This window comes from Helianthus annuus, chromosome 15 (assembly GCF_002127325.2).
Source record: "Helianthus annuus cultivar XRQ/B chromosome 15, HanXRQr2.0-SUNRISE, whole genome shotgun sequence".
Taxonomy (NCBI): Eukaryota; Viridiplantae; Streptophyta; class Magnoliopsida; order Asterales; family Asteraceae; genus Helianthus; species Helianthus annuus.
This window is the reverse complement of record NC_035447.2, coordinates 128,043,328-128,115,416: the sequence shown is the minus strand read 5'-3', so window position 1 is coordinate 128,115,416 and position 72,089 is coordinate 128,043,328. Positions and strand designations below refer to the sequence as shown.

Genomic DNA, 72,089 nt, shown 5'->3' with positions numbered 1-72,089 from the left:
AAACTAAATCACACGTGTATATGTTGACATTTAAGAGATATACAGTTAAGAAAATCATGAGCAATGGTGATATATATGCGGATTAGAGACCAAAAAATAAACAATAAAAAAATGGCTACAATTTAAGGAATGTGTTTAGTGACGGCATCAGATTCCTAATTGATGGAGAAAGGTCTGGTGGCAAGAAAAGCTGCTTCCAAGATGTTCTCAAGCGTTTTCGCTCGACGATTCCATTCTTGGGTGGTTGGTTTGGCCCTTGTTCTTGTAACTCGAATCCTAGCCCGGTATATCCTATTTTAGTTTTACTCCATTGTGAATCTTACGCCTTTTTTTTACTCTCTGATCGAGGTTCTCGGCATTGAAGAATCTTCGTAAACTAAATCACTCGTGTATGTGTTGACATTTATGAGAAATACAGTCAAGAAAATCAAGAGCAATGGTGATATATATGCGGATTACACACCAAAAATAAACACTCATAAAATGGCTACGATTAAAGGAATGTGTTTAGTGACGGCATCAGATTCTTAATTTATGGAGAAAGGTCTGGTGGCAAGAAAAGCAGCTTCCAGGAGGTTGTCACACCCCCAAAATCCACTAGCGGAGTATCACCGCTTGGAGGCGTGACTGGCCAGGATCAAACCACAAATCATATTGAACAAGCATGTAAATAATTGTAAAACCCAACACAATATATTCGGTGTCTAAACAAAACATAGTTTAAGTAATCAGCGGAAGCAAAATGTTTAAAACCAAAGTAAAAGTTCAAATGTATCAAATGTTTGACATGGTATATGGCTATCCATGTCCCACAACGATCTCGCCTCCTCGTGCAAACTCCAAAAGTACCTTGCGACCTGCAAGGCATGTAACAACGAGTCAACAACAAAGTTGAGCGAGTTCACAGTTGGTGTTCATTGTTAAGTTGTTTCAAAACCAGGAGTTCATTTGTAAGTTGTAAGTTAATCAATTTACCCTGTTTCCCAAACATATCCATAGTTGGTGGGGGCTTCCCCATGTTAACCACTAGACCTGTTTACCATATCGACCACTGACTAAAATAAGTTGGTGACGTCAATGTCTATCATCATTGACTAGTGCCCAGATCCATTAGTTCACGCCCGTCCTCTGCGGCACGGTGTGAGGCTTGTCAAACCTAAATAGCGCTATCTAACTAATGACCCGCTCGCCATTGGCCCGGCGATTAAGTCGATATAAAAGGAGGGACTTCGTGATAGAAAGTTTTGGTCTAGTATCCGTGTTGTCACCCTTCAGTAAAGAGGGTGTGTACGTAATCTCCAAACCAGGAGATTACCCAGGTTCCGATTAAATACTTATCTCATGTTGTCACCCTTCAATACAGAGGGTGTGTACGTGTTCCAAACCAGGATAACACGCAGTTTCAACTTAAATCGTTTACCCATTCCCAACCCTTGGGAATCCCATGCCTTGTGGAAAGTGTGAACTCACCTTGGTTTGTTCGGTATGCTTAATTACTTGTGCACAAACAATTCAATCAAACCCTATAGTTATGCACGCATACACAATCAGTTTATGTTGGTAATGATTCACATGCAAACCATATCACAAAGTGTGCTTGGCAGTTGTCACACCCTGGCTTTTGCGGAAGCGTGGGTTTAGTTGGTGTGACTTCTCAATACCATAGCAACAATCACAACATGCTATATGATAAAATATTTGATGTTCATCCATTAAAATAATTGAAAATGCATAACATATTGTTTTGAAACAACATCAAGCACAAGATACGTTTACAAAACATGACTTGATTAAAAATGAGTTCATAAGACTCGACGATAGACTACCAACAACACAAAGATTTGAGACAATGCAACTCGTCCAAGAAGGAGTTACACTTCCCAAACCTACGACTCCGGATGACATCCTTATTTAGTACGCAGCTAATCATGCATCACTTGCCAGATCCAACTTAATTTCCTGAAATACATGCAGTTTTAAAAAGTCAACAAAAGGTTGAGCGAGTTCATGAGTAAGTCTTATGTAAATAAAACCGTTTAGTACGTCTGTAAGTAAAAATTTGTCCCTGGTATGTAGCAATAAGGAAAAAAAGAGATCACCGACGGTTTGCAAAGCCACCGGTATGTGTGAACAGGTGCAGGGAAACTCAAACCTAGCATATTTGTTACCGGGCTTCCGGCTGGAAGACACAGTCACCACTATGGGCCGCCCCGGCCTCACGGGTGTGGGCTTGCTACACCCAAATAGATCTATCACTCTTGTGTCCCTTGGTCCTATAACAAGGATTAATGGCCTCAAGTGTTGTGCCCACCCTTCACATGATCTAGTAGTGTAAAACCCTCCCTAAGCTAACCATACCATGTATATAAAAGTCCGAAATAATTTGTAAACATGTATTCCACCCCCGAAGTATAAAACCAAAAACAGTAAAGGAATAGGGGGTCATGAACTCACCTTAGTGCGTCTTGACTCGAACTTAAACTCTTCCCGCTACACGACAACCTACAACGTACTAATGTCTATTAGACGAACGGGCCGTGCCTTGGCTTAGAGTTTAGTGTTTTGATTTATGTTACTTTGGTATTATTTCGTTAAAACAATAATAATTATTTTAACTTAAATAGCGTTCGTAGAAAAATAGTTAGACAACTATTTCGTATCTATTTTCTCGAAGATTTTACTAAGTGTTCGGATTCTCGGAAAATTTCGGCAGAGTCTCCTCTGTAAATAGAGGTGTCCATGCTTTAATAGCATATCATTTTCTTTTATATGAAATCAATAGTTCATTTACAATAATCAAACCAACATATAGACATACAAAACTTTACATACTTCATTTCAGCTTTATTACTCGAAACAGGGCTGTTTTCGAGGATTTTTATAAAATAGTTACCCTTTTCTAAAAATCACCAAATTTTTACAGAATATGACATATGTTCCAAAGTTTATTGTGTAAAAATATCAGAGTCCAATTCTGTGACAACTCGAAATTTAGAACCTTTCGTTGTAACTTGCTTGTACATTTTGTGACTAGCTGTCCGGTTAAACTTAATGATAACGTGAACCTTTTATGTGATAAGTGCTTTGTTACGTGTGTATTGTATATATATATATGTGTACGTGTTATATGTGAACCGAGAACCCGACACGAAACAACAAGGAACCCGACTCGAGACCATGAGGTCTCGAGTGAATAGTAATCGGTTTTGGGCCTTGGGCCGAGAACCTTTGGCCGGTTGGGCCTTTGGGCCGTGAACCCCCACTCGAAACCCACTAAGGGTGCAAACACTTGGAACTTGACTATAAATACACCACCTTAGTTATTTGTTACCATTTTGTTGAACATTAGAACACACACACACTTCTACCTTCTCTCCCACTAGAACTCTAGCACACAAACACATATCCAAGACTCTCGGATCCACTCGGTTGACACAAGAAACTCTCGGATTTGGACTTTGGATCGGCACACACACACACCTCACCAACCGGTTAGTATTTCTTGTTGGTTATTGTTGAATGCTTAGTGTTAAATATGTTCATGATGTGTTTGTGCTTGAATAAATGTATGATAAGATTATGTGATAATATGGTAGTTGAGTTATGCATGATATTTGAAAAGAAATCGGTTCATGAATGCTCTTGTTATATGTTGAAATTTGCATAAATGCTTGATGTTAAAAAATAGATTCATTGTATGATAAAAATGAAGGATGAAATCGGGTTGCACTTGTGATGAAATCGGACATATATAGAAACCGAGTTGTGTGTTATGTTTAGTGTTTTGATGATTGTTCATAGTTGTGGTTGATATAAGTGTTGAAAATGCTATGAACTTAATGAATATAAGTTTGAATATTTGAAGAACACTTTGAATGATAGTTGAAGATTGAAAACCCTTGTGATTTTGATCCATCTTTGACTAATAGCCTGATTAGGAAATATGTTAGTGGGATTCTATTGGTTATTTCCGGATTTGGGCCTGATTATATTGTACCACTAATCTGACTACATCTGCATCAACACGTGAACTTGAAAACGACTGCTACCGACTCGCAATCACCCGGTTGCGACTCGCAACCACAGCGTGATGACTCGAGACCACGCGGTTGCGACTCGCAACCATATCAGGACAAGCCGAAACCGCAGGTTACGAGTCCCGTTGCGACTCGAGACCTCAGCATGATGAACCGAAACCATGGTTGCGACACCGGTTGCGACTCGCAACCATCCATGATCAACACACAGCATGACTCGAGACCATGCTTGCGAGTCCGGTTGCGACTCGAGACCACACTTTTTGGGCCTTAGTTAATGGGCCAGACTGATGGGCTTCTGTGATTATCTGCTTTTACGTGTTTGGGCCTAAGTAGTTGGGCTGAACTTGTGAACCTTATGAGCTACTGTTGATACTGTGAACTGTTACTGCTAAACGTGCTTGCCAAACGTGTTGAACATTTGTGCACTACTTGGTTCGAATCTGATTATACGTGATATCCGTGTTAGGACGTTATTGACTACTTGCGACTTGATTGACTTTCTGTGATTAACTGCCGAGCAAACCAAGGTGAGTTCACACCCTTTACAAAGCATGGGATTCCCTGGGTTGGGAACGGGGTTAAGGAACGTGGATTCCTCGTCTACCTTGGGTAGGACGTCAGTGGTTCAGGAATGTGATTCCTCGTCCGGATGGACGGATAAACGTACTAGACTAAAACTCTATCACGAAGTCCCTCCTTTTTGTATCGACTAATCGCCGGGCCAATGGCGAGCGGGTCATTAGTTAGATAGCGCTATTTAGGTCTGACAAGCCTCACACCGTGCCGCAGAGGACGGGCGTGAACTAATGGATCTGGGGCACGTCAATGATGATAGACATTGATGTTTTCAGGGCACATAAACATGACTACAGTCAGCAATCGATACGGTAACGAGTCTAGTATACACATGGGGTAGCCCCCACGGCTGGAGAGCCGGAGTAACTGGGAACGAACATGTCACGTTTTTAAAATATGGGGTAACCCCCACGGCAGGATGCCAGATAAAGTAAACTGTTTTCGAAACAACTAAAACGAACGCCCACCCGTGAACTCACTCAACTAGTTGTTGACTCGTTACTACATGCTTTGCAGGACCATAGGTACTCAGTGGGAGCTTGCATGGAGGAGGATCGTTGTGGGACAGGGATTGCTACAAGACTATGTTTAACTTGAAATTTTTGGAACTTATGTTATAACTTTAAACTTATGCTTCCGCTTGCAACTTAAACTCATCTGTTTTTGAACACCAATCGTGATGGTTAAACTTTTATAAATACTTATATGCTTGTTCAGTATGATTGGTGGCTGGATCCTGGTCAGTCACGCCTCCAAGCGGTAGTACTCCGCTGGTGGGATTTTGGGGGTGTGACAGATTGGTATCAGAGCCATTGGTTATAGTGAACTTGGTTTTAATAAAGGAGAAACGTTTTTGTTAAAACCAGACTATAACCGGTTTAGTGCTCAACGGTCCACAACGACACTTCGCTCCTCATGCAAGGCTCGACGTTCTAGGTAATATGATGTATGTATATTGCCTACTTGTTAGTTGCGTAGTACATTGCTCATGGTATGCTTGATTAGTATGACTACTGTTGTTTGATCACGTGCGTGCTTACTCTGTCCTACTATCGTACTTTCGCGAACCTCTCTCACACGTATTACTCTTGTTTTGAAGAACCATGTCTGGACGCGTTAACATGACACAAGCCCAGTTGACGGCTTTGATCAACGAACGAGTTGCCGCAGCGCTCGCAGCTGCACACGCAGGAGGTATATCCTGCAGTCCGAAATTGTTCTAGGATCGTTTGGATCCTACTCTCGTGAACCAACCTTTGTGTTAAACTCTGTCTTTTCTTTCACCTACCTTAGGTCAGTATGCTCAGGCACCGGTGTGCACTTTTAAGACCTTTATGGACTGTCGACCCACAACTTTTAGCGGCACTGAAGGAGCAGTAGGTCTCCTACACTGGTTTGAGAAACTGGAGTCTGTGTTCGAAATGTGTGAATGCCCTGAAGCGCGCAAGGTAAAGTATGCTACTGGTACTCTCGAGGGTTTGGCTCTCACGTGGTGGAATGCTCAAGTGCAGATGTTAGGGTTGGTTGCTGCCAACGCCACCCCATGGGAAAACTTCAAGGAAATGATCAGGGAGGAATACTGCAGTCGTGACGACATTCACAAACTGGAAGATGAGTTCTACAATCTTAAGATGTCGGGATCGGAGATTGAGGCATACACTAAGAGATCGCATGAGCTTGCCTTGTTGTGTCCTACTATGGTGGATCCTCCGTATAAGCGAATTGAACTCTATCTCAAGGGCTTGGTGCCAGAAATCCAAAGTCATGTGACTTCAGCGAGGTTGACTACTATCCAGCAGGTTGTACAGTTAGCTCACCGTCTCACTGACCAAGCGGTGGAGCAGAACAAGTTACCGAAGCGTATAGGTGCTGCAACTACTTCTGGTGCTTCTAGTGGGGATAAACGGAAATGGGATGGAACTTCAAGTAGGGGTTCAACTTCGGTGCAAACTCAGTCTCAGCAGAGAAAGACGGACGATCACAAGAGCCCTAGTCAGCAATCGTCCGGTGGTCAAAGTCATGGTGGGTACAAAGGAAATCACCCCAAATGCAATCGTTGCAACCTACACCACAGTGGGCCATGCACCAGGGGCAACTGTCATCGATGCAACAAGCCTGGTCATGTTGCAAAGGATTGCAGAAGCGCATACCCCGTCAACCAGAATCGTCAGCAACCTCAGCAGAATCAGCGACAGCAGCAGGGTAACAACAAAGGGTGCTTTCAGTGTGGAGCTGAAGGTCACTTCAAGAAAGATTGTCCCCAACTAAACCAGAACAACAACAACAACAATCAGGGGAATGGTAACAATGGGAACAACAACAACAATGGTGCTAGGGGACGAGTGTTCGTGATTGGTCAAGGTGAAGCAAGGAATGATCCCAACGTGGTGACGGGTAAGTTCCTTCTCGACGACTTTTATGTTACAGTCTTATTTGATTCGGGTGCCGATACTAGCTATGTGTCACTAGAAGTTAGTAAGATGCTTAAGCGTATTCCTACACCCCTGAGCGACAAGCACACTGTAGAGCTAGCTAATGGTAAGAGTTTGGAAGCCTCACACGTAGTCAAGGGTTGCCAGCTTATTCTCGCTAACCAGACTTTCTCTATTGATCTTATTCCTATTGTCTTGGGTAGTTTCGACGTTGTCATTGGGATGGATTGGTTATCCCAACACCGAGCAGAGATCCTTTGCAACGAGAAGATCGTTCGTATTCCTGGTTTAGGCAGTGAACCTCTCATGATTCGTGGCGACAAGAGAAGTGCTGTTGAGAACATCATCTCTCTTCTAAAAGCCCAGAAATGCTTACGAAAGGGCCACACTGCGATTTTGGCTCTAGTTACTGATACCACAGAGAAGGAGAAGAAGCTAGAAGATTTTCCCGTTGTACGCGACTATCCTGAGGTATTCCCTGAGGAATTACCTGGTCTTCCGCCCCATCGCCAAGTCGAGTTTCAGATTGATCTAGCTCCTGGAGCCGCGCCTGTAGCCCGTGCACCTTATCGTTTAGCGCCATCAGAGTTGGAAGAACTCTCCACGCAACTACAAGAACTCTTGGATAAGGGTTTTATTCGTCCTAGCTCATCGCCTTGGGGAGCTCCAGTGTTATTTGTGAAGAAGAAGGATGGTACCTTCAGAATGTGTATCGACTATCGCGAACTCAACAAAGTGACTGTGAAGAATCGTTATCCTCTACCGCGTATTGACGACTTGTTCGACCAGTTGCAGGGGTCGAGTTACTACTCAAAGATCGATCTGAGATCGGGATATCACCAGTTGAGAGTTCGGGAAGAGGATGTCTCTAAAACGGCCTTTAGGACTCGATATGGGCACTATGAGTTTTTGGTCATGCCGTTTGGGCTGACGAACGCACCGGCAGTTTTTATGGATTTGATGAATCGAGTGTGCAAACCGTATCTGGACAAGTTTGTCATAGTCTTTATCGACGACATCTTGATCTATTCTAAGAGCAAAGAAGAGCACGAACAACATCTACGACTTATTTTGGAACTCCTTCGGAAGGAACAGCTTTACGCGAAATTCTCGAAATGCGACTTCTGGCTTCGTGAAGTCCATTTCCTAGGGCATGTGGTGAACAAGGATGGGATTCACGTTGATCCATCCAAAGTGGAATCTATTAAGAACTGGCCTGCACCCCGTACACCAAAGGAGATTCGCCAATTCTTGGGATTGGCAGGTTACTACAGGAGATTCATTAAGGATTTTTCTAAGATCGCGCAGCCTCTCACTTTGTTAACACAGAAAGGCGTTGTTTATCATTGGGGAAATGCACAAGAATTAGCTTTTCAGCATCTAAAGGATAGACTCTGTAGTGCACCTATCCTTTCACTGCCAGAGGGCACAGAAGATTTTGTGGTTTACTGTGATGCATCAATTCAAGGTCTTGGTTGTGTATTGATGCAACGAGATAAAGTCATAGCTTACGCCTCACGACAACTTAAAGTTCACGAGAAGAACTACACGACACATGATTTAGAGCTGGGAGCTGTTGTTTTCGCACTTAAACTATGGCGGCATTACCTGTACGGAACCAAGTGCGCCATCTACACCGACCACAGAAGTTTAGAACACATATTCAAGCAGAAGGAACTGAATATGCGGCAGCGACGATGGGTCGAACTGCTGAATGATTACGAGTGCTCTATCAGGTATCACCCGGGCAAGGCCAATGTTGTGGCAGACGCCCTCAGTCGAAAGGACACTACGCCTAAGCGCGTAAGAGCTTTACAACTCACGATCCATTCTAGTCTACCTTCGCAAATACGAGCTGCTCAGATAGAAGCACTGAAACCAGAAAACGTTAGAGCAGAAGCTCTACGCGGGTCAAGACAACGCTTAGAACAGAAGGAAGACGGCGCTTATTATGTAACAGGACGCATTTGGGTCCCACTCTATGGCGACTTACGCGAACTTGTGATGGATGAAGCGCACAAATCTCGCTACTCGGTACACCCTGGTTCGGACAAGATGTACCACGATATTAAAACTACGTATTGGTGGCCTAGCATGAAGGCCCACATAGCAACTTACGTCAGCAAGTGTTTGACTTGTGCGCGAGTCAAGACGGAATATCAGAAACCTTCAGGCCTACTCCAACAACCAGAGATACCACAATGGAAATGGGAGCAAATTTCCATGGATTTCGTTACTGGCCTACCTAGATCACAGCGCGGAAACGATACTATCTGGGTGATCGTGGATCGACTCACAAAATCCGCACACTTTTTGGCAATCAAGGAGACGGATAAGTTCTCCACTCTAGCGGAGATATACCTCAAGGAAGTTGTTTCAAGGCACGGGGTGCCCACCTCTATTATCTCTGATCGAGATGCACGCTTTACTTCGGAACTGTGGCAGGCAATGCACAAGTCTTTTGGATCACGTTTAGATATGAGCACAGCGTATCACCCACAGACGGACGGGCAGTCCGAGCGAACTATTCAGACCTTAGAAGATATGCTTCGCGCTTGCGTAATCGACTTTGGCAACAGCTGGGAAAGGCATCTGCCACTCGTAGAATTCTCGTACAATAACAGCTACCACACCAGCATTAAAGCTGCTCCGTTTGAGGCATTGTACGGACGTAAATGCCGATCACCCCTCTGTTGGGCAGAGGTGGGGGATAGTCAGATCACTGGTCCAGAACATGTGGTAGACACTACTGAGCGGATTGCTCAAATACGACAACGTATGGCGGCCGCTCGTGACCGTCAGAAGGCATACGCCGATAAGGGCAGGAAACCACTTGAGCTCCAGGTTGGGGAGCGGGTTTTACTCAAGGTTTCACCCTGGAAGGGTGTGGTTCGTTTTGGTAAACGCGGCAAACTCAACCCACGATACGTTGGACCTTTCGAAATCCTTGAGAAAATAGGCAAGGTGGCCTACAGACTGAAATTACCAGCAGAACTCGGGGCAGTTCACAACGTTTTCCATGTGTCAAATCTGAAGAAGTGTCTGTCAGATGAGACGCACGTAGTTCCTCTGAAGGAACTCACGATCGACGAACAGTTGAAATTCGTCGAAGAACCTGTCGAGATCACGGACCGGGATGTTAAGGTCCTCAAGAGCACTAGAATACCTCTTGTTCGAGTTCGTTGGAACTCACGTCGCGGCCCAGAGTTTACCTGGGAGCGCGAAGATCGGATGAAACAAAAGTATCCCCAACTGTTTGAGAACAGTACAAACGCTACTGAGGCTGAAGCTACGGAATTTCGGGACGAAATTCCAGATCAACGGGGGGTGGATGTGACACCCCAGGATAACCGGGAAAACCATGCAACTTGACTAGCTTCCTCAGTGAGTGCCATCAAATTTCGGGACGAAATTTCTTTCAACTTGGGGATGATGTGACAACTCGAAATTTAGAACCTTTCGTTGTAACTTGCTTGTACATTTTGTGACTAGCTGTCCGGTTAAACTTAATGATAACGTGAACCTTTTATGTGATAAGTGCTTTGTTACGTGTGTATTGTATATATATATGTGTACGTGTTATATGTGAACCGAGAACCCGACACGAAACAACAAGGAACCCGACTCGAGACCATGAGGTCTCGAGTGAATAGTAATCGGTTTTGGGCCTTGGGCCGAGAACCTTTGGCCGGTTGGGCCTTTGGGCCGTGAACCCCCACTCGAAACCCACTAAGGGTGCAAACACTTGGAACTTGACTATAAATACACCACCTTAGTTATTTGTTACCATTTTGTTGAACATTAGAACACACACACACTTCTACCTTCTCTCCCACTAGAACTCTAGCACACAAACACATATCCAAGACTCTCGGATCCACTCGGTTGACACAAGAAACTCTCGGATTTGGACTTTGGATCGGCACACACACACACCTCACCAACCGGTTAGTATTTCTTGTTGGTTATTGTTGAATGCTTAGTGTTAAATATGTTCATGATGTGTTTGTGCTTGAATAAATGTATGATAAGATTATGTGATAATATGGTAGTTGAGTTATGCATGATATTTGAAAAGAAATCGGTTCATGAATGCTCTTGTTATATGTTGAAATTTGCATAAATGCTTGATGTTAAAAAATAGATTCATTGTATGATAAAAATGAAGGATGAAATCGGGTTGCACTTGTGATGAAATCGGACATATATAGAAACCGAGTTGTGTGTTATGTTTAGTGTTTTGATGATTGTTCATAGTTGTGGTTGATATAAGTGTTGAAAATGCTATGAACTTAATGAATATAAGTTTGAATATTTGAAGAACACTTTGAATGATAGTTGAAGATTGAAAACCCTTGTGATTTTGATCCATCTTTGACTAATAGCCTGATTAGGAAATATGTTAGTGGGATTCTATTGGTTATTTCCGGATTTGGGCCTGATTATATTGTACCACTAATCTGACTACATCTGCATCAACACGTGAACTTGAAAACGACTGCTACCGACTCGCAATCACCCGGTTGCGACTCGCAACCACAGCGTGATGACTCGAGACCACGCGGTTGCGACTCGCAACCATATCAGGACAAGCCGAAACCGCAGGTTACGAGTCCCGTTGCGACTCGAGACCTCAGCATGATGAACCGAAACCATGGTTGCGACACCGGTTGCGACTCGCAACCATCCATGATCAACACACAGCATGACTCGAGACCATGCTTGCGAGTCCGGTTGCGACTCGAGACCACACTTTTTGGGCCTTAGTTAATGGGCCAGACTGATGGGCTTCTGTGATTATCTGCTTTTACGTGTTTGGGCCTAAGTAGTTGGGCTGAACTTGTGAACCTTATGAGCTACTGTTGATACTGTGAACTGTTACTGCTAAACGTGCTTGCCAAACGTGTTGAACATTTGTGCACTACTTGGTTCGAATCTGATTATACGTGATATCCGTGTTAGGACGTTATTGACTACTTGCGACTTGATTGACTTTCTGTGATTAACTGCCGAGCAAACCAAGGTGAGTTCACACCCTTTACAAAGCATGGGATTCCCTGGGTTGGGAACGGGGTTAAGGAACGTGGATTCCTCGTCTACCTTGGGTAGGACGTCAGTGGTTCAGGAATGTGATTCCTCGTCCGGATGGACGGATAAACGTACTAGACTAAAACTCTATCACGAAGTCCCTCCTTTTTGTATCGACTAATCGCCGGGCCAATGGCGAGCGGGTCATTAGTTAGATAGCGCTATTTAGGTCTGACAAGCCTCACACCGTGCCGCAGAGGACGGGCGTGAACTAATGGATCTGGGGCACGTCAATGATGATAGACATTGATGTTTTCAGGGCACATAAACATGACTACAGTCAGCAATCGATACGGTAACGAGTCTAGTATACACATGGGGTAGCCCCCACGGCTGGAGAGCCGGAGTAACTGGGAACGAACATGTCACGTTTTTAAAATATGGGGTAACCCCCACGGCAGGATGCCAGATAAAGTAAACTGTTTTCGAAACAACTAAAACGAACGCCCACCCGTGAACTCACTCAACTAGTTGTTGACTCGTTACTACATGCTTTGCAGGACCATAGGTACTCAGTGGGAGCTTGCATGGAGGAGGATCGTTGTGGGACAGGGATTGCTACAAGACTATGTTTAACTTGAAATTTTTGGAACTTATGTTATAACTTTAAACTTATGCTTCCGCTTGCAACTTAAACTCATCTGTTTTTGAACACCAATCGTGATGGTTAAACTTTTATAAATACTTATATGCTTGTTCAGTATGATTGGTGGCTGGATCCTGGTCAGTCACGCCTCCAAGCGGTAGTACTCCGCTGGTGGGATTTTGGGGGTGTGACAAATTCGTTACCCATATTTTATAAAAAATCATTTTCTTGACTGCAATCAGATTTGTTACCTTCTGATCACAGTTTACGGAAATATTCGCTAAAAATCAACCGTAAGTCCGTTTGACGAAATTCCAGTTGGAGGGTCGTCCTGACAATGGTGTCTATCTACTGTAAAAATTTCATGAGTTGATTTTATTCAGTTTTAAGGTTATGACTCCGAAAGTAACCCACTTTTTCTGCAACAAAAATGCAGCTTGAGCTGCTGTCCAAAAATAATCTTTTAAAAATAGTAAACGGTCTCGAAAAATTATGATTCCAGTGCCATTTGTTTAGTTATTCCAAAACATTCATTTTAGGCTTTTGAAAATCCATTTTTCGACTTAAAATGATCCCGTTACAGCCTGTTGAAGTTGGCTGGAAATCCAACTCAGCAAGCTGTTTGAGTTCTTGTGTGAGCAAAACAATCAACAATCGAACAAGAATCGAAGTGAGGCAAGAGTATGAATGAACTTACTACTAGCACAAGGCTAGGGTTGTAATCTTAGGATGAGATGACAAGAAATGATGGTGAGAAAGGCCTTGAACAAAGCTTCTTGAGAGCACTTCAACTTCTTACTTCTATGGAGGGTCTTGGAGCTTTGAATGGAGTTTACTAGTGAAAGAGATGAAGTTGTGAAGGTATATGAAGATGAAAATCAGTTGTGGTGAGATGGGGGGGGGTATGGGCCGATTTTTAGAGGGAGAGGAGAGAGAGAAGTGTGAATCTTGAGGGAATGATGAGTATATCTTGGAAATGTGCACTTAGGTTTGTAGGGAAATTATGACAAGGAAAATGACCAATGGAAGCAAGATTCTTCTTACAAGGATTTAAACAAAATATCTACTAATTATTTGGGGCAGATTTTCGGTTATGGGGGGGGGGGTAAAGTGTAAATATTTTGTTAATTAGTAGGTATTTACTACAAACTTAAGGGTATTTACAAGTATAGTGGGTGTATGTCATGTTTGCATGGTGCATGGGGATTTTTGTGACCATGATTAATTTAAAATACTAAAATAATATTTCTAACAATATTTTCATGCCCCGGTTAATGTCTGGTTGTTCGGTTTCGCATCGTTCCGTTAAAGCGTTTAATTGACCCGTAAAGCGTCTTTTGTGCATCTTTTTGTAACGAAATTAATTCCAACACTTAGGAAAGTGTCCAGGACTATTTGGTCAATATTATGAATAATATGAGCGTGTTAAAAACTGAATTGTTATTAAAAATGTGGAATTCTGTAATTAAATTGCGTTTTAGGCACTTTCCGGCACTCAAACTGTCACCTAGTGACATAGTCTTATATTTCTCACTTCCCTATACTCCATACTGGTGTAGTGATTTAACTCTGGCCCACACTGGCCTAAAAATAGTATCTGTCTAAGTGCTGGCATTGTCAGCATGTGTCTGAGTTATCCGCTTACTGCGCTAACTGTGCTTTGTGCATCCGGTTTGACACTAAGAGTCTATATGAAATAATTGGAGTGACTGTATGTAAATAATGCACATGTATGTATATGACATAACTCAGTAAGCAGTTAAAAGTGTCAGATGTAATCAAGCACAGTCATTAAGCACATAATTAGGGTTAATTAATCTGTACAGTACCTGTAATTTTACGGGTTGTCACATTCTCCCCCTGTTAAGAAAATTTCGTCCCGAAATTTTAAGCTCTACTTCTAGTAGCAGGGGTCTTGGGGAATAAATGTGGGTACTTGGTCTTCATACGATCCTCACGTTCCCACGTGAATTCCGGGCCGTGTCGTGCATTCCATCGAACTTTGACTAGCTTGACACTGCTCCGACGTGTCTTATTAATCTTCCAATCCGTAACTTCAACTGGTTCCTCCACAAAGTGGAGTGTGTCGTCAATATGAACCTCGTCAGCAGGAATGACAACTGTCTCTTGCGTTGGACTCTTCCTCAAATTTGATACATGGAATGTATCGTGAACACCGTTGAGTTCAGCAGGTAGGTCCAACTTGTATGCTACAAGCCCAATCCTTTGCAGGATTCTGAAAGGACCAATGTAACGCGGATTCAACTTCCCACGCTTTCCAAAGCGTGCCACACCCTTCCAGGGTGAAACCTTTAACAAAACCATATCCCCAACTTGAAATTCCAAGGGCTTCCTCTTTGGATCCGCATAGGCTTTTTGTCTGTCGCGAGCTGCCTCGATGCGTTTTCGAATCTGTGCGATCTTGTCTGTCGTCTCTTGGACGATTTCGGGGCCAACAAGCTGCCTATCACCCGCATCAGCCCAACATAGTGGTGATCGACACTTGCGTCCGTAAAGAGCTTCAAATGGTGCTGCTCCAATGCTTGTGTGGTAGCTGTTGTTGTACGAGAATTCGACCAAGGGTAAATGATTGTCCCAGCTACCACCTAGGTCCATAACACATGCTCTTAGCATATCCTCTAACGTCTGAATAGTTCTCTCACTTTGGCCATCCGTTTGTGGGTGAAATGCTGTACTCAAGTTTAACTGAGAACCAAAAGCTTCTTGGAAGGACTGCCAAATCCTTGATACGAAGCGTCCATCTCTATCAGAGATAATCGAGAGAGGCACTCCATGACGTGCAACAATCTCTCTCATGTATATTTCAGCGAGTTTACTCGTGTTATCCTTCTCCTTGATTGGCAGGAAGTGCGCAGACTTTGTCAGTCGGTCTACAATTACCCAAATTGTATCATGACCCTTGGGCGTCCTTGGTAGTTTTGTTATGAAGTCCATGGAAATCTGTTCCCATTTCCATTTGGGTATTTCAGGTTGCTGCAGAAGTCCTGAGGGTTTTTGGTATTCAACCTTTACCTTGGCGCAAGTTAAACATTTGCTGACGTATACTGCAACATCGCCTTTCATCCTGGGCCACCAATAGAAATCCTTGAGATCTTGGTACATTTTATCCGCTCCTGGGTGAATCGAGTACCGCGACTTGTGAGCCTCATTGAATATAACTTTTCTTAACCCTCCACACAGAGGAACCCAAATTCGTCTCATAAAACACAAGGTTCCTTCCTCATTTGGTACCAATTGTTTCTCCATCCCACGGAGATACTCATTCTCGATATTGCTTACTTTCAAAGCCTCTCTTTGCGCGGCACGAATGCGCAACGAGAGATCTGTCTGAACAATCATCTCTAAAGCCCTAACCCTTATGGGCTTAATCCTTTCTTTTCGACTTAGGGCGTCAGCAACTACATTCGCCTTTCCTGGGTGATACTTGATCTCACAGTCGTAGTCGTTCAACAGTTCAACCCAGCGTCTCTGTCTCATATTAAGCTCCTTTTGATCGAAGATGTGCTGTAGACTTTTATGATCAGTGAAGATTGTACATCTTGTTCCATACAGATAGTGTCGCCAGATCTTCAATGCGAACACTACAGCGCCTAACTCCAAGTCATGCGTGGTGTAGTTCTTCTCGTGAACTTTCAGCTGGCGCGAAGCATAAGCTATAACCTTCTGTCGCTGCATCAACACGCAGCCTAAACCCTGACGTGAGGCGTCACAATATACCACGAAGTCGTCCGTGCCTTCGGGTAGGGATAAAATCGGTGCGTCACAAAGCTTGTTTTTCAACAACTGAAACGCTTCTTCTTGTTTATCGCTCCAATCAAACTTCTTGTCCTTCTGAGTAAGTGCGGTCAGAGGTTGAGCGATCTTAGAGAAATCCTCAATGAATCTACGATAATACCCAGCCAAACCTAAGAATTGCCGAATCTCGGTTGGCGTCTTCGGGGACTCCCAATCCTTGATCGCTTCGATCTTGGTGGGATCCACATGGATTCCTTTTCCATTAACCACATGTCCAAGAAACTGGACTTCGCGTAACCAAAACTCACATTTCGAGAACTTAGCGTACAACTTCTCCTTCTTAAGCAACTCTAGAATAGCTCGCAGGTGTTGCTCGTGCTCCTCCTTCGTCTTCGAGTAGATCAAAATATCATCAATAAATACGATTACGAACTTGTCGAGGTACGGCTTGCAGACTCTGTTCATCAAGTCCATGAAAACTGCTGGAGCGTTCGTCAACCCAAACGGCATAACCAAAAACTCATAATGTCCATAACGAGTTCTAAAAGCAGTTTTGGGAATACTTTCCTCTTGTATTCTCAACTGATGGTATCCTGATCGTAGATCGATCTTTGAGTAAAAACTCGAACCTTGTAGTTGATCGAACAGGTCATCGATCCTTGGCAAAGGATATCTGTTCTTGACAGTCAACTTGTTGAGTTCGCGGTAGTCTATACACATGCGAAAACTTCCGTCCTTCTTCTTAACGAACAAAACTGGAGCTCCCCAAGGTGAGAAGCTTGGTCTGATGAATCCTTTATCTAACAGCTCTTGGAGTTGCGTTGACAGCTCTTGCATCTCCGATGGTGCAAGTCGATAGGGTGCCTTAGCAACAGGCGCGGCGCCTGGAACTAAGTCAATGTGGAATTCGACTTGTCTTGGAGGCGGCAATCCTGGCAAGTCTTCTGGAAAGACTTCAGGATATTCCCTTACGACAGGGATGTCTTCGATCCTTGGCTCAGCGGCCTCCTTATCAACGATATGTGCCAAGAAGGCAACACACCCTTTCTTCAAACACTTCCTAGCTTTCAAGCAGCTAATGATCCTTAATGGCGTATCGCGCTTCTCTCCATGAACTACAATCGTCTCTCCATTCTCCGCCGGGATGCGGACGATCTTTTCATGACAAACCACTTCGGCTCTGTTGCTAGACAGCCAATCCATCCCTATTACCACGTCGAAGCTTCCCAACTCGACGGGCAGTAGATCTAGCGAAAATTTGTGTCCTCCCAATTCTATTATACATCCCCTGATAACTTCACCCGTTTCAACTAGGTCTCCATTTGCCAATTCAATTGAGTATGGAACGTCTAACTTACTAGTAGTTACCCCAAGCATATTCTTAAAGTCTAACGATACGAAACTATAATCGGCACCAGTATCAAAAAGAACAGATGCATAGCGTTGATTTATAGGGAACGTACCAGTGACAACATTCGGATCTTGGCGTGCTTCCCTCGCACCGATGTTAAAAACTCGGCCTTGCGCTTGATTTAGCTTTGGGCATTCTCTTTTGAAGTGCCCAACGTCCCCGCAGTTGAAGCATCCTGGCCCTCGGCCATTGCCATTACCATTCCCGTTTCGATTCCCGTTTGTTCCCCGGTTACCAGCTTGATTCGGGGCATTCCCACGATTTCCGTTTCCCTCATTACCTCCTTGCGGTCTGTTTCCATTACCGCGGTTGTTGTTATTGTAACCCCTTTGGCCACCTTGGCCTGATCCAACCCAACACGTCTCCTTTGAATGGCCTGTCCTTCCGCAAGATTCGCACCTTCTGAGTCGGCACGGGCCGGGATGATGGAACTGACATGTACCACACTTGGGCAGAGTGCCCATGTATCCTCTTCCTCTGTTTTCGGCACCATTTCCGGCCCTGGCTGGTGCGCTTCCTCCTTCCCTCTTGCTAACACTGCTTGTGCCCTTTTTGAAATTTGAGAACTTCCTCTTGTTCTCACTTGGCGACGATTCAACATGTGCTTCCTTCTTTTTCGGTTCAGAGATTGAAAATTTGTTCAATCTGATGGCTTCCTCTGTAAGTGCCACACTGAGATCAATAGCTTCGGTAATCGTTGGGGGCTTGGACGTCGTTACCATGCTCATGATTTGGGGTGCCAATCCCCAAATGAAACGCTCAATGCGTTTAAACTCAGGCTCAACCATATACGGCACAACGCGTGACAAGTCGTGAAACCTTTGCACATATTCAGCAATCTTTGGGCCGTCCATTTTGAGGTGCCAGAACTCAGTTTCTAGTTTCTGTATCTCAGCCCGAGAGCAGTATTTCTTCCTCATGAGCTCCTTCAGCTCAGTCCATGTCATAGCATACGCCGCTGCTTCCCCCAGGGTCTGTACCTGAAGGTTCCACCAAGATAGGGCACCATCAAGAAAGAGCCCTGAGATGTATGTGACTTGGTGCTCGGGAGCACACTTGCTCATCCTTATCACAGAATCCGTCTTCTCTGTCCACCTAACGAAAGCAACAGCACCCCCAGTGCCGTCATAGTTCAAGGGCTTACAATCTAGGAATTGCTTGTAGGTACAACCGTTGGGAGGGTTGTTGTTGCTGTTCGGAATGTTGCCGCTTGTCTCTCCTTGTGAAGCAGCATACTGCGCAATAGCGGCAGCGATGATTCCTTGCAGTTCTGCCTGGGTGGTCGGCATGCGTGCGTCACGTCGAGGAGGCATTTCCTAGAGGATGTTCCACATCGGTCAGGTCATAGTAAGTATAATAATCGTACGTATATGTAGTATCATTCATCATTCACATAACATCTCATGTCATAATCACAACAAATAATCAACGATACATGAAATTAAAAGACTTGCAACTAATGTTTCATAACCAAACCATCAATAAAGTGTCACAATTTTATCACGTGCCAAAATATGTGTCTGAGTACAAATACAAATAAACCAAAACTAAAATCGTGGCCTTCAAAAAAAAGTCTTCATAATCTTGGTTCTAGCACTGTCTTCCCACTAAAAGTAGCTGGCCTGAAATCTCTGTCGCTGAGTATACCCCTAAACTGACGGTGGAGGAGGAGGAGGAGAGAAACGAGAAAGAATCAATCGGCGCAACTGCATCAAGTCCTCCTCGAGTGCATAGGCAAAACGCAACACGGAAGCAACATCTGACTCCTGAGACGGAGGAAAAGATGTGTGGGATGCTGAAAACAGAGCCTGGCAGGGACAATGGGGATGTGGAGTCCTCTCCAATCGCTGGACACACTGTCTCAAGGCGTCCCGCCGTGACTGCAGTGACGCGAGCGTGTCCTCTACAGAGTATCCGACCTGGAATGGATGGGAAGGGTCGGATACCGGCATGACGTGGGGTACTAACCGAAGGAAGGGCTCATCCATCGGGGCTGGAGCCAAGAGTGTAGCAGGTGGGGTAGGTGCAAACTGTGAAGTAACATATGGCAACTGGGTCTCGAGAGGTGCAGGAAGTGACACTGGTGGAACAAAGTCTGAATAAGGGACCTGCGGTAAAAACTGGCTAACCTCTGGCATGAATGGGGTGTGCCCGAAAAGCTGGCTCGACGATCCCTCCCCAGGTTGAGGCGGAGGAATGTCCTGAATGAAGGTGATAGGAAGGTCGGTGCGGTAAGCATCGGAAGTGGACGAAGGAAACAAGGGGGCATCGAAGGGTACAGTGACAGGTGCAGGAGGGGGAGTGACTGGGACCACGTATGCTGGGTAGTCATCATCCTCGATCCATCCATTGCTGGAGTTGGCGTACCTCGGGTCCATGTGTGTAGCAAACGGGGCAAGATCATCGAATATCGCCATGGGATCAGGTATGGGTGCTAAATCGGGGATCCCAACAGCTGGTGGTGCAACAACGGGTGCGTCAGAAAAAGGAACAAGATCAGTGACAGGAACAGGCTCGGAAACAACTGGAGCAGGCTGATAATCGGCAAGCACGGCTGGAATCGGATCATCTGGGTGAGCGGGAACCTCAGCAGGCTGCTCAATCTCCATCTCCTCATCAGCGTCCCTGCGAGGGATGTAACCGAATCCCAATGGTGGGATATGAGAAGCTACAGACTCAAAAGAATCAGAAGCGGACGAATCGGTCTGAACCTCCATACCAGGAAGCTCGACCATGGGGACAACAGGATCAACCACAGGAATATCATCAGGCTGAACACCGCCCTCCATCGGGGCCCCACCATCCTGGTCTCCCTCCGGGGGACCCTCGATGAGTAGGTCGATGTCATCATCAGGTATCGCGTCGAGGAGCTGTTCCCCCAAGGGAACGGCAGCAAACGGAAGAGGGGCAGGGACCTGAACAAGGGGTAGGTCCTCCCCTGGTGGACCATCAGCTAAGGGTATATCATCTCCGAAGTCTGGTAGGGCAAAAGGCTGAAAGTCGTCCTCATCTGTGCTCGTGTAGTCTGAGGTGAAAACGCCTGAATCGGTATCCATCTCGTCATCAGAGGTATAAGTCCTTGGGTCACTCGCATCGGATACTCCGCTATCGGATGATGCCATGGTGTCTGTAACACATCCACAACATATGCACACAAATGAGATAAGTATGTAAACAAATAATAATGAGATCATGTATGCATCCTAGTCTTCCCAGACTATCCCACTCATTCTCTAAGACTGAATTCCCTAGTCTCTCAGACTAACTCCCTGGCCTCTAAGACCAACCTCCTAGTCTCTAAGACTCAAATTTTCCCCAGCCTCTAAGGCTAAACATCCCAATCTCTAAGATTGAATCCCCCAGTCTCTAAGACTGAACTCCCTCAGTCTCTAAGACTGATATCAAAAATTTTGAAAAAAAAATGTATTTGTGACCTTTTGTTTGTAAAAAGTTTGTGCCCTGGATCTGGACTTTTAGTGTATGCAAATGTAAAAACGTTTGAAAACATTTTCGTGAGAGCCCTAGTGATCATAGTCTAGACTCGAGAATGAATCTTAGTTCGCTATGATCGAGGCTCTGATACCAAGCTGTCACACCCTGGCTTTTGCGGAAGCGTGGGTTTAGTTGGTGTGACTTCTCAATACCATAGCAACAATCACAACATGCTATATGATAAAATATTTGATGTTCATCCATTAAAATAATTGAAAATGCATAACATATTGTTTTGAAACAACATCAAGCACAAGATACGTTTACAAAACATGACTTGATTAAAAATGAGTTCATAAGACTCGACGATAGACTACCAACAACACAAAGATTTGAGACAATGCAACTCGTCCAAGAAGGAGTTACACTTCCCAAACCTACGACTCCGGATGACATCCTTATTTAGTACGCAGCTAATCATGCATCACTTGCCAGATCCAACTTAATTTCCTGAAATACATGCAGTTTTAAAAAGTCAACAAAAGGTTGAGCGAGTTCATGAGTAAGTCTTATGTAAATAAAACCGTTTAGTACGTCTGTAAGTAAAAATTTGTCCCTGGTATGTAGCAATAAGGAAAAAAAGAGATCACCGACGGTTTGCAAAGCCACCGGTATGTGTGAACAGGTGCAGGGAAACTCAAACCTAGCATATTTGTTACCGGGCTTCCGGCTGGAAGACACAGTCACCACTATGGGCCGCCCCGGCCTCACGGGTGTGGGCTTGCTACACCCAAATAGATCTATCACTCTTGTGTCCCTTGGTCCTATAACAAGGATTAATGGCCTCAAGTGTTGTGCCCACCCTTCACATGATCTAGTAGTGTAAAACCCTCCCTAAGCTAACCATACCATGTATATAAAAGTCCGAAATAATTTGTAAACATGTATTCCACCCCCGAAGTATAAAACCAAAAACAGTAAAGGAATAGGGGGTCATGAACTCACCTTAGTGCGTCTTGACTCGAACTTAAACTCTTCCCGCTACACGACAACCTACAACGTACTAATGTCTATTAGACGAACGGGCCGTGCCTTGGCTTAGAGTTTAGTGTTTTGATTTATGTTACTTTGGTATTATTTCGTTAAAACAATAATAATTATTTTAACTTAAATAGCGTTCGTAGAAAAATAGTTAGACAACTATTTCGTATCTATTTTCTCGAAGATTTTACTAAGTGTTCGGATTCTCGGAAAATTTCGGCAGAGTCTCCTCTGTAAATAGAGGTGTCCATGCTTTAATAGCATATCATTTTCTTTTATATGAAATCAATAGTTCATTTACAATAATCAAACCAACATATAGACATACAAAACTTTACATACTTCATTTCAGCTTTATTACTCGAAACAGGGCTGTTTTCGAGGATTTTTATAAAATAGTTACCCTTTTCTAAAAATCACCAAATTTTTACAGAATATGACATATGTTCCAAAGTTTATTGTGTAAAAATATCAGAGTCCAATTCGTTACCCATATTTTATAAAAAATCATTTTCTTGACTGCAATCAGATTTGTTACCTTCTGATCACAGTTTACGGAAATATTCGCTAAAAATCAACCGTAAGTCCGTTTGACGAAATTCCAGTTGGAGGGTCGTCCTGACAATGGTGTCTATCTACTGTAAAAATTTCATGAGTTGATTTTATTCAGTTTTAAGGTTATGACTCCGAAAGTAACCCACTTTTTCTGCAACAAAAATGCAGCTTGAGCTGCTGTCCAAAAATAATCTTTTAAAAATAGTAAACGGTCTCGAAAAATTATGATTCCAGTGCCATTTGTTTAGTTATTCCAAAACATTCATTTTAGGCTTTTGAAAATCCATTTTTCGACTTAAAATGATCCCGTTACAGCCTGTTGAAGTTGGCTGGAAATCCAACTCAGCAAGCTGTTTGAGTTCTTGTGTGAGCAAAACAATCAACAATCGAACAAGAATCGAAGTGAGGCAAGAGTATGAATGAACTTACTACTAGCACAAGGCTAGGGTTGTAATCTTAGGATGAGATGACAAGAAATGATGGTGAGAAAGGCCTTGAACAAAGCTTCTTGAGAGCACTTCAACTTCTTACTTCTATGGAGGGTCTTGGAGCTTTGAATGGAGTTTACTAGTGAAAGAGATGAAGTTGTGAAGGTATATGAAGATGAAAATCAGTTGTGGTGAGATGGGGGGGGGGGGTATGGGCCGATTTTTAGAGGGAGAGGAGAGAGAGAAGTGTGAATCTTGAGGGAATGATGAGTATATCTTGGAAATGTGCACTTAGGTTTGTAGGGAAATTATGACAAGGAAAATGACCAATGGAAGCAAGATTCTTCTTACAAGGATTTAAACAAAATATCTACTAATTATTTGGGGCAGATTTTCGGTTATGGGGGGGGGGGGTAAAGTGTAAATATTTTGTTAATTAGTAGGTATTTACTACAAACTTAAGGGTATTTACAAGTATAGTGGGTGTATGTCATGTTTGCATGGTGCATGGGGATTTTTGTGACCATGATTAATTTAAAATACTAAAATAATATTTCTAACAATATTTTCATGCCCCGGTTAATGTCTGGTTGTTCGGTTTCGCATCGTTCCGTTAAAGCGTTTAATTGACCCGTAAAGCGTCTTTTGTGCATCTTTTTGTAACGAAATTAATTCCAACACTTAGGAAAGTGTCCAGGACTATTTGGTCAATATTATGAATAATATGAGCGTGTTAAAAACTGAATTGTTATTAAAAATGTGGAATTCTGTAATTAAATTGCGTTTTAGGCACTTTCCGGCACTCAAACTGTCACCTAGTGACATAGTCTTATATTTCTCACTTCCCTATACTCCATACTGGTGTAGTGATTTAACTCTGGCCCACACTGGCCTAAAAATAGTATCTGTCTAAGTGCTGGCATTGTCAGCATGTGTCTGAGTTATCCGCTTACTGCGCTAACTGTGCTTTGTGCATCCGGTTTGACACTAAGAGTCTATATGAAATAATTGGAGTGACTGTATGTAAATAATGCACATGTATGTATATGACATAACTCAGTAAGCAGTTAAAAGTGTCAGATGTAATCAAGCACAGTCATTAAGCACATAATTAGGGTTAATTAATCTGTACAGTACCTGTAATTTTACGGGTTGTCACAGCAGTTAACATCATGTATCATGTAAACAGTTAATCAAATTCATACCATTCATGCTTCACATAAAGGCTTTCCTAGTTTATTTTAGCCTAGTTATCCATTAACAGACTTAACAAAAGTAACATACTTAACAGAGTTAACATGCTTGACAGATTCAACATACTTAACAGTATTAACAGGCTAAACAGAATTAACAAACTAAAGAGTTAATAAACTAACAGAGTTAATAAACTAACTGAGTTAATAAACTAGTAGAGTTAATAACTTAACAGAGCATGTGGCGAAATCTCTTTCGGCGAAAACACCTTCGGACGAAATTATTGGGACGAAATCACTTTGGACAAAAAAACTTTTGGGCGAAAACCCTTCAGGCGACGAAATCCCTTTGGTTTTCGTCGACTTGAGGTATTTCGTCTGATCCCTGTAATTTCGTCTGTCTCTGTGTTTTCGTTGACATTACGTTACAGCAGTTACATTATTCTACAGCGTACAACCTTCCAATCACCATCTAGCAGTTACAGACTACAGCAACCCTAATCATCACTACGACTTCATCATATAATCATTCAATCAGACTAAATCATACAATCATCAGATCAATCATACAGGAACATCAACCATAGTCAAATGAATGAATACAAATCATGAATTTATAGATAAACCCTAGCTATTAACAGATTTATCAACTCCTCATGACAGAATATCAGATCATCATCATCACGCTAAACTACATCATATTGCAATCTATCATCTATTCAGATAAATTAACGAAATCATACATATAGTCTTAATAATAACACAAGCTCCCACTCTCCAACCATGAACATGCATTCCACAATCCATAGAACTTCTTTAATTGGATTTTCATAAACAAACACGCATCGATCAACCAAGGAATCACGTAACGATTAACAATAATACCAACTAACCGAGATGTAATAAGGATTCGAGCAATAGGCTGGGACGTTTCGGGAATGATGATGATGACACTGATTTCCGTCACACACAGAGGAAGGGTCCTAGGGTTTTCTATTCGGTCAGATGTTTCACGAATGCCACAGTTCGTGTAGTATATACACAGTTAAAAGAACTGGGCCCTTAATGGGCATTGGCAAAATCACTGGCCGACGAAATCAGTTGATTTCGTCTAGAGGGTGGTAGCGAAAACCCTTGGTTTTCGTCGGCCTGCCTCCTGACGAAAACACTAAGGTCTTTTCATCCAGGAGTGTTTTCGTGGGGAGAGGGTTTTCGGCTAGGGAGTGTTTTCGTGGGAGGGTGATTTCGTCGGGTAGCTTTTGGCGGATCGCTTACTACTAGGTTGGATCGGATGTCAACCTGTGGAGGCACCATTTGTGACTATTGGACAAATCTCTCCTTTTGTTTTCTTCTTGTTCTTTGCCATAACGCGGCAAAGGATCCATGTTTTATTAATTTTACACATCATATCATTAATACAAAATATATATTTCACATACACACTTATAATGCACATCATGTATATATAAAAACACACTTTGCAAATAAGTACTAAGTTAAGTCGAGTAGAGACCTTGAAAACTCGGGTTGTCACATTATCCCCAACTTGAAAGAAATTTCGTCCCGAAATTTAGCACGTGGTTAATGAGGAAGCTAGTTGTGTTGTGTTGTTTCCTGGTTTTCCTGGGGGTGTCACAGAGGTTATCAAGTGTTTTCGCTCGATGATTCCACTCTTGGGTGGTTGGTTTGGCCCTTGTTCCTGTAACTCAAATCCTAGCCCGGTATATCCCATTTATTTTTACACCATTGTGAACCTTACGCCTTATTTACTCTCTGATCGAGGTTCTCGGCATTGAAAAGTCTTCATAAACTAAATCACACGTGTATATGTTGACATTTAAGAGATATACAGTCAAGAAAATCAAGAGCAATGGTGATATATATGCGGATTAGACACCAAAAAATAAGCACTCAAAAAATGGCTACAATTTAAGGAATGTGTTTAGTGACGGCATCAGATTCCTAATTGATGGAGAAAGGCCTGGTGGCAAGAAAAGCTGCTTCCAGGAGGTTGTCAAGTGTTTTCGCTTGACGATTCCATTCTTGGGTGGTTGGTTTGGCCCTTGTTCTTGTTACTCGAATCCTAGCCCGGTATATCCCATTTTAGTTTTACACCATTCTGAACCTTACGCCTTTTTTACTCTCTGATCGAGGTTCTTGGCATTGAAAAATCTTCGTAAACTAAATCACACGTTTATATGTTGACATTTAAGAGATATACAGTCAAGAAAATCAAGAGCAATGGTGATATGTATGCGGATTAGACACCAAAAAATAAACATTCAAAAAATGGCTACAATTTAAGGAATGGGTTTAGTGACGGCATCAGATTCCTAGTTGATGGAGAAAGGTCTGGTGGCAAGAAAAGCTGCTTCCAAGAGGTTGTTAATGGTTTTCGCTTGATGATTCCATTCTTGGGTGGTTGGTTTTGCCCTTGTTCCTGTAACTCAAATCCTAGCCCGGAATAACCCATTTTAGTTTTACACCATTGTGTACCTTACGCCTTTTTTACTCTCTGATCGAGGTTCTCGGCATTGAAAACTTCGTAAACTAAATCACACGTGTATACGTTGACATTTAAGAGATATACAATCAAGAAAATCAAGAGCAATGGTGATATATATGCGGATTAGACACCAAAAAAAAAACACTCAAAAAATGGCTACAATTTATGGAATGTGTTTGGTTACGGCATCAGATTCCTAATTTATGGAGAAAGGTCTGGTGGCAAGAAAAGCTGCTTCCAGGAGGTTGTTAAGCGTTTTCGCTCGACGATTCGATTCTTGGGTGGTTGGTTTGGCCCTTGTTCCTGTAACTCGAATCCTAGCCCGGTATATCCCATTTTAGTTTTACACCATTGTGAACCTTACGCCTTGTTTACTCTCTGATCAAGGTTCTCGGCATTGAAAATTCTTCGTAAACTAAATCACACGTGTATATGTTGACATTTAAGAGATATACAGTCAAGAAAATCAAGAGCAATGGTGATATATATGCGGATTAGACACCAAAAAATAAACATTCAAAAAAATGGCTACAATTTAACGAATGTGTTTAGTGACGGCATCAGGTTCATAATTGATGCAGAAAGGTCTGGTGGCAAGAAAAGCTGCTTCCAGGAGGTAGTCAATGGATTTCACTCGACGATTCCATTCTTGGGTGGTTGGTTGGGCCGTTGTTCCTATAACTCGAATCCTAGCCAAGTATAACCCATTTTAGTTTTACACCATTGTGAACCTAACGCCTTTTTTACTCTCTGATCGAGGTTTTCGGCATTGAAAAATCTTCGTAAACTAAATCACATGTGTATATGTTGACATTTAAGAGATATACAGTCAAGAAAATCAAGAACAATGGTGATATATATGCGGATTAGACACCAAAAAATAAACACTCAAAAAATGTCTACGATTTAAGGAATGTGTTTAGTGACGGCATCAGATTCCTAATTGATGGAGAAAGGTCTGGTGGCATGAAAAGCTCCGTCCAGGAGGTTGTCAAGTGTTTTCGCTCGACGATTCCATTCTTGGGTGGTTGGTTTGGCCCTTGTTCCTGTAACTCGAATCCAAGCCCGATATATCCCATTCTATTTTTACACCATTGTGAACCTTACGCCTTTTTTACTCTCTGAAGGAGGTTCTCGGCACCGAAAATTCTTTGTAAAGTAAATCACACGTGTATATGTTGACATATAAGAGATATACAGTCAAGAAAATCAAGAGCAATGGTGATATATATGCGGATTAGACACCAAAAAATAAACACTCAAAAAATGGCTACAATTTAAGGAATGTGTTTATTGACGGCATCAGATTCCTTATTTATGGAGAAAGGTCTGGTGACACGAAAAGATGGTTCCATGAGGTTGTCAAGTGTTTTCGCTTGACGATTCCATTCTTGGGTGGTTGGTTTGGCCCTTGTTCCTGTAACTCGAATCCTAGCCCGGTATATCCCATTTTTGTTTTACACCGTTGTGAACCTTACCCCTTTTTTCTTCTCTGATCGAGGTTCTCAGCATTGAAATATCTTCGTAAACTAAATCACACGTGTATATGTTCACATTTAAGAGATATTCAATCAAGAAAATCAAGAGCAATGGTGATATATATGCATATTAGACACCAAAAAATAAACACTCAAAAATGGCTACGATTTAAGGAATATGTTTAGTGACGGCATCAGATTCCTAATTGATGGAGAAAGGTCTGGTGGCACGAAAAGCTGCTTCCAGGAGGTTGTCAAATGTTTTCGCTCGACGATTCAATTCTTGGGTGGTTGGTTTTGTTGGTGAATATGTCTGTCGACTTCGTCTTGTATCGAGTCTTGTATTAGATCAAATAGATTAGGGCATGAATTGCGAGAAAAACGAGAATAACGAGAAATATATAGGTTTGAACCATTTTGCACGAAATGGAAAGGTCATTTCGCACGAAATGGAGATGTCCATTTCGTACGAAATGGAGATGGCCATTTCATGTGAGCCATCTCGTGTGGAATGGATTGCCTATAAATACGTGCCTTGTCCATTTCATTTGTAACGTTTCGATTCCGGTAGCGAAGCTCTGCCGAAGTGTCTCCAGCATTGTAAAATGATCTGATATCAATTCAAGAGACAATTTAAGTGAATTTAAGTGCAAACCAGCTGAAATAACTCTGATACGTCTGATTCCGCCATTCGTATTGGACGAGATCTCTTCTGAATGTCTCGTTTGGTCGTGCGAATGATCCTACAAGTGGTATCAGAGCTCAGGAGGAAGAGTTCTTACATTTCAGCTGAAAATTTCTGATTTCTACTCACTTTCTTCACATTTTTCAAAATTAAACAAGATTTTACGGTTAAAATGGCTTGATTTTCACATATTACATGTGAAACACTATTTTAACAAATCCTTGAAAGAATCAGACCTTAAATCGGCTTAAAACTTGATCAATTTTAACAAAAACTGTCCGAAAGTGTGACGTCAGCACCATTTCGCACGAATTGGATATCAGATTGTTTGACTTTGCTTCCATTTTGTACGAAACGGGACTTCATTTCGCACCAAGGACCATTTCGTTTGAAAAAGTATTTCATTTCGCACGAATTGAAGATTATTGTTTCATTTCGCTTGAATTGACTTTCCAATTCGCACGGATTGGACCTAGGGTACATCAAGTTGCTCCATTTCATGTGAATGTGTCCCTAATTCGCTTGAAGGTGATCATTTCGTTTGAAATACCTCAGTTCGCATCAAAGGCATTTCGTTTCAGATCCATTTCGTTTGGAATTGTTCCAGTTCCTTTGAAAATCATCCATTTCGTTTAAACAGTCTGTGTTTGTGAAATTTTGCTAACCGAATCATGGAGAACGAGTTCTGCAACGCCTTTGCAACTCCAATGACTGTGACTCAGAGTACGATGCTAGAAAATGAAACGGGCCCTACGCAAAAACCGCCTAAGCTTATGAGTATTTAGGAGTATAGTGGATGGGCAGAATGTTTTGAAAATTGGGTTCAAGCATATTACCTAGATGCATGGGAATATCTGAATTTCGATATATTAGACCAGTTAAGGACAATGGACAGAAGGTTGATATTAAAGATTTAAGTGTTGATGAGAAAAAGAAATACAAAAATGAAAAGATGATGGTTAGTCTTTTACAGCAAGCTATTAAGGAAGAAATCTTGATTTTACTCCAACATAACAGAGGTGCACATTCAATATGGAAAAATCTAAAATCGAAGTTTGTTGGAAGTAAAGAGATGATCAAGAACAAAATGTCGCTTTTAAAGAAAGAATTTGATCTATTCCGTGGATTAAGAACTGAAAACACCAAGCAGATTATAGAAAGATATTGCAATTTGGTGATGAATATGAATAGATTGAACATCAATAAAGATAAAGAAGAATTGATTGAAAATTTGGCCGATGCGTTACCACAAGATGTTTGGGGCACGTATCTTATGATGTTGAAAAATAAATCTGAATTTGACAATCAAACACTGAGCGAATTTATTGAACAACTCGAAGCTTAAGAGATGGAACAATGAAAGATAGCGAGAATGAAGAACTATGATGGTGAACAAGATATTGGTCTGTATTACAAAGGTGGTGCTAGTGATAAGACCAACATTGCACCAAAGACTGAAACTGCTTTCAATGCAAAAAGCTCGTCTGGAAGTTCATCTCAGGGATCAAGTAGCAAAACTGGATTTTCTTCAAATCCATCATTCGATTTAAATTTTTCAGCAACCAAGCAACCAAGAGTGGCAAAGAGCTACAATGCAACATTGCGCTAAATCTTGAGAATGATCAAAATTACTCTGAAGAAGTAGCCAAAAGTCATATGTCTTTGTTGGTGACTGTGTTAGAGTCTTATGGGAGTTTGGTTGCAGGAAGGATCGGAAATCCAATGTTGACAAAAGAGGATTACGATCAGATCGATGCTGAGGGGATGGAGTTAATGGATATAAAGTGGTGTTTAGCGAGCGTGTTGAGAAGAGCTAAAAAATTTAAACAGATAACTGGAAGAGATGATTTTCATGATGCAAATGTTTCTACTTTAGGATTTGATAAATCTAAAGTTACTTGTTTTCGCTCCAGGGAAAAAGGGCATTTCAAGCGAGAATGCACAAACCGCGAAGCAAGTGGAGCTCAAAATCCTTTCGGAAAAAATGATTATTATCGGAAAGCGATTTATCATCAAGTTGCTCAACAGCCGTATCAACAATCGCCACAAACTTCACATGCAAGGAAGGAGATTGAAGAACCAAAGAAAGCTTATCTAGTTAATCAAAAGGATGAAAGATTGCTAGAAGGTTTTAGCTGGGACAAATATTGTCCGGATGAAGAGATCTTAAAGGCTAAAGCTTTTGTTGCTAAAATCGTTGAAGACAGTGCTGATGATAATTCGTATTGGGCAGATAGTATGAAAGAGCACTTAAAATATCTAGCCGAGAGAGATGCTGAAAAGGCTCGAATGGCAAAGAAGAAGGTTGAAAAACAAGATGATCGTGATGATGATAATTCGTATTATGCAGAAAGAATGAAAGAGCATTTAAAATTTCTAGACGAAAGAGATAAAGAAAGAAGGAAAGATAAGAATGATGAAGAAGAGGTTCGTGTGATAAAGAAGCAGGACAAAGAAATTCCAGCTTTCGAGATTAAAAAGGAAGCTGATGCAGAAAAGATGTATGAGAATTGTGAAAACTGTGAGACTCTGAAAAATACAACAACGAGTTGATTCACAACATGAACAGGTTGAAAGAATCGTATGATGTCTTAAACAAAGCCATGAATCAATACAACGAGTCAAGCAGTGAACAAGCTACAGCCATGAAGACACTCAATGGAGCATACATGATAAAGCAGGAAATGGTCAATTATTACATTGATATGTGTGATGAGCTTGAACAGAAGTTGGAAACTCAGAGGATAGAAACTGAAAGAGTAAACAAGTTGTTGAAAAGTTACTCATGTTCTTCTTATGTGATTGACAGGATTTATCCTACAGTTGAAGGCATGAAAGCGTTTGAAGAAGAAACATCTGAAGTGAAGAAGTTCGAAACAAAAGAAGATACTGAAGTGAAGAATTCTGGTAAGAAACAAAGTGTCAGTTACAACAAGTGTCCACCCCCGCTTGAAAATGGATATTCTCCATGAAATCCAAATTCAGAAAGAGTCAAAAAGGCAACCAACTTACAGTGGGAATCTAAGCCTTCAGATAACTTGCCAGACAACATTGATGTTACTTTCACATCATCCGACACTGATCATGAGTCCGAGATAATTAAGAAAGTGGTCGATCAGGTGTTGGATAAATATGAAATGGAGGAGTCAAAATCAGAGTCAAAGTCTGAATCTGACACTTCAAGTCCAAAAGTCAAAAAGGGCAAACGGGTTTATAATAAAGAATTTCTGTTATCACAAAATAATTTGAATGACGAAACATTCAAAGTAGCATATACTTTGAATGATTCTGACAAATTATATTCTGATGAAGAATTTCCAATAAGAGGTGTTAAAACTGAAATGATTAAAAAGGTTTTCAAATTAACAGAAATTAATAATTCTGAAATAAAAGATGTAAATCTTTCTGAAAAACCTAAAAAGTACACCTCAAGAGATCAACAAAGGTTAAACAAGAAATAGGGTTACAGTTCTGGTTCTGGTTTTCAAAAGAAACCAAACCATAATGGTAATTTCAAAAAGAAACGTCTAGGTTTTATTCCACCGAAAAATCATAAAAATGAGAAAATTTATAAACCAAAAACTGTTTTTGTTTCAGGAACATCATCTGAAAAAGAAAAAGAGCATGTGTTCAGGAAGCAGACAAACAAAGAATTCCTTGCTAAGAAGCAAGAGGAAATGAAGAAGAATGTTGCTCAGAAGAAGGAGACAAGAACCTGTTTTCAATGCAAAACAGTTGGTCATATTGCCAGGAATTGTCCAAAGGCAATCCAAACAAAACAGGGAGTCTCTGAAAAACTAAAAGAAAAGATGGTTGATATTGAACCACCAACCAAACAATTTAAAGTTTTCAAAAATTCAAAGTTTGAGGTTGGTGAATGTTCAAAGAGTTTTTACAGAAGAAAAGCAAAACTTAACAACCAAAAGTGGGTTGTTAAGAAATCAAATGCTAGTTCTGGCGATGAATCTGACTCGTCAAAGTCAGAAGAGCCACAAGTTGAGATAAAAGGTGAATACACAGTTCCACCATTGGATGATGCAAATTTTCCACCATTGCGGGCTAAAAATTTAAAATCAAAAATTGGAAAAATTGAGATTTCAAATCAATTTTTTTCTGAAAAGAAAGAATTTGATATTGAAAAAGCCATTAACCCCAAGGTTCAAAATGTTTTTGGAAAAATGGTTGACGGGAAGGTCAAAGGAGTTAAGGAATTTTATGAATTGAAAACAAAGAAACTTGATGAAGATGGTTCATCCCAGGTTAGTAACTGGGATAGAACCTATCATGACTAAACTCTGGACTTGCCGGAGCTCCCAAGTTGGTAATCGTGGAGCAGGAATCGACATCATTCTTGAAAATGTTTGTTTGAAAAACCTACAAGTGGTTGAAAAAGAAGTTTTCACCTACAAGAGGTTAATCAAGGTCATTAAGTTGAACTTGATTTAACTTTCATTCAAATGATTGAAAAACAATGTGATGAAACCCCTAAGCTACAAGTGGTTGATGAATTTCAACAAAACTAATTTTCCGGAAAAACCATTTTGATTAAAACAAACTTAAATGTTTTGAAATCATAATGGGAAAATAGTTTGTTGTCAGGGGGAGTTTCTGATTGTTTATGCCAAGTGAATGGCTAATTGAAGCTGTCACACCCCCAAAATCCACACGCGGAGTACCACCGCTTGGAGGCGTGACATGACCAGGATCAAGCCACCAATCATATAGAACAACGTAAATAGTAAAAGTAAATGTAATTTAACCAAACCAATCCATATGAAAGGTGTTCAAAACATAAGTATAAATTCAACGTTTAGCGGAAGCATATGAGTAAAAGCCCAACGTAGGTAAAGTATGAAATGTCAAATGTTTAATCAAAGCATTCATGATCCTTGTCCACAATGACCGCGCCTCCCAGTGCAAGCTCCATGTATACCTAATGACCTGCAAGGCATGTAACAGAGAGTCAACAACTAGTTGAGCGAGTTCACAGTAAGTAAGTTCCTAATAGTAAGTCTGTTGCATCACCATGCGTTAGTAACTAAGTCAATTGTATGTTCGTATAGTGGGGGCTTCCCATGTGTGCATGTACTAGACTAGAGGTAACCATAAGTGTTCTTCTTTACCCGAGAACAGTAGTACGTACGAGGTTTACGTAGGTTTTACGTAAGTGTCCTTCTTATCCCGAGGACAGTGGTACGCAGGGGTTTACGTAGGTTTTACGTAAGTGTCATTCATAACCCTAGGACAGTAGTATATATGAGTTTACGTAGGTTTTACGTATGTGTCCCTCGAACCCTAAGGACAGTAGTAAGCACAAGTATTACGTAGGTTTTACGTAAGGGTCCTTCACAACCGAGGACGATGGTAGATGGTCTAGTAACAGTGTAAATCCAAATAATTCACCAATCCTTTTCCTTCAATCCCATTCCCTACCCACCGGAAATCCCATGCCTTGGTAAGCGTGTGAACTCACCTTGGTTTGTTTGGTATGTTATTGTGCTTCTAGTGTTAATTAATGGTTAGGTCCGTTACACACGACCTAAGGTACATTGCACATAAACTCAATGTAAGTGTTTACGTTCAAATAAGGTTTACAATTCCTTGGTGTCCAACAACTGTGTTCTGTGTGATAATTGTTTACAGATTGACATGACATAGATTTCACATACATACAGCAACATACAGTAACATACAGTAACATGCAATAACATGCAGTGGCATACAGTAACATACAGTAACACTTATGAACCAAACAACAAACTCGGACCCCTTTAATGTTTGAAAACTCAGACCATGTGTTTTGTTTACAGAACTCTGACATTCCAAGCACTAACAAACTCGGACCACATAAGCATTCACAAAACTCGGACCATATAGCCTCAACAAACTCGGACTACATAAACATTCACAAAACTCGGACTATATAGCTTCAACAAAGCTCGGACCAAACACCCTTTGCAAAACTCGGACCATGCTTTCCCCTTACAAAAGTTCGGACCATGTTTTCCTTTACAAAAATTCGGACCAACAAACAATCCAAAACTCGGATTTAGGCAAAAACTCGGACCCCATACATTATCTATAAAACTCAGACTATGTGTTCCACACAAAACTCAGACCATGTGACTTCACAAAACCCTGACACTTAACTCCGAGTTAACAACATGCGTGATTTCCAAAACCAACTTACAGTTTTCAATGGAACAGTTACATTTACGATCAAAACCCTAATCCCAGACATTGCCAGTGTTGTAATCTAATTAACAATCAAACAATTCTAACATATCAGGCATCTTAACATCAGGCAAGTGATTACATAACTGATCATAAACCATTTCACAACAATCAGAATCTTTAATAACCACAGAGTCATTGTTTGGTGAACTAGGGTTTGCATGAATCAAATAATCAATGATTAACAACAAATAACCATTAAACGTTTACCTTAGATTGAATCTAGATGGATTGGAAGATCAAGATTGATGCAAGAGAACTTGTGTAGCCAAGGATGATGAGAGAAATGATTGTAGAGAGAATGATTTGAAGTGCCGTGAAATTGGTGAGAATGATTAGGGTTAAGGGGTTTTGTTTTATTTTCGTTATTACCACTAAACACCCCTAAGTATCATCCTTTACACAAACGCCACACACCACATATAATTTACAGTTTCATCACCAAGTTCATGTATTCGTAAAATAACACATAACCATGCAACAATCGCAATACACTTTATCAAATCACAACGTATACAGTTACAAAGCAAACAAATTGTGTAAGTAAGCAACTAAACAAACAGTGAACATGCAATAAGTGCGAAAGTGGAATCTCGGAAACTCGAGTTGTCACAGAAGCAATTCATATCAGTTGTCATTTTATTTGTACAGTTTTTTTTCAAATTTTCCTCCAAAAATCAAAAATTCAAACATATTTTTGATTTTAGGGGGAGTAAAAATTTGTTAGAAATTTTGAAAATTTGAAAAATCAAAAAACATGATAAAATCCAGAAAAAGAAAAAAACACTGAAAAAACAAAAACGAGTTTTGTTGTGAAAAAAGAGGAAATGATAGTACATCAGTGGACTATCAGAACACGCTAAAGAAATGAAAAGTCAAATGTGATAAACGATCTCACTGAGGATATGCCAGTAGGTTTTTACACATTCAGTAGATTGTTATTGAGATATAAACCTAAATCAAAATATTTACTTATCTCGTGGGGAACATCTCTCGGATATATGGGTAACCCCCGAAATCTTGTTTGAAAGACTTTTTATTTCTGACATACTAGGTCTTTGTGCGTATTGATATCTGGGGTATTATAGCAGCACTTTTGATTTTGCGGAAGCAATAGCCTAATCCTCGTATAATACTTTGCACTGCTTTAATCTTAAAGCTCACCCTCAGCATAAAAAATGATGAAACATTGAAAAATGCGAATCATGTGCTGTTAAAGAAAAGATCCCCAAACGGGACACACCTAAAGTCGAGCCATCATCTCTTTGTCTGAATGAAAGTTCTAACCTGAGCTCTCATGGTCTTGCATTTACCTGTTTACAGATACCATTAGTGTACACTCACCTGTAAGACTGAATATAGAAGTCTGGATACGGGAGTATATTCTGAGGTGGGACACGCGAATGAGTTTAAGTGCTTAAAACACTAATCTCGTATCTCGAAACAGTTGAACTTTGTGTGAAAATTTAAGTGGATCAGTATACTGACAATCTAAGTGAATCGTTTAGAACTTAAAATGTTTAAAGCTTAACGGCGTTTGTGATTTGTCTCATAAATTGATATGATCCTCTTACACAAACTCACAAAAATATTGCTTGTAAATATTTCTTTACTACTTTCCATTAAAAAACAAAAACCCAAAAATAATGTGTTTTGGTATAAAATTTTGAAAAAAACCAAAAAGATTTTCGACAATTGATGTTGAAAAGTTGATTTTCAAAATTCTGAGTGCTAAACATGATGAACAGTGGGTTGGGAGAGTTGATTTTGAAATGAAAATTGTCATGAATAAATCTACCTTAAAATAAGAGTGTTGTTGTTGAATGATATCTTCCAATGATTTCTAAATTTGTCAAATTGTTAAATTTGTGAAATTTATTTTGTGGTAGAGATTGTGCAGGCAGAAGCAGCCGGGTTGTAGGATCGGACTTCGACCTAAATGAGTCGTTCGGAAGAGCTCAAATCCGTTTCAGCGGCGGAAACAAAGAAACGGACGTATACACAGCTTGTATCACACTTTAATCCTCTTGTATATTAATATTACAGCGTTTACAGTAAGAGGAAATACCGGCAGCACCTCGGTATCAGTTCTAAACTCCGTTACAAATGAAATGCAATGAGCCTATTTATACTATGCTAGGAACCGCTCAAAAGGACATGCCACAAAGGCGGTTCATGTATATACACTATGAGCGATTCCAACAAATGACGTATAAGCGATCCGACAAGTTCCGTATAAGCGATCAGACATCATTTGACAAAAGAGCGATTCATCATGACTGCAGAATACACGATCCTCATCATTTGACCTACCATCTTTTTGTCTTTAGTAAATCTTCATGGTGGATTCTCATTTGACCATAAGTTGGTCCAATCACTAACAACTTGTATTTGACTTTTGAGAGATGACATATTATTGGCTCTTGTGATGGTGATCCCTCATTGGACCATCATTTGATCCAATCACAATCAAACACTTGAACTTCACAATATTAAATCCTTTGATTCTTTTGACGTTTGTTGAAGCCTTTGATGATGATCATTATATATTGACTTGACTTTCGAATATTTATGAACTGATGTAATATATGATGATGTCACATGATTTCATCATTAAACATGATGACATCATGCTTGACCAGATCCGCATCGCAACCCGGACTCGACATTAGACGTAGTCGACAGATGACTGCACCAACAGACTCCCCCTCAGATGTTGACGAGTCTTAAGTGTCGAGTCTTCAACGACTTCAGTCTTTATCAGTCTTTGGACTTCTCTCTCTATCTTCAGAATCTTCAGGCTCCCCCTTTCGTCAAGCTTCCGTGCTTTTGGGATCGACACCTGGCTTTGCGTATCAACAGATTGAATGTTGACAGAATCTTCAGTGAGAGTCTTCAACATGACATTCTCGGATATAGTTCGGTCTTCTTCAAGAATTCTGCCTGGATCTAACTTTCTTTGGCTATAACCTTCATCAGACTCCCCCTATCACTCTGCTAGGATAGTTGTCTGGGATTTTGTTACCACCATCGAAATTATCTCCTGGCTTCTCTCTGTTCAGCTCATCATCTGCATCATCTCAAACACTCTATCACAAACAAATAAAGTTGTGATTCAACTTAATGAATCAACAAATCATTTGAGAATTTTTACAATTTAAACACTGATTACAAATTTGAAACATTTCAATTACTGATTCAACCTAATGAATCATTTTAAACATTTCAAACGACTTAACCAACCTGTATGTTCATCAAGTTTAGCCTTTGAGATTTCGAAAATCAGCTCTTCACCATCAGTTGTCGAAAATCTTTTTGGATTTTTGAAAATATGAAACATAAATGCAAAGACAGAAAATTTAAAATGCAAAACAAACATATTTTTGTGAGTTTGTGCAAGAGGATCATATCAGTTTTTGAGACATAACACAAGCACCGTTAAGCTTTTAATCGTTTTAAGTTCTAAACAATTCACGTAGATTGACGATATAATTGTCCTCTTAAATTTTCATACAATTTTCAATCTATTCAGGATACTATTTAGGTATTTTATGAACTTAGTTCAATTCATGTGTCCCACCTCTTGAATATACTCCCGCATCTAGAATCCCAATATTCAGTCTTACAGGTATGAACACTACAATGATGTCTGTACATAAATTAAGGGAAAGATGCGAGGACTGAGGGATCTCAGGTCAGAACTTCCGTTCAGCAGAGAGATATCAGCTTCGACTTAGCAGTGTGTCCCCTTTAGAGGATCTTTTCAGCTACAACAGATGATTATCAATTTTATTGTCTAATCAACTGAGGGCTTTATGCTATATTTCAAGCATTTTGTGGAAAGTATTAGCCAAGGACTAGGTCAGAACTACCGTTCAGCAGAAGTCCCGGAATAATACCCCAGACATCATAGAGTATAAACACCTAGTATATCAGAATACGAGACCTTTCAAACGAGATTTCAGGGGTTACCTATATATCCAAGTAGTGTTCCCCACGAATTTCACAAGTTTGAAATTTTAGGTTTATATCCCAAATAAATCTACTAAATGTACAAAAACCTATCGTCACATCATCAGTGAGACCGTTTATCACATTTTACATTACATTTCTTTAGCATGCTGTGATAGTCCACTGATTTACTATCATTTCCTCTTTTTCACAACAAAACTCATTTTTAAATTTTTAATGTTTTTGACATTTTCAAATTTTCTAATTTTTTTAAAATTTTTCTCCCCCTAAAATCAAAATATGTTTCAATTTTGATTTTCTGGGAAAATTTGAAACAAACTGTACAAACTTGACAACTTGATGAGAATCACTTCAATTCTCTATCCACCTGGCATAAACAATCAGAACTCCCCCTCACAACAAACTATTTTCCCATTATGATTTCAAAACACTTAAGTTTGTTTTAATCAAAATGGCTTTTCCGGAAAACTTAGTTTGTTTACCAAACAGTTTAGGTACGGGGTTACTTCATCATCTTGTTTTCTACACAAAAGTAGGAAAATCCAAGTACAAGTTAATGTCCTTGATTTACCATATGCAGTCCAGAATCCTCTGTACCACTTGTAAAACATTCACAAACACAACCAAACCTCTTTACCGTTTGCATGATTGACGTTAACGAATAAAATTTTAGACAGATGCCGATTCATGATCCACGATACCATCTTGGGATCTCCGGCAATTCCTGCAAAATCTTCAATCACAGATTTAAAAAGATGCCGATTCATGCTCCACGCTTACAAACCTGGGAGCTCCGGCAAGTCAGGTTTTTTCTATTTGAATAGTTTCACCCAAGCCTGACCAGCCTTGGGTGATTTTGAATTCTTATTCAACAATGGTGGAAAATTTTTCTCATCCTTTGTTAAACTAGAATTCTCGACCTTTACCTCAACACATGGCTCCTCTGGCTTTACCATTCCAGAATCATTGCCTGAATGTGGCTTGTCTGACTTTAATGAGTCAGATTCATCGCCGACATGTGGCTCCTTTGTTTCCGAAGAAACAGATTCATCGCCAGGAAGTGAAAACTTCACTTTCTTCTTTTTCACCTCTTTTGTCCTCAGATTTGCATCTGATGAATTCTTTTTGCTTGTCTTTTCAGCTGAGGGAGTAGATTCATCAGAACTGTTATTCTGTTTGTCTCGTGAACCCGAGGACAAAATCTTTTCGAGATATTCTCTCGCTTTCTTTCTCTTTTTCCTCAGTCGATCTTTCTGCCCCTGAGAAAGCTTCACTTTTGTTTCTTGAACTTTAGGTTCTTTGACCTTCTGTTCTCTGACGTTTTGGCCCGAAACTTTCAATTCTTTAGGCTTGACAACGACTGGTATCTTCTTTGCCATTTTCTGAGAATTAGCCCTCAATCTATCATGCGATCTCTTTGGGCAATCTCTGGCAATGTGACCTTTGATATTGCAATTGTAGCACCTCCTGGTCTCATAACTCCAGTATTGGCAGTTAACAACAATATGCCCCTGATATCCACAGCTGTAGCACACCCTGTTATCATACCAGTTACCATTTTCACACCAAACGCTCAGATCATAGCATTGTCTGGCTTGGTGATATTCTTTCCTCAAATGTGCTGGTTTTGATGCTTTTGCACTGTGGTTCGTCCTGCACACAACAAATTTTGAATTTTCATTTTCTATTTTTTGTAATTTTTTCTTTTGATTGGATGATCGTACTGATGAGTTTTTTCCTTCATTTTTAAAGTTTTGATTATGTTTTACAATCTTCTTCACAGGTTTTTGCTTAGAGCATTCACCTTTTTCAGTTGATTGCAGAACAGTTTTCTGAAATTTTTCTTTCAACTTTAAAAACAATTTTTGTTTTTCTTTCTTAACATTTTCATCATCAGACTCTGTCACAAACTCATCTGCTGAATAAAATTTCTCATTTTCCTCATCAGTTTTATCATCACAATCTTTGACTTTGACTTTGTCAACGTTTGTAGCCTTTTCACTCATCGGAACTGAATTGATCGGTTTTGGACAAGGAATATTCAACTTGTCAGATTTAGTCGCAAAACTGATCAATTTCTTCTCAAGTTTATCTATCTTGGTCCTGGAATTCTTAGCTTCTTCCTCAAGCTGAGATATTCTCTCAAGATGAGACTTGATGGAATTGTCATTCTCAACCTTCAAACTTTCAAGAACAGACTTTTCATTTATCAAAATTTTGATCTGTTCCTGAAATTTTGATTCATTGGCTTTTAGATTCTTGTTTTCAAGTTTTATCCAGAAATCCTCATCTTCCGACGATTTCTTTTTGCTTTCAAGCTCTTTTACCAACTCTTTGATTCTCTTTTGAGCGCTTTCACCTTCTTTTTCAAGTTCGACAATCTTCTGAAGATGGGAATTAATCATCTTTTGTTTTTCAATATTGTTTTTACTAAACACATTTTTCCCGTCTTCAAGAATTTTCACTTGCCCCTCAAATTCTTGATTTTTCAAAATCAAACTGTTAAAATCAATCAACAGTTTGTCATTTTCTGCTTTCAACTTCTCACAATCTTTTTCCAGAGAAAGAATCTGGTTTTCAGCAATGTGCTTCTCATCTTTCAACTTTTTGACTTCAAATGCCAAACTTTCTATGTCTCTCACAAGTTTGTCATTGTCAGTCTTAAAGTTATCGCATGTTGAGCACATTGTTTCATTCTTCACCGATTCTTCAGCTTTTGAAGTTTCTTCTTCCTTTGCTATCAATGTACGTGCACAAAACAATTTAACGAAATCAAAAGGGTTTCCATTATTATCAATATAACATCCTCGTTTGAAATCGTATTTCAGCACATGTTTTGCCCTGATACATTTAGTAACCCTTTGGTGCATCTCTTCAATCACATCTGAACTTAGATCTAGCACATTATATTCCAAAACCTTGATTAAATCTTTCTTTTTCTTTCTGGTTTCAAGTTCATGAGTTTGAAGTTTGCTGATGAATTGATTTAGAGGTAGTTTTGAAAAATTTGAGTTCTCCCTTAAATTCTTCAAACATTCACTCCATTCAATCGGTAATGCATCTGCAAATTTCTCCAATTTTTCAACATTTGACGGGTATATCTCATGATCTTTCATATAACTCAATAAAACACTATATCTGTCTTTAAGATCATCCAACGTTTCGTCTTTCAGACACACGAAATATTTGAACCTTTTTGCCCAACCATCTTTGCTCACTTTTCTATAACCCTCATCTAGAAATCCGTGATGCCAATCATTAAATCTTTCGAAATAATGGTTCTCCTGTTCATCAAACACCATTGCCATTTTTTCGCAAAAACAAACCCGACACGTGTTTAAATTTAATTGGATTTTGGGCGGTTGTAAAGAATTTGATTAGGTTGTTTTTAGCAAATGGGGCGGCAAGAAAAATATGGGATTGGTTAATAGGGCCGGTTGTAATAAGGGTTGGGCGGTGATGTGTAATAATGGGTTGGGCGGTGGGTTATTTATATGTAATGACAAAATGGGCGGTAAAAATGGTTGATTGGGTCAACAAACAGTAGTGGGCGGTAGACTTTGAATTGGCCGACAAATTAATGGAAGGTTGTAGTGGGCGGCAATTCTAATAGGTAGATTGGGCGGTGGGCTAGTGGGCCTTTAAGAGGGCGGTTCAAAGGTTATATTTTTAAAATGTTATAGGGTAACAAAATGTAAGTGAGGCGGCGACTTAGTGAATGTGGATTGGACCGACAAGTATATAAGATGAGTGGGCTGATTGGGCGGTGATGTTTAATTGGGTTTAATAAACTGCAATTGGATAATGGGGGCGGTTCTCTTAATACACTGTCGATTTCAATGAGCGATTTCCAAGATCTTCAATGAGCGGTCCACATATATTCTCCTGACATATCAGCGGTTCAGATGTGTCATAAAAGCGGTCTTAATGCTTGACGTATGAGCGGTTTGACTTGTGTCAAATAAGCGGTTCAAACGTATCTTTTTGGAGCGATTCAAACGCATTGATTACGAGCGATTCAAGGATTTCATATGAGCGATTCACAAACGGTGGGATCGCTTTTTCAACATCTTGTCAGTTCGCTTATATGGTCAGAATGTCAAACCGCTTTTATGACAACTTAATGGATCGCTTATTCGGTTTTTTACATGAACCGCTTTTGAGGCAATGTATTTCGAGCGGTTCCAGACAATATTTCGAGCGGTTCCAGAAATGACGTCAGCAAACACGAACCGCTTTTAGAGCGAAAATTCAATTTTAATCACTTTTAAGCCGAATTAAGGTCTGAAAACTTCCAGGTTTTGTTAAATCATCATTCCGCACACAATATGTAAATTTGAAGCGATTTTGACCGTAAAAAGTTGCGTTTCTCGAAAAAGAAAGGTGTAGAAGCAGAAAAAGTGATGGACACGAGCTGTATATGCGAGATCTCCTCCTCCTTGGCTCTGATACCAATTGTAGGATCGGACTTCGACCTAAATGAGTCGTTCGGAAGAGCTCAAATCCGTTTCAGCGGCGGAAACAAAGAAACGGACGTATACACAACTTGTATCACACTTTAATCCTCTTGTATATTAATATTACAGCGTTTACAGTAAGAGGAAATACCGGCAGCACCTCGGTATCAGTTCTAAACTCCGTTACAAATGAAATGCAATGAGCCTATTTATACTATGCTAGGAACCGCTCAAAAGGACATGCCACAAAGGCGGTTCATGTATATACACTATGAGCGATTCCAACAAATGACGTATAAGCGATCCGACAAGTTCCGTATAAGCGATCAGACATCATTTGACAAAAGAGCGATTCATCATGACTGCAGAATACACGATCCTCATCATTTGACCTACCATCTTTTTGTCTTTAGTAAATCTTCATGGTGGATTCTCATTTGACCATAAGTTGGTCCAATCACTAACAACTTGTATTTGACTTTTGAGAGATGACATATTATTGGCTCTTGTGATGGTGATCCCTCATTGGACCATCATTTGATCCAATCACAATCAAACACTTGAACTTCACAATATTAAATCCTTTGATTCTTTTGACGTTTGTTGAAGCCTTTGATGATGATCATTATATATTGACTTGACTTTCGAATATTTATGAACTGATGTAATATATGATGATGTCACATGATTTCATCATTAAACATGATGACATCATGCTTGACCAGATCCGCATCGCAACCCGGACTCGACATTAGACGTAGTCGACAGATGACTGCACCAACACGGGTTACGAATCCTGAAAGATATGCGAAAGCCAGGTTACGATTCCTGTGGACTTTCAACTCTTGAAGTTATGCAAATACAAGCCAGGTTCCAGATTCTGTGGTTATGGAGAGTCAGGCAACGGTCCTGAACCTGTGAAAGTTGTAGAGTTTGAGCCACGTCACGATCCTAGAACGAGAAAGTCAGACTGTGATCCCAGCTTATCGAAAGGGGGAGTCTGAAGATGCAAGAGCCAGTTTTTGATTCTGGATCAACATTCAAGGGGGAGTTTGAATGGTAGAAAGCCAAATTTAAATCCTGCTGTTTACACAAGCTGCTGATGCTAAAGAACTTAAGGAATCAAGAGATCTGATCAAGAGAAGATAGAGACATGTTGAGATTCAAGAAAAGAGAAAGAGAAGAGATAGAGATTGAGGATGCTTACAATGGATAATACTTTGAAGAGAGCAAGAAGACTGATAAAGACTGAAGATGTGACATACCGAAGACTCGACACCGAAGACTTCGTCAACATCCAAGGGGGAGTCTGTTGGTGCATATGTCTGTCGACTTCGTCTTGTATCGAGTCTTGTATTAGATCAGATAGATTAGGGCACGAAGTGCGAGAAAAATGAGAAATATATAGGTTTGAACCATTTCGCACGAAATGGAAAGGCCATTTCGCACAAAATGGAAAGGCCATTTCGCACGAAATGGAGATGTCCATTTCGTAGGAAATGGAGATGACCATTTTGTATGAGCCATCTTGTGCGGAATGGATTGCCTATTAATACGTGCCTTGTCCATTTCATTTGTAATGTTTCAATTCCGGTAGTGAAGCTCTGCTGAAGTGTCTCCAGCATTGTAAAACAATCTGATATCAATACAAGAGACAATTTTAGTGAATCTAAGTGCAAACCAGCTGAAATAACTACGATACGTCTGATTCCGCCTTTCGTATTAGACGAGATCTCTTCTAAACGACTCGTTTGGTCGTGTGAACGAACCTATAGGTTTGGCCCTTGTTCTTGTAACTCGAATCCTAGCCCGGTATATCCCATTTTTGTTTTCCACCATTGTGAAACTCACTCCATTTTTACTCTCTGATCGAGGTTCTCGGCATTGAAAAATCTTCGTAAACTTAATCACACGTGTATATGCTGACATTTAAGAGATATACAATCAAGAAAATCAATTGCAATGGTGATATATATGCGGATTAGACACCAAAAATAAACACTCAAAAAATGGCTACAATTTAAGGAATGTGTTTAGTGACAGCATCAGATTCCTAATTGATGGAGAAAGGTCTGGTGGCAAGCAAAGCTGCTTCCAGGAGGTTGTCAAATGTTTTCGCTCGACGATTCCATTCTTGGGCGGTTGGTTTGGCTCTTGTTCCGGTAACTCGAATCCTAGCCCGGTATATCCCAAATTAGTTTTACACCATTGTGAACCTTACGCCTTCTTTTCTCTCTGATCGAGGTTCTCGGCAATGAAAAATCTTCGTAAACTAAATCACACGTGTATATGTTGACATTTAAGAGATATACAGGCAAGAAAATCAAGAGAAATGGTTATGTATATGCGGATAAAACACCAAAAAATAAAAACTCAAAAAATGGCCACAATTTGAGGAATGTGTTTACTGACGGCATCAGATTCCTAATTGATGGAGAAAGGTCTGGTGGCAAGAAAAGCTGCTTCCAGGAGGTTATCAAGTGTTTTCGCTCGATGATTCCATTCTTGGGTGGGTGGTTTGGCCCTTGTTCCTGTAACTCGAATCCTAGTCCGGTATATCCCATTTTTGTTTTACACCATTGTGAACCTTACGCCTTTTTTCCTCTATAATCGAGGTTCTCATTATTGAAATATCTTCGTAAACTAAATAACACGTGTATATGTTGAAATTTAAGAGATATACAGTCAAGAAAAAAAAAGAGCAATGGTGATATATATGCGGATTAGACACCAAAAAATAAACCCTCAAAAAATGGCTACAATTTAAGGAATGTGTTTAGTGACAGCATCAGATTCCTAATTCATGGAGAAAGGTCTGGTGGCAAGCAAAGCTGCTTCCAGGAGTTTGTCAAGTGTTTTCGCTCGACAATTACATTCTTGGGTGGTTGGTCTGGCCCTTGTTCCTGTTACTCGAATCCTAGCCCGATATATCTCATTTTAGTTTTACGCCATTGTGAACCTTACACCTTTTTTTACTCTCTGGTCGACGTTCTCGGCATTGAAAAATCTTCATAAACTAAATCACACGTGTATTTGTTGACATTTAAGAGATATATAGTCAAGAAAATCAAGAGCAATGGTGATGTATATGCTGATTAAACACCAAAACTTAAACACTCAAAAAATGGCTTCAATTTAAGGAATGTGTTTCGTGATGGCATCAGATTCCTAATTGATGGAGAAAGGTTAGGTGGCACTAAATGCTGCTTCCAGGAGGTTGTCAAGTGTTTTCGCTTGACGATTCTATTCTTGGGTGGTTGGTTTGGCCCTTGTTCCTGTAACTCAAATCCTAGCCCGGTATATCCTATTTTAGTTTTACACCATTGTGAACCTTACGCCTTTTTTTCTCTCTGATCTAAGTTCTTGGCAATGAAAAATTTTCGTAAACTAAATCACACGTGTATTTGTTGACATTAAAGAGATATACAGTCAAGAAAATGATGAGCAATGGTGATATATATGCGGATTAGACACCAAAAAATAAACACTCAAAAATGGCTACAATTTAAAGAATGTGTTTAGTGACGCCATCAGATTCCTAATTGATGGAGAAAGATCTGGTGGCAAGAAAAGTTGCTATCAGGAGGTTGTCAAGTGTTTTCGCTCGACGATTCCATTCTTTGGTGGTTGGTTTGGCCCTTGTTCCTGTAACTCGAATCCTAGCCAGGTATATCCTATTTTAGTTTTACACCATTGTGAAGCTTACGCCCTTTTACTCTCTGATCGAGGTTCTCGACATTGAAAAATCTTCGTAAACTAAATAACACGTGTATATGTTGACATTTAAGAGATATACAATCAAGAAAATCAAGAGCAATGGTGATATATATGCGGATTAGACACCAAAAATAAACACTCAAAAAATGGCTACAATTTAAGGAATGTGTTTAGCGAGAGCATTAGATTCCTAAACGATGGAGAAAGGTCTGGTGGCAAGCAAAGCTGCTTCTAGGAGGTTGTCAAGTGTTTTCGCTCGATGATTCCATTCTTGGGCGGTTGGTTTGGCTTTTGTTCCGGTAACTCGAATCCTAGCCCAGTATATCCCATTTTAGTTTTACACCATTGTGAACCTTACGCCTTTTTTTTCTCTCTGATCGAGGTTCTCGGCATTGAAAAATCTTCGTAAACTAAATAACACGTGTATATGTTGACATTTAATAGATATACAGTCAAGAAAATCAAGAGCAATGGTGATATATATGCGGATTAGACTCCAAAAATAAACACTCAAAAAATGGCTACAATTTAAGGAATGTGTTTAGTGACGGCATCAGATTCCTAATTGATGGAGAAAGGTCTGGTGGCAAGAAATGCTGGTTCCAGGAGGTTATCAAGTGTTTTCGCTCGACGATTCCATTCTTGGGTGGTTGGTTTGGCCCTTGTTCCTGTAACTCGAATCCTAGCCCGGTATATCCCATTTTAGTTTTACACCATTGTGAACCTTACGCCTTTTTTCCTCTCTAATCGAGGTTCTCAGCATTGAAATATCTTCGTAAACTAAATCACATGTGTATATGTTGAAATTTAAGAGATATACAGTCAAGAAAAACAGGAGCAATGGTGATATATACACGGATTAGACACCAAAAAATAAACACTCAAAAAATGGCTACAATTTAAGGAATGTGTTTAGTGACAGCATCAGATTCCTAATTGATGGAGAAAGGTCTGGTGGCAAGCAAAGCTGCTTCCAGGAGGTTGTCAAGTGTTTTCGCTCGACGATTCCATTCTTGGGTGGTTGGTCTGGTCCTTGTTCCTGTTACTCGAATCCTAGCCCGGTATATCTCATTTTAGTTTTACACCATTGTGAACCTTACACCTTTTTTTACTCTCTGATCGACGTTCTCGGCATTGAAAAATCTTCGTCAACTAAATCACACGTGTATATGTTGACATTTAAGAGATATACAGTCAAGAAAATCAAGAGCAATGGTGATATATATGCGGATTAGACACCAAAAAATAAACAATCAAAAAATGGATACAATTTAAGGAAATGTGTTTAGTGACGGCATAGGATTCCTAATTGATGGAGAAAAGTCTGATGGAAAGAAAAGCTGCTTCCAGGAGGATGTAAAGCGCTTTCGCTCGACGATTCCATTCTTGGGTGGTTGGTTTGGCCCTTGTTCTTGTAACTCGAATCCTTATCCCATTTTAGTTTTACACCATTGTGAACCTTACGCCTTTTTTACTCACTGATCGAGGTTCTCGGCATTGAAAAAATCTTCGTAAACTAAATCACACCTGTATATGTTGACATTTAAGAGATATACAGTGAAAAAAATCAAGATCAATGGAGATGTATATGCGGATTAAACACTCAAAAAATGGCTTCAATTTAAGGAATGTGTTTCATGATGGCATCAGATTCCTAATTGATGGAGAAAGGTCAGGTGGCAAGAAAAGCTGCTTCCAGGAGGTTGTCAATTGTTTTCGCTCAACGATTCCATTCTTCGGCGGTTGGTTTGGCCCTTGTTCCTGTAACTCGAATCCTAGCTCGGTATATCCTATTTTAGTTTTACACCATTGTGAACCTTACGCCTTTTTTCTCTCTGATCTAAGTTCTTAGCATTGAAAAATTTTCGTAAACTAAATCACACGTGTATTTGTTGACATTAAAGAGATATACAATCAAGAAAATCAAGAGCAATGGTGATATATATGCGGACTAGACACCAAAAAATAAACACTAAAAAAATGGCTATAATTTAAGGAATGTGTTTAGTGACGGCATCAGATTCCTAATTGATGGAGAAAGGTCTGGTGGCAAGAAAAGCTGTTTCTAGGAGGTTGTCAAGTGTTTTCGCTCGACGATTGCATTCTTGGGCGGTTGGTTTGGCTCTTGTTCCGGTAACTCGAATCCTAGCCCGGTATATCCCATTTTAGTTTTACACCATTGTGAACCTTACGCCTTTTTTTCTCTCTGATCGAGGTTCTCGACATTGAAAAATCTTCGAAAACTAAATCACACGTGTATATGTTGACATTTAAGAGATATACAGGCAAGAAAATCAAGAGCAATGGTTATGTATATGCGGATAAAACTCCAAAAAATAAAAACTCCAAAAATGGCTACAATTTAAGGAATGTGTTTAGTGACGGCATCAGATTCCTAATTGATGGAGAAAGGTCTGGTGGCAAGAAAAGCTGCTTCCAAGAGGTTATCAAGTGTTTTCGCTCGACGATTCCATTCTTGGGTGGTTGGTTTGGCCCTTGTTCCTGTAACTCGAATCCTAGCCCGGTATATCCCATTTTAGTTTTACACCATTGTGAAACTTACGCCTTTTTTCCTCTCCAGTCGAGGTTCTCAGCATTGAAATATCTTCGTAAACTAAATCACACATGTATATGTTGAAATTTAAGAGATATACAGTCAAGAAAATCAAGAGCAATGGTGATATATATGCGGATTAGACACCAAAAAATAAACACTCAAAAAATGGCTACAATTTAAGGAATGTGTTTAGTGACAGCATCAGATTCCTAATTGATGGAGAAAGGTTTGGTGGTAAGCAAAGCTACTTCCAGGAGGTTGTCAAGTGTTTTCGCTCGACGATTCTATTCTTGGGTGGTTGGTCTGGCCCTTGTTCCTGTAACTCGAATCCTAGCCCGGTATATCTCATTTTAGTTTTACACCATTGTGAACCTTACGCCTTTTTTTACTCTCTGATCGACGTTCTCGGCATTGAAAAATCTTCGTAAACTAAATCACACGTGTATATGTTGACATTTAAGAGATATACAGTCAAGAAAATCAAGAGCAATGGTGATATATATGCGGATTAGACACCAAAAAATAAATAATCAAAAAATGGCTACAATTTAAGGAATGTGTTTAGTGGCGGCATCAGATTCCTAATTGATGGAGAAAAGTCTGGTGGCAAGAAAAGCTGCTTCTAGGAGGTTGTCAAGCGTTTTCGCTCGACGATTCCATTCTTGGGTGGTTGGTTTGGCCCTTGTTCTTGTAACTCGAATCCTAGCCCAGTATATCCCATTTTAGTTTTACAGCATTGTGAACCTTATGCCTTTTTTAGTCTCTGATCGAGGTTCTCGGCATTGAAAAAATCTTTGGAAACTAAATCACACCTGTATATGTTGACATTTAAGATTTATACAGTCAATAAAATCAAGAGCAATGGTGATGTATATGCAGATTAAACACCAAAAAATAAACACTCAAAAAATGGCTTCAATTTAAGGAATGTAATTCGTGATAGCATCAGATTCCTAATTGATGGATGTTGGTGCACTACGTCTGTCGACTACGACTTGTATCGAGTCTTGCAGTGTGTAGGATAGAATAGAGCACGAAAATCAAGAAACATGTATTAGATAGGGTTTCCCTCTTGTGTCAGAATCATGATTTCGCTCATGTGTCAAGCTAGGGTTTCGCTTATATGTCAAGTGATAGGTTCGCTCATATGTCATGTCCGTAAGAGCGAAACCTGCTCACCTATATATAGGTTGTAAGAGCGAAATCATTAATATAGTTGTAGGTGTTCTCTTCCGGTGAGCCACGAAGTGCTGCCGAAGTGTTGTCAGAGCTTGTAATTGCATTCGTGATCAATACAACAACAATTTAAAGTGAATACAGCTGTAATCGCACCAAAGCATTAGTTTCCGCCTCTTGTTTTGGATAGGAATTCTTCTGATCGACTCAAACAGGGCCGAAATCGTTCCTACAAGTGGTATCAGAGCTCAGGAGGAAGAGTTCTTGCCATTTCAGTTGCATTTATTCTGATTTTCTACACTTTCTTCAAAATTACAAAATTTTTCTCGGTAAAACCAGCTCAAATTCACACACAGCACTCGTAATCATACATTAATAAACCCTTGAAAGTTTCAAAGATAAAATCGATCTAAATCTTTGTCTTTTTGGGGTTTCGCTCATCATGACTCGTGAAAATGATGATGTCATCAGTTGATTTCGCTTTTATATCACAAAGTTCTTCTTGATTTTGCTTATTGGTACACCTGGGATTTCGCTCTTGCTTAAAATTGAGGGTTTCGCTCCAAGGATCAAAGCAGATTTCGCTCTTGTGACACTAAAGGTTTCGCTTATTGTGACACTAAGGGTTTCGCTTATTGTGTCACTTGAGGTTTCGCTACATTGTCATTATAGGGTTTCGCTCCAATGTACCAGCCTAATTTCGCTTTTGTGACAACTAAGGTTTCGCTCATTAGTACACTTTGTGATTTCCCTCCAAGATCAGTTTGGGATTTCGCTTATTGTAACATTTGGGATTTCGCTCCAAGAACCTGTTTTTGTCTAAGCTTGGAAATTTGTGAACTTGTGAACTTTGAACAATGGACAACAAATTCTATAACGCCTTTGCTAGTCCGATTACAATCACGCAGAATGCTTTACTTGAAAACGAAACCGGAACATCTCAAAAACCGCCTAAACTCATGGATATTGATGATTACAATGCATGGTCCGAACGGTTTGGAAATTGGGTTGAGGCATATCATTTGGATGCTTGGGAACATATTGAAGAACCATATGTTAGACCCACAAGGAATAATGCTCAGTTAACAATTAGAGAAATGAGTACGGAAGATAAAAAGAAATATAGGGATGAGAAACTGATGGTGAGTCTGCTTCAGCAAGCGATAAAAGAAGACATTTTGATACTGCTTCAACATGATGGAACTGCTTATTCAATTTGGACAGAATTGGAAGCAAAATTTGTTGGTAGTGATGATATGCTTAAAAACAAAATGTCTCTCATGAAGAAAGAGTTTGATCTGTTTCGGGGATTAAAATCTGAAAACACCAAGCAAATTATAGAAAGATAGTGTAACTTGGTGAGAAATATGTCGAAACTTGTATTAAAAAGGATACTGATGAATTGATTGAAAAACTTGCAGATGCGCTACCACATGAAACTTGGGGAACGTTTCTGATGATGCTGAGATCCAACAGAAAGGATTACAAAAATTTGACACTGGGAGATTTCATTAAACACCTGGAAGCTCAAGAGATGGAGCAGAGGAAGATTGCCAGGATGAAGAACTATGATGGAGAGCAAGATATCAGCTTTTATTACAAAGGTGGTGTCAACGAAAAGTCAAATTTTTCTCCAAAAGTCGAAAATGCTTACAGTGTGAAAGATTCTTCTGAACAGAAATCATCCCAGGGATCAAGCAGCACAAGATTCTCATCATTTGATCTAAACATTTCAGTAACAAAGAATGGAAGAAAACTTCAGTGCAATATTGTTCTAAGTCTTGAAAATGATCAAGATTATACTGAACAGGTTGCTAAAAATCAAATGTCTTTGTTGGGAACGATTTCCGTGATAATTAAGAAAGTGGTCGATCAGGTGTTGGATAAATATGAAATGGAGGAGTCAAAATCAGAGTCAAAGTCTGAATCTGACACTTCAAGTCCAAAAGTCAAAAAGGGCAAACGGGTTTATAAAAAAGAATTTCTGTTATCACAAAATAATTTGAATGACGAAACATTCAAAGTAGCATATACTTTGAATGATTCTGACAAATTATATTCTGATGAAGAATTTCCAATAAGAGGTGTTAAAACTGAAATGATTAAAAAGGTTTTCAAATTAACAGAAATTAATAATTCTGAAATAAAAGATGTAAATCTTTCTGAAAAACCTAAAAAGTACACCTCAAGAGATCAACAAAGGTTAAACAAGAAAAAGGGTTACAGTTCTGGTTCTGGTTTTCAAAAGAAACCAAACCATAATGGTAATTTCAAAAAGAAACGTCTAGGTTTTATTCCACCGAAAAATCATAAAAATGAGAAAATTTATAAACCAAAAACTGTTTTTGTTTCAGGAACATCATCTGAAAAAGAAAAAGAGCATGTGTTCAGGAAGCAGACAAACAAAGAATTCCTTGCTAAGAAGCAAGAGGAAATGAAGAAGAATGTTGCTCAGAAGAAGGAGACAAGAACCTGTTTTCAATGCAAAACAGTTGGTCATATTGCCAGGAATTGTCCAAAGGCAATCCAAACAAAACAGGGAGTCTCTGAAAAACTAAAAGAAAAGATGGTTGATATTGAACCACCAACCAAACAATTTAAAGTTTTCAAAAATTCAAAGTTTGAGGTTGGTGAATGTTCAAAGAGTTTTTACAGAAGAAAAGCAAAACTTAACAACCAAAAGTGGGTTGTTAAGAAATCAAATGCTAGTTCTGGCGATGAATCTGACTCGTCAAAGTCAGAAGAGCCACAAGTTGAGATAAAAGGTGAATACTCAGTTCCGCCATTGGATGATGCAAATTTTCCACCATTGCGGGCTAAAAATTTAAAATCAAAAATTGGAAAAATTGAGATTTCAAATCAATTTTTTTCTGAAAAGAAAGAATTTGATATTGAAAAAGCCATTAACCCCAAGGTTCAAAATGTTTTTGGAAAAATGGTTGACGGGAAGGTCAAAGGAGTTAAGGAATTTTATGAATTGAAAACAAAGAAACTTGATGAAGATGGTTCATCCCAGGTTAGTAACTGGGATAGAACCTATCATGACTAAACTCTGGACTTGCCGGAGCTCCCAAGTTGGTAATCGTGGAGCAGGAATCGACATCATTCTTGAAAATGTTTGTTTGAAAAACCTACAAGTGGTTGAAAAAGAAGTTTTCACCTACAAGAGGTTAATCAAGGTCATTAAGTTGAACTTGATTTAACTTTCATTCAAATGATTGAAAAACAATGTGATGAAACCCCTAACCTACAAGTGGTTGATGAATTTCAACAAAACTAATTTTCCGGAAAAACCATTTTGATTAAAACAAACTTAAATGTTTTGAAATCATAATGGGAAAATAGTTTGTTGTCAGGGGGAGTTTCTGATTGTTTATGCCAAGTGAATGGCTAATTGAAGCTGTCACACTCCCAAAATCCACACGCGGAGTACCACCGCTTGGAGGCGTGACATGACCAGGATCAAGCCACCAATCATATAGAACAACGTAAATAGTAAAAGTAAATGTAATTTAACCAAACCAATCCATATGAAAGGTGTTCAAAACATAAGTATAAATTCAACGTTTAGCGGAAGCATATGAGTAAAAGCCCAACGTAGGTAAAGTATGAAATGTCAAATGTTTAATCAAAGCATTCATGATCCTTGTCCACAACGACCGCGCCTCCCAGTGCAAGCTCCATGTATACCTAATGACCTGCAAGGCATGTAACAGAGAGTCAACAACTAGTTGAGCGAGTTCACAGTAAGTAAGTTCCTAATAGTAAGTCTGTTGCATCACCATGCGTTAGTAACTAAGTCAATTGTATGTTCGTATAGTGGGGGCTTCCCATGTGTGCATGTACTAGACTAGAGGTAACCATAAGTGTTCTTCTTTACCCGAGAACAGTAGTACGTACGAGGTTTACGTAGGTTTTACGTAAGTGTCCTTCTTATCCCGAGGACAGTGGTACGCGGGGGTTTACGTAGGTTTTACGTAAGTGTCATTCATAACCCTAGGACAGTAGTATATATGAGTTTACGTAGGTTTTACGTAGGTGTCCCTCGAACCCTGAGGACAGTAGTAAGCACAAGTATTACGTAGGTTTTACGTAAGGGTCCTTCACAACCGAGGACGATGGTAGATGGTCTAGTAACAGTGTAAATCCAAATAATTCACCAATCCTTTTCCTTCAATCCCATTCCCTACCCACCGGGAATCCCATGCCTTGGTAAGCGTGTGAACTCACCTTGGTTTGCTCGGTATGTTATTGTGCTTCTAGTGTTAATTAATGGCTAGGTCCGTTACACACGACCTAAGGTACATTGCACATAAACTCAATGTAAGTGTTTACGTTCAAATAAGGTTTACAATTCCTTGGTGTCCAACAACTGTGTTCTGTGTGATAATTGTTTACAGATTGACATGACATAGATTTCACATACATACAGCAACATACAGTAACATACAGTAACATGCAATAACATGCAGTGGCATACAGTAACATTCAGTAACATGCAGTAACATGCAGTGGCATACAGTAACATACAGTAACACTTATGAACCAAACAATAAACTCGGACCCCTTTAATGTTTGAAAACTCAGACCATGTGTTTTGTTTACAGAACTCTGACATTCCAAGCACTAACAAACTCGGACCACATAAGCATTCACAAAACTCGGACCATATAGCCTCAACAAACTCGGACTACATAAACATTCACAAAACTCGGACTATATAGCTTCAACAAAGCTCGGACCAAACACCCTTTGCAAAACTCGGACCATGCTTTCCCCTTACAAAAGTTCGGACCATGTTTTCCTTTACAAAAATTTGGACCAACAAACAATCCAAAACTCGGATTTAGGCAAAAACTCGGACCCCATACATTATCTATAAAACTTAGACTATGTGTTCCACACAAAACTCAGACCATGTGACTTCACAAAACCCTGACACTTAAATCCGAGTTAACAACATGCGTGATTTCCAAAACCAACTTACAGTTTTCAATGGAACAGTTACATTTACGATCAAAACCCTAATCCCAGACATTGCCAGTGTTGTAATCTAATTAACAATCAAACAATTCTAACATATCAGGCATCTTAACATCAGGCAAGTGATTACACAACTGATCATAAACCATTTCACAACAATCAGAATCTTTAATAACCACAGAGTCGAACTAGGGTTTGCATGAATCAAATAATCAATGATTAACAACAAATAACCATTAAACGTTTACCTTAGATTGATTCTAGATGGATTGGAAGATCAAGATTGATGCAAGAGAACTTGTGTAGCCAAGGATGATGAGAGAAATGATTGTAGAGAGAATGATTTGAAGTGCCGTATGATTGAAATTGGTGAGAATGATTAGGGTTAAGGGGTTTTGTTTTATTTTCGTTATTACCACTAAACACCCCTAAGTATCATCCTTTACACAAAACACACACACCACATATAATTTACAGTTTGATCACCAAGTTCATGTATTCGTAAAATAACACATAACCATGCAACAATCGCAATACACTTTATCAAATCACAACGTATATAGTTACAAAGCAAACAAATTGTGTAAGTAAGCAACTAAACAAACAGTGAACGTGCAATAAGTGCGAAAGTGGAATCTCGGAAACTCGAGTTGTCACAGAAGCAATTCATATCAGTTGTCATTTTATTTGTACAGTTTTTTTTTCAAATTTTCCTCCAAAAATCAAAAATTGAAACATATTTTTGATTTTAGGGGGAGTAAAAATTTGTTAGAAATTTTGAAAATTTGAAAAATCAAAAAACATGATAAAATCCAGAAAAAGAAAAAAACACTGAAAAAACAAAAACGAGTTTTGTTGTGAAAAAAGAGGAAATGATAGTACATCAGTGGACTATCAGAACACGCTAAAGAAATGAAAAGTCAAATGTGATAAACGATCTCACTGAGGAAGAGATGATTTCCGTGATGCAAATGTTTCAACTTTAGGCTTTGATAAATCTAAAGTTACATGTTTTCGTTGCAGGGAAAAGGGACATTTCAAGAGGGAGTGCAAAAATCGTGAAGCTAGTGGAGCCCAGAATCCTTTTGGAAACAACGATTATCACAAAGAGGCAATTTATCATCAAGTCACACCACCAGCATCGCATCAGGCACAAACTGCACACGGAAGAGATGTGATTGAAGGTTCAAAAAGAGCATGTCTAGTTAATCAGGGAAAATATGATAACTTTACTTGGGTAAATATCTTCCAACAAACAGTAAAGTGTGTTTGGCAAAAGAAGATGATGAAAAATTGGCTGAAGGTTTCTGTTGGGACAATTTTTGCCCAGATCAAGAACTTATGGCCAAAGAAATGTCCAAAAACACTTCAGATGTTAATGCTTTCATTGCAAATGCTTACGATTTGAAATGTGCCGAAAAGTGCAGAAAAGTAATGGAAGTTGCTGAAGCAAGACGAAGAAAGCTTGAGGAAGAGGAAGAAGAAGAAGAGAGATTAAAAGCTGAAGCTGAAGCTGAGAAAAAGAGAAGAGCTGAATTTTTACAATCCAACAGAACAGTCAAGGAGGTTCCTGAATTTGAAGTCAAAGTTGATGCAGAACCGGTTAAAGTTCCTGAAAAGTGCATGAACTGTGATTCTTTAATCAAGCAGAACAATGAGTTGCTGCATAACATAAACAGATTGAAAGAATCCTATGATACAATGAACAGAGAAATCAACAAGTATAATGATTCAAATGGTGAACAAGCTGTGGCGATGAATACACTGAAGAGAGCTTACATAGGACAGCTTGATAATGTCAATTTTCACATAAAGAAGTGTGCCGAGCTGGAATTAAAGCTGGAAACACTACGAATCGAGACTGAAAGAGTCAACAAGTTATTAGAAAGTTACTCATGTTCTACTTTTGTTGTTGACAGGATTTATCCGGTTGTGGAGGAATTGAAGACGTTTGAAGAAGTGAAGACGTCCGAAGAAAAGAAATCCGTGACAAAGATGAAGATAAAGTGAAGATTTCTGGTAAGAAACCAAGTGTGGTCTACAATAGATGTCCGCCCCCGGTCGAAAATGGATATTCACCTCGAAATCCAAATTCCAAAAGAGTCGAAAAGGCAATAAACTTACAATGGGAGTCTGGGCCATCGGATAACTTGCCAGAAAATATTGATGTCACATATACGTCATCCGACACTGATCATGAGTCAAAGTTGATAAAAAGTGTGGTCGATCAGGTGTTAGATAAAGATGACATAGAGGAGTCAAAACCGGAGTCCAAATCCAAGTCAAAGTTTGAGTCCGATACGTCAAAGTCAACCTTCAAAAAGGACAAACGGGTTTATGATAAAGAATTTTTGCTATCAAAATCTAATTTGAATGATGAATCATTCAAAGTGGCATATACTTTGAAAGATTCTGACAAATTATATTCTGATGAAGCTTTTCCAATAAGAAGTGTCAGATTTGAAATGATTCAAAAGGTTTTCAAAATTACAGAAATTAATATTTCTGAAATAAAAGATTTAAATCTTATCGGAAAACCTAAACAATACACTTCAAGAGAACAACAAAGAATTAACAAGAAAATGGGTTACAATTGTGGTTATAGTTTCCAAAAGAAATCAAACCATAATCGTAATTTCCAAAAGAAAGGATTAGGATTTATTCAACTGAAAAACTATAAAAATGAAAATGTTTATAAACCAAAAACTGTATTTGTTTCATGGAAAACGACAGAGGCTGAGAAAGAACAAGCATTCAGAAAGCAGACGAATCAGGAATTCCTTGCCAAGAAGCAAGAAGAACTGAAGAAGAATGCTGTTCCAAAGAAGATTGAAAAGAGAACTTGTTTTCAGTGTAAAACTGTTGGTCATGTTCCAAAGAAGATTGAAAAGAGAACTTGTTCTCTGGTAAACTGAAAGAGAAAGTGGTTGAGAAAACTGAACTTTCAACCCGAAAGTTTACAGGCTTTGAAAATTCAACCTTTGAGAAGGGAGAATGTTCAAAGAGTGTTTTGAAAAGAAAAGAAAATGTAATAAATCAAAAATGGGTTGTGAAAAGTTCAGGTAACAATTCTGGTGATGAATCTGATTCCACAAAATCAGAGGAGCCACGTGTTGAGAAAAAGGTTGAAAAATCAGTTCCAACTATGAACGATGAAAATTTTTCACCTTTGCGTGCTGAAAATTTTATAAAGAAAGTTGGAAAAACAGAAATTTCAAATCAATTTTATTCTGACAAGAAGAAATTTGATATTGAAAAGACTTTCAACGGAAATGTGAAACGTATCTTTGGACAAATGGTCAATGGTAAGGCCAAAAGTGTCAAAGAATTTTATGCTTTTAAAAAACGTGTTCACAAGTCTGTTGAAAGAAAAGATGAAGAAGAAAATGTTGTTACACCCAAGGAAGGTCAGGCTTGGGTGGAAATATGATTTGATCCCCAATTTTACAAGTGGTAAAATCAACAAAACTTATTTTCCGGAAAAACCATTTTGATTAAAACAAACTTGATGTTTTGAAATCATTATGGGAAAATAGTTTGTTGTGAGGGGGAGTTCTGATTGTTTAAGCCAAACGGATGGAGAATTGAGGCAATTCTATATCAGTTGTCACATTTCTATACAGTTTGTTTTCAATTTCTTTAAATGTTTTTGAATTTTAGGGGGAGTAAGAAATTTTCAGAAAATCCAAAAACATTAGAAAACTGGAAAAGTCAAAAACATGATAAAATGAAAAATGAGTTTTTGTTGCATAAAAGAGGAAATGATAGTACATCAGTGGACTATCACAACACGCTAAAGAAATTTAAAGTAAAAATGTGATAAATAATCTTACTGTGGATGTGTCAGTAGGTTTTCGCACATTTAGTAAACTGTAATGAGATATAAACCTAAAAATCAAACTTGCTTATTCTGTGGGTTAACAAAACTGCTTGGATATATAGGTAACCCCTGAAATCTTGTTTGAAAGGTCCCTCAGTGATATCTGGGGTATTATCCTGGGACTTCTGTTGTATGGAAATACTGACCTAGTCCCTGGATAATGCTTTCTGCAAATGCTTGAAACAGAGCATCGCCCTCAGCAAGCTGATGAAACAATAAAATTGATTGTGGCTGCTATTGTAATCAAAAGATCCTCTAAAGGGGACACACTGAAAGTCGAAGCCGTCATCTCTTTGCGTATACGGAAGTATCGACCTGAGCTCTCACGGCCCTCGCACATAACCCCTTTACAGATATCATCTGTGGTATACTCACCTGTAAGACTGAATATTGGGATCTGGATATGGGAGTATATTCAAGTAGTGGGACACACGAATAATTAAGACATTAATTGCATATCTTGAAACAGTTGAACTTTGTGTGAAAATTTAAGTGGACAAACATACTGACAATCTAGGTGAATTATTTAGAACTTAAAATGTAATCAAGCTTAACGGTGTTAGTGATATGTCTCAGAAACTGATATGATCCTCTTGCACGAACTCACAAAAATATTGTCTGTAAATATTTCATTTCTGCATTTACTTTCTTTCAGAAAATCCAAAAAGATTCTAGTATATTTTAGCATAAATTTTTGAAAAATTCAAAAAGATTTTCGACAACCGGTGTTGAGAAGCTGATTTTCGAAGTTCCAAGTGCTAAACATGAAGAACAGGTTTGGGAGAGAGTATGTGAAGTAGTTAAATTTGCTTCATAAGAGCTAGGGAAAGATCCTGAATGTAAAATTATTTCTGTAGTTTCTTGCGAAAGTTTCTAAAAATTTGAAAGTTTAATCTTTTAAAGAAACTTATGTGTGGGAAGAGATTGTACAGGTAAATGTATGTCAGGTGATGATCCTGAACCAGATGAGAGCCTGATCACGATTTTAGAATGAAAGAGAGAATTCCAGACTACGATCCCAACAGATTGAAAGGGGGAGTCTGAAGACACCATGATATTCAACATTCTAGAGAGAGGAGTTTGTTGAAGTTAAAGATAGAGAATGAGGATTCTTGCAATGACAAATACTTCAGAGGAATATCGAAGACTGATAAAGACTGTAGGTTGACAATGGAAGACTCGACACTGAAGACTCCGTCAACATCCGAGGGGGAGTTTGTTGGTGCACTACGTCTGTCGACTACGTCTTGTATCGAGTCTTGCAGTGTATAGGATAGAATAGAGCACGAAAATCAAGAAACATGTATTAGATAGGGTTTCGCTCTTGTGTCAGAATCATGATTTCGCTCATGTGTCAAGCTAGGGTTTCGCTTATATGTCAAGTGACAGGTTCGCTCATATGTCATGTCCGTAAGAGCGAAACCTGCTCACCTATATATAGGTTGTAAGAGCGAAATCATTAATATAGTTGTAGGTGTTCTCTTCCGGTGAGCCACGAAGTGCTGCCGAAGTGTTGTCAGAGCTTTTAATTGCATTCGTGATCAATACAACAACAATTTAAAGTGAATACAGCTGTAATCGCACCAAAGCATTAGTTTCCGCCTCTTGTTTTGGATAGGAATTCTTCTGATCGACTCAAACAGGGCCAAAATCGTTCCTGCAATGGAGAAAGGTCAGGTGGCAAGAAAAGCTACTTCCAGGAGGTTGTCAAGTGTTTTCGCTCGACGATTCCATTCTTAGGTGGTTGGTTTGGCCCTTGTTCCTGTAACTTGAATCCTAGCCCGGTATATCCTATTTTAGTTTTACACCATTGTGAACCTTATGCCTTTTTTCTCTCTGATCTAAGTTCTTGGCATTGAAAAAATTTCGTAAACTAAATCACATGTGTATTTGTTGACATAAAAGAGATATAGAGTCAAGAAAATCAACAGCAATGGTGATATATATGCAGATTAGACACCAAAAAATAAACACTCAAAAAATGGCTACAATTTAAGGAATGTGTTTATTGACGCATCAGATTCCTAACTGATGGAGAAAGGTCTGGTGGCAAGAAAAGTTGCTTTCAGGAGGTTGTCAAGTGTTTTCGCTCGACGATTCCATTCTTTGGTGGTTGGTTTGGCCCTTGTTCCTGTAACTCGAATCCTAGCCAGGTTTATCCTATTTTAGTTTTACACCATTGTGAACCTTACGCCCTTTTTACACTCTGATCGAGGTTCTCGGCATTGAAAAATCTTCGTAAACTAAATCACACGTGTATATGTTGACATTTAAGAGATATACAGTCAAGAAAATCAAGAGCAATGGTGATATATATGCGGATTAGACAGCAAAAAATAAACACTCAAAAAGTGGCTACAATTTTAGGATGTGTTTAGTGACAGCATCAAATTCCTAATTGATGGGGAATGGTCTAGTGGCAAGCAAAGCTGCTTCCAGGAGGTTGTCAAGTGTTTTCGCTCGACGATTCCATTCTTGGGTGGTTGGTTTGTCTCTTGTTCCGGTAACTTGAATACTAGCCCGTTATATACCATTTTAGTTTTACACCATTGTGAACCTTACTCTTTTTTTGTGACAACCCTCGCAAAACTAGGCATCCGTACGACTTAATTAACTATTAATTGTTGCCTAATTACTGTGCTTAACTGAGATTTCTGATAAACTGCTACTTGATTGTTGATACATGTACATGTCTGCATCATACTTTGATTTTTCCTGTCACTACATTACTTACTTACTGAACTTTAGTGACAAACATGATGCACAAAAGCACAGTAGCATTTGAACGGATAACCTATTTGACATGCTGATATAGCCAGCATCAGGCAAACACTGCCTCTAAAGGCCTGTATGAGCCAGAAGTATTTCACTACACCTAAAGTGTGTGTAAGGATACAAGGGTTGTATAATTGCGTCTCTAGGAATAAGATATAGAGATTTGGATGTGCCTAAAATATACTTTAAGCACAAAACACAGCACTTTTATCAACACACTAGCTTCTAGCTAATTAATAAAGTGCCAAAATACGAGGAATTATTCCTGACACTTTGCAGAATAAATTGTGTCGCTAAAAATATTATTTACGACGCTTAAAGGATTACGTAAGCACTTTAACGGATTACTATCCAACTGAACAACCGGACTATACCCGGAACATAAAAATATTGCCAGAAATATTATTAGTATTTTCTGAGCCAGTTAGGGTCCCTGATTACCCTAACACCCGCTTTATAACGCAACACTTAACTAACGGAGTTAAACTCTAAACTAACTTGGTTAACGTAACTAAACACTAACTGTTTAGTTGGAATTGAACCGGGTACCCCCCCCCCCCCATTACAATCGGCCACCTAAAGGGGAGACAAGGCCCGAATTCTTTTTAATATTTTATTACTTTTGCCTAATATCTAGAAAGCATGAAATCCGTTGGACGATAATCCTAATTTTTGTCTATAAAACCCTCACAATGCACACAAGAGATTACACACTCAAAACACCAACACACTATCCTCCCTCTTGCTCCCCCACCTTCGGCCGAACACCCCCTTAGCACCCACCATATTTTCGAGCTTCCATCTTGCAATTCCAAGTCCATACAAGTCTTAAGGGTCACCTACAACGGAGCTTGGAGCAAACGGAAGTGGAAGGACCTCGCTACGTTGCTTTTATCCACGCCATTTTCGACTAGATTCTTCCCTAGCCCCGAGCTAGAGGTATATTGTTTAAAACTAGTTCTTGAACGTATCTAAAGTGGTTAAAAGGATTTTTAACGGTTAAAAGTCGGTAACCCATCTTTTGAATCTAAAAAGTCTACAAAAACTCGAATATCGTTGGTTAAAAGCATATAACGCGTGTAAAAGTCGTAGTACTTGAATATGTTGATTGTTGAGGCCCGATCTACGATGTGGTGGCTCTTATCATCGTTTAACCCGACTTTGTTAAGATCCCGAATCTTGACATACACTTGTTTCTTTTGTACAAGGGTTAAAAGGTGAAACTCCACCACACGGGAAACATGAACTTGTGTAAAAGTGTTTTGACATGAAAAATAGTGTTTAAAACGAGCCGATCTACGTATGTACAAGTGGTATGTTCGTAGAACCAAGTGTCGAGAAAATCATGTTTTTATATAAGTTGGATAACATGTTTACAAAGGTGATTTTTATAAACTACAAGTGTATGAACACTTGTGAAACGAAAGATCCGACAAAATAACATTTTTTATAAAAATTGTCGGGAAGTTGTAAAGGATGATTTGTTCTAAAAACGGGGTTTTTACAAGACTAAACTATTATATATATATAGATCCACTAAATATAACGAGATCTACACAATAGTTTTAGAAAAACTACAAGTTCATGTAATAATGTGATTTTACATACTAGTCTACGAGTTAATGTGTTGAAACTAGTTTGAAGTATCGGAAATTGATTTGGTTGATTTGAAGAATTGCTGAAATGATTTTGTAAAAGAAAATGATACGCTTGAAAGCGTGGCCACCTCCAGTTACAGGGGAAACTCTGGCGAAATTTTTCTAAAACTCTAACACTTAGAAAAATTTGCAAGTGTTAAACTATTTTGAAATGTTTTCAAAATATATTTCGCCATGACTTTATTTACAAATATTCGGAGGTGGGGTTTTCACAAAAATAAACGTGATAAATATTTATTCGATAAATATATTTTTCACAACACTGTTTATGATTATTTTGTGAAAATGTATAAATATTATTTTTTAGAGTAAAGATAATATTTACTAACTTTGTCGAACCCAAAATAATACCAACGCCTACACGACAAACATATAAGTTACAACGGTAATTACTATTACAACTAAATCGCCAAAACGTAACTTACGCCTTATCCGGAAATATTCATAAATGCGAATATTGTCAACGTATTATTTTGGAAAGTATTATGTAAAAAGAAAATATATTATTTTTGAGAAAAATAATTATATTTTGGAATGACAAATAAAATATATTAAGTGAGACTTAATATTATAGACACGCATGTATTAATTCCCCCATCCTTGGGAAGGAGATTTTCTACCAAGTATATACACGGAACGGTTGTCTAACTGTTTCCCGAAAATGTAAACTATAAAGCTAAGGCACGGCCATCCGTCTAATAGAATTAGCACATGTAGGTCGTTGCGCAGCAGTTGGATATTTGGATTACTTGGTATTGTGACGCACTCACTGTGAGTTCATGCCCCCCTTTTCTTTTAACTGTTTTCAGTTTTATAAACTGCGGGGGTGAAATACATGTTACAATGATTATGAATATGTTTATACATGGTATGGTTAGCGTAAGGAGGTTTATTACTCAGATCATGTGAGTGGGTAGGCACAACTTGAGGCCATTAATCCTCGTAGTAGGACCGAGGGACAGGAGCGGTAGATCTATCTGGGTGTAGCGAGCCCAGCCCCAGGTCCAGCATAACGGATCTCGGGGTGACTTAGTGCCCGACGCATAAATCCGCTAGGTTTGAGTCATCCCTACTTGCACTTCACACATATCAATGGCCTTGCAAACCATTGGTGATCTCTTCTTTTTCCTTATTTGCTACATACCAGGTTTTTGATAAAGATAAAGGTTTATTTACTCACTTTCGCATGAACTCGCTCAACATTATTGTTGATTTTTCAACTTACATGTATTTCAGGAAACTAACGATCTGGCGCGGTATGGCTTGTTTTCCGCTGCATTAGGCCCGAGGTCATCCAGGGTTCGAGGCTTGTGACTCTTTCCTGGACAAGTCACAGTCCCTGAACCATGTTTACTTTAAGTTTGCATTTGTAATGTTTAGACAAGTTATGGTTGCTGGGTGTTAACCCGTTAAGACAATGTTTTACTATTTTACTTTTAATGGATGATCTTGCATATTTTTAATTCATATAGCTTGTTATGATTAAGCTATGGTATTAAGAAGTCACACCAAATTAACCACGCTTCCGCAAAGCCAGGGTGTGACAGCTTGGTATCAGAGCTCTGATCATAGCGAACTAGGATTCTTTCTCGAGTCTAGACTATGATCACTAGGGCTCTCACGAAAACATTTTTCTGCATACCACTTAAGTCCAGATCCAAAACGTTTTTATGAACAAATGTTGAGCATATTTTATTTATTATTTTTAGGCTCAGTCTGGGAGGCTGAGGCTCGGTCTGGGAGACTGAGGCTTGGTCTGGGAGGCCGAGGCTCGATCTAATGGATCGAGGTAGTTTGCTAGTGGGACTAGGAGTCAGTCTGGGAGGCTGGGAAAGTTTGCTAGTGGGACTAGGGAGTCAGTCTGGGAGGCTGGGAAAGTTTGCTAGTGGGACTAGGGAGTCAGTCTGGGAGGCTAGGAAAGTTTGCTAGTGGGACTAGGGAGTCAGTCTGGGAGGCTGGGAGAATTTGCTAGTGGGACTAGGGAGTCAGTCTGGGAGGCTGGGAAAGTTGGCTAGTGGGACTAGGAAGGACAGTCTGGGAGGCTGGGAGGCTAGTGGGACTAGGAGAATTATGTGATTATTATTTGATAGCTTATGTGATTACCTGATTTACTGATTATTTGTGCATACTTGTGATTGTGTTACAGACACATGGATACATCAGGCACCGGAGACTCAGATACCACTGGACCTCTACCCATAGTGTCGGATGACATTGTGTCATCGGAGCGTGAGGTGCATACCTCAGACTACACGAGCACGGATGATGATGACTTCCAGCCGTTCGCTCTACCCGACGGCATTGATGAGCATGCTGATGACTCCTTGCCCTTCGCTTTACCCGAGGGTGCCTATGAGCCTATTGATGGTGATCCTGCTGAGTATCTTCCCCTTGTTGTGATTCCAGCTCCGATTCCTCTTGCTTCTTATCCAGCACACGAGCTATTACTAGACGCCGAGGCTGACGGCGACATTGATCTCTACGAGGACGAGCCTTTTGAGGACGAGGTTCCTGATGCAGCCCCTTTACCCGCTGGCGGTCTCTTGATGATTGCTGATGCCCCAGCTGGAGACTCGCCCGTCCACTCACCAGTCCCAGACTCCTTTGAGTCTGTGGCATCTGTACCGTCACACGAGGCGAGCACGCAGCATTTTGTTCATGACTCGGACCCTGATCAGGCATCTTCTGCCGCCCCCATTCCGAGCCTTGTATTTGAGCACGACGATATTGAGGATTCCGATCCCGTTTTTCCTCCAGGATTTGATCCTGACCGCGACATTGAGTATATTCCTATGGACCATCATATGGAGGACCCTGTTGATCCCGTCGATCCTATCGATCCCTTTGATCCAGAGTTTGATTTTGACATGGCTTTTGATGACCCGGAGCCTGCCGTAGCCCCAGAGCAGGCAGCTGCTTTCGATCCTGTGCATGAGCATGACTTGGTACATGCTGACGTTCCTGTTGAGCCCGTTTTGGCTGACCCGCCTGTTGGCGATCTTCCTGTTGATGATGTCCCTTTGTTAGTTGCTGATCATGCTGTTGATCCTTTTGTTGACCCACCTTTGATTGCTGACGTCCCTGTTGACCACCATGTTGATCATGTTGATCCTGTCATTGCTCCTTTTGATCCTGTACCCATTGAGCCTGAGCACGCTCTATTTGCAGAGCATATGGATCCACCTGATGAGGAGGCTCAGCACGGTTGGATACCGGCTGACGAGGATGTTCCACCGCTTCCACCACAACACACTGAGGCACATCATACTGATTTTTCATTTCAGATCCCACCGTTTGTACCTCCAGCAGGGCCTGGAGAGGGCTCTTCAGCCCACCCCTTTGGGCACATCCCGATGCCCATGCCTTTCGTACCTCAGATGACACCTGTTCCATCTTCTGTTCATGTAGCACCATTCGATCCTACCAGCATGCCACTGCTATGGTCATCTTCCTCACCGATGCCACCTACTGATCCATATCATCCATTCCATATGGGACATACCATAGAGGACGTCTTGATGTCCTTTGTCCATCAGCATGATTCCCATACACAGCGACTCCAGGAGCTCGAGAGAGCTCAGTTATCACTAGGTCCATATCTTGGTCAGACATCTTCATCTTTTCAGCCTTTTTGGTCATTACCTCCTGACTTTGCTGCCCGACTTACGACTATGGAGCAGCAGATTGCATCTGTTATTCGCACTCAGCAGGCGATGGAGGAGGATTGGCTTCATTTACGCCGCTTACTCTACACTCACTTTCCCCCTCCTCCACCCCCATCCGCATAGGGCTCATTGGTACCATAGTGGTAGGCGATGGTGAGACGACCGCGATTGTGACTGCACAGCCTTTTGGAGACCATCTGACGATACTGATTTTTGTTGATATTTGTTGATGTACTGGATGTATGTGACACTGATGTGATATTGTTTTTGACAGGGGTGATGTAGCCCCTATTTGATTTGTGATTGTATGATACAGTGACGTACTGATACCCTTACCACATTATGGTCTCGATATATATAACAATCGCCGTATTCTCACCATATCTAATTCACTTGATTGCTTATTTATGTTTTGTGACATGGGATGTTGTATGTATGATATTTGCAACATGGGATGTTGGGACATGGGATGTTGTATGTATGATATTTGCAACATGGGATGTTGGGACATGGGATGTTGTGTGTATGATATTTGTGACATGGGATGTTGGGACATGGGATGTTGTGTGTGATATATTGATAACATGAGATGTTATATGCTATTACTATTACTATATACGTATGTTTATTATGGCCTAATCGACGTACGCATCTTTAGAAGATGGCCCATAGACGACAACCTCAGCCGATGCCTACTACTCAGGACGAATTACAGCAAGTCATTGCTGCCGCCATTGCTCAATATGCTGCCTCGCAAGGAGGACCAAGCGGAAGTAGCTCGAACATCAACGGCAACCAAAATCCTCCTCATGGTAACCCTAAGTCATTAAGACATACCATGGCCTAAATGGATTCCCTTAGCAGATGCTAATGCCGTTCCTATGATGTAATGTATGTGCAGGGTGCACTTACAAACAATTTTTGGACTGTAAGCCCATAAACTTCGACGGCACAGGTGGTGCTGTTGCTTTCGTCCGCTGGGCAGAGAAGACAAAGTCCGTACTTCGCATGAGCAAGTGCGCTGTGGATCAGCAAGTCACCTACATTTCAGGGCTATTTGTGGATGGAGCCCTATCCTGGTGGAATCTACAGGTCCAGACCCTTGGCGAAGCCGCAGCTTACGCACTGACCTGGACAGAGTTGAAAGAGCTCATGCGCAAAAAGTACTGTTCTCGTGCTGAAATTCAGAGGTTAGAGACCGAATTCTGGCACCTAAAGATGGAAGGCTCCAAGATAGCTGAGTATGTCCAGAGGTTCCACGATTTGTCGCACGTGGTACCCTACATGGTTACACCGGAGTTTAAGAGGATTGAACGCTTCATCTGGGGATTGGCTCCTTAGATAATCAGCATGGTGACTTCTTCCAAACCTGCAACCATCACAGAAGCCATTGATCTGAGTGTGGCTCTCACCGAAGAGGCGATTCGGTTGAACAAGTTTGATGGGGTTGAGCCCAAGAAAAAGGAGACTCATGTGGAGTCATCTGGAGGTAATAAGCGAAAGTTTTCGAGTTTCAAGCAGAGCACCGGGATGGTGGTTAAGAAGGGAGAATCGAATGCGCCAGCTCAAGATTCAGCTGGTGGTAGAAAGAAAGGGAAGGGATACATGGGTGCACACCCCAAGTGCAACTCATGCCAAAAACATCACTCTGGTCGTTGCAGCCTGAGAGTTTGTGAATCATGTGGGAAGACTGGTCATACAAAAGATTTTTGTTGGGCAAATACTGGCCGGGGAGGCCAAGGAGGAAATGGGAATAGGAACAACCGTGGTGGTGCTGGGAACCTCCCACAAGGAAACCTGGGAGGTGATGGAAATCGCACCAACAATGCTAACCAAACAGGCACCGTGAATAGAAACCAGGGAAACCATCAAGCTGGAAACAATGGTGGGAACGGGCAGAGGGCCGGATGTTTCAATTGTGGAGATCAAGGGCATTATAAGAGGAATTGCCCAGAATTGAACCAGGCACGCGGAAGAGTGTTTAACATGGAAGCCAGGGAAGCGCGCCAGGATCCCAACGTTGTCACTGGTACGTTCCCTGTAAACCAACGCTATGCATCCGTTTTGTTTGATACTGGTGCCGATTATAGCTTGGTATCGCTAGAATTTAGAAACATGCTTGGTTTAGCAAGTTAGATATTCCATACTCGATCGAATTAGCGAATGGGAAGTTAGTAGAAGTTAACGAGGTGATTCGAGGTTGCGTAATCGAGCTGGGAGAGCGTGAGTTTGCTCTCGATCTACTACCAGTCCAGTTGGGAAGCTTCGACGTGGTAGTAGGGATGGATTGGTTATCGAGTAACAAGGCAGAGATAGTTTGCCACGAGAAGATTATTCGAATCCCGACCGATGATGGTGAGACCATTGTTGTTCATGGGGAGAAGCGTGAGACGCCGTTAAGGATGATTAGCTGCCTGAAAGCAAGGAAGTGTTTGAGGAAAGGATGTGTTGCTTTTCTAGCACACATTGTGGATAAGAAGGCTGCTGAGCCAAAGATCGAAGACATCCCTGTCGTGAGGGAGTACCCAGAAGTCTTTCCAGAAGACTTGCCTGGCTTGCCGCCTTAAAGGCAAGTGGAGTTTCGCATCGACTTAGTTCCAGGCGCTGCGCCTGTGGCTAAGGCACCCTACAGACTTGCTCCGTCTGAGATGCAAGAACTGTCGACACAACTTCAAGAGTTGTTAGATAAGGGATTTATCCGACTAAGCTTCTCGCCTTGGGGAGCTCCAGTTTTGTTTGTAAAGAAGAAGGACGATAGTTTCCGTATGTGCATTGACTACAGAGAGTTGAACAAGCTGACAATCAAGAATAGGTATCCCCTGCCAAGAATCGATGATCTGTTCGACCAGCTTCAAGGTTCAAGCTTCTATTCAAAGATCGATCTTCGATCTGGATACCATCAACTACGGATACAGGAGGAGAGTATCCCGAAGACAGCCTTCTGAACCCGATATGGACACTACGAGTTTCTGGTTATGCCGTTTGGTTTGACAAACGCACCTGCAGTGTTCATGGATTTGATGAACTGAGTTTGTAAGCCGTACTTGGATAAGTTCGTGATCGTATTCATCGATGACATCCTGATTTACTCGAAGACAAAGGCTGAGCACGAGCAGCATCTTAGAGCCATTCTGGAGCTGCTAAAGAAGGAATAATTGTACGCCAAGTTCTCTAAGTGTGAGTTTTGGCTACGTGAGGTGCAATTCCTTGGGCACGTGGTAAATGAAGGTGGGATTCACGTGGACCGCACCAAAATCGAGGCGATCAAAGATTGGGAAATGCCAAAGACGCCAACCGAGATTCGACAATTCTTGGGTTTGGCTGGCTATTATCGAAGGTTCATCGAGAACTTTTCAAAGATCGCTCAACCGTTGACACTCCTCACGCAGAAGGACAAGAAGTTTGATTGGGGAATCAAACAGGATGAAGCCTTTCAGATATTGAAGGATAAGCTTTGTAACGCGCCAATCTTAGCTCTACCAGAAGGTACTGACGATTTTGTGGTATACTGCGACGCATCGCGTCAAGGATTGGGTTGTGTGTTGATGCAACGTCAAAAGGTTATCGCCTACGCATCACGCCAACTGAAGGTGCACGAAAAGAACTATACCACTCATGATTTGGAGCTAGGCGCAGTGGTCTTTGCTTTGAAGATCTGGAGACACTACCTTTACGGTACGAAGTGTACAATCTTTACAGATCACAAGAGCCTCCAGCATATATTCAACCAGAAGGAGTTGAACATGAGGCAAAGACGATGGGTCGAGTTGTTGAACGATTACGACTGCGAGATCAAGTATCATCCAGG

The 72,089-nt window shown here is 40.2% G+C and overlaps 2 protein-coding genes across 2 annotated transcripts; one reads left to right on the top strand and one right to left on the bottom strand.

The window, feature by feature from the left end:
• Positions 1-19,538: 19,538 nt before the first annotated feature.
• On the bottom strand, positions 19,539-21,011 carry LOC110924770 (SH3 domain-containing protein C23A1.17-like). Its single transcript, XM_022168763.1, has one exon. The coding sequence runs from the start codon at positions 21,009-21,011 to the stop codon at positions 19,539-19,541; it is 1,473 nt and encodes a 490-aa protein (XP_022024455.1).
• An 8,867-nt stretch (positions 21,012-29,878) lies between these two features.
• Positions 29,879-37,362, top strand: LOC118487526 (peptidyl-prolyl cis-trans isomerase 1-like). Its single transcript, XM_035984452.1, has 5 exons — positions 29,879-29,984; positions 30,086-30,165; positions 31,317-31,708; positions 32,017-32,114; positions 37,331-37,362. Exons 1-5 carry the CDS (start codon positions 29,879-29,881, stop codon positions 37,360-37,362), a joined length of 708 nt encoding a protein of 235 aa, XP_035840345.1.
• The last annotated feature ends 34,727 nt before the right edge of the window (positions 37,363-72,089 follow it).

What these genes read in the sequence shown, in the direction of transcription:
- LOC110924770 (XM_022168763.1), bottom strand. Translation starts at nt 21,011, where the DNA reads ATGGCATCATCCGATAGCGGAGTATCCGATGCGAGTGACCCAAGGACT.
- LOC118487526 (XM_035984452.1), top strand. Translation starts at nt 29,879, where the DNA reads ATGGAGAACGAGTTCTGCAACGCCTTTGCAACTCCAATGACTGTGACT. An exon ending in AAAACCGCCTAAGCTTATGA is followed by an intron (nt 29,985 to 30,085) that starts GTATTTAGGAGT and finishes ATATTAGACCAG; the next exon opens with TTAAGGACAATGGACAGAAG. An exon ending in TACTGAAGTGAAGAATTCTG is followed by an intron (nt 32,115 to 37,330) that starts GTAAGAAACAAA and finishes ATTTTGTGGTAG; the next exon opens with AGATTGTGCAGGCAGAAGCA.